We start from the raw sequence: 59,227 nt of genomic DNA, 5'->3' as shown, positions 1-59,227 counted from the left end.
GTCGTTCAACCAGAGCTCACGCTGAGGTTGGCTGAGTTCAGTAGGTGGTCTTTGTCCTTTCAACGTGGAGACCGCAAGTCCTCACGTCCTTGGAACAGGAAGTTACATTTTCGTCAACAGGTTTATATAGTGGTGACAGAAGGGTGTTTCAAAGTTTACAACCAAAGTCTGTTCACTTGGGCGGGGCTTCTGGGCGAGCAGAGTTTCTCTCTGACAAACCGTTCTCTCATTTAAGAAGCTAAAATTACATTTAATCTTTTCACAAATAGTTTCATATTTAAACATTTAAATAGCACAACAATTCCATGTGAATCTGATAACTAGAATGTGTCGACTTTCCAAGATACAGTTTGTCATCCTGTCATTAGTAATAATGTCTCAGACGCCAACTGATCTGACATCATATTCATTAAGTACCAACGCATATTTTCAACTGGTTGGATTACCGAAATATAGTTCAGTTTCCCACCTTTTGATGTTACCAGACTCTCTATGTTAACAAAGGGATTTTCAATAGTCACATTGGTAGAGTAGAGAGAGGAAAAAGGGGAGAGGTATTTCTGGGGGTCATAAACCTCCCCCATCAGGCCAACGTCATGACATAGCCTAGTAGAAGGCATGCCTTATACCCTCAGACATGGGACCTCCCCATGCTACTGAACATCAATCAGTAAATAGTACAGCATGAACAATGCATATGATCTACAAGGTTAGAGAATTAGACAAGACATTTTACCTTCAACAGAATAATTTCAAGTTTATTTGATTTTGTTTCACAGGGATTCCATAAAATAAGAATACAATAGAATTCTGGAGAATCTTGGATATTTTTTTCTCTGAATTGTAATAGTCATTATCATAAATAGTAATAAAAATACATCATAAACGATAACCACAACTATCCAAAGGCATAGAGTATCACAAGACATCATTCACCATTAACGACTAACTATACATATTTCATTGAGCATATTTATAAGAGCTACAAGAGAGAGAGATGGAAAGAGAGAGAGAGAGAACGATATTGAGAAAAACACAGGAGAAGGGAGAGAAAGTGAGGTGCCTCTACACCGACTGATAAAAAAAAATATGTATGGATCCAAAACTGCATAATGGAATAACATGGATGAAAAACAATTTAATTGTGATAACTGTGGAAGCTATTGATCTATCAAGACACCCCTGTCCTGTTTCCATTTGGCAATACAGGTATTCTATCCAGAGAGAGGATTGGCAGTATGGCAGGTAAGCCTATCTACATGACCTTGAAAAGAGTGACCATTGCAACATGTGAAGTCCCTGTACTTTGTGTAAAATATAGCAGAGCTGCACTGTGCTGTGCTGTCACCTTATGATGAGCCAAACATACTATTACTGTAACACTTGTTTGCCACTTGCACTTGCCCCCCTCTAACTCCAGGAGTCAGACACATGGTAAACCTGCTTTTGAGAGTGAATGTGTGGTTGTGGGGGGATCGGGGATGAAGGATATTTTATTTACATGGAAACAAGATACAGTTCAGGACAACACAGTTGGCTATATTAATATGTAAAAATACTTATTTTCTATGGCTTGTATATGGTCTTGAAAACGACACATTTTGCCATACTGATTTAGTTCTATGTAAATATATGGATGCGTTTTGATCAGATAACCAAAATAAATTGTGAATAAACATGATTACTAACTCTGTCTTATGACTCATCTCTAGACTAGATAAATAGTTGATCGAAACATGACAAGGTTCTGGGCCCAATCTATCCGATGCCAAGTTCTAAACTACATTAAAAATAATGATCCCCTTAACATCAGTTGACTTCACAACCTCAAATCATCTTTAAATAAGAGTGTTGATAGCATAGTACGTACAGCAGTTTTTAGGAACAGCATAGTATTAGCAGAATACCAATTCTTACCATGCTAACTACTTTTTCATTATCCTAGATGCATTTTCTCCTTTTTGCATTTCAGCTTTTAAGAGATTCTCTGGAACAAACATAGCTAAATCCTTGAGTAATATTTAAATGGAAAATATAAGACAATGAATACAAGTTGTAATGAATACATAAATCACTGCTAACACCTCTGCACTGCTAACACCTCTGCACTGCTAACACCTCTGCACTGCTAACACCTCTGCACTGCTAACACCTCTCTCATTCTTCTCTACTCTCTCTCTGAATTCGTCGTTCTTTTTGCTTTCTTTTTTGTCTTCATCCTTTGCCATCACATCTTCTCTACTCTATGCCGTTAAACTCACTCAGTAATGTTGAACAAATAAAATAGCACAATGAGAAAATAGAAAATATATAACTCTATTCTGAAACTGAAAATATGAAGAAACACACATGGAGAAATAAAATAAACACAAACATAAATATAAAAAAACGACGAGGGTTGAACTATGTGAGCTCCTAAACAGAACTGAAGTAAATACAACGGAATAACTCTGTTCTCTACATTTGTTGTATAACAACTAATATGGAGTGCACAATTATTCAACTGTCTACATTTCTATATGAATATATTGATATTTACATAGCACAGACAAATACATTCTCCCACGTTAAATATTACTACCATTATTGTCCTTCATGTAAGTGTTATTCCTTTAGAAGATTGATGTTCATGTTTTGGTTTTGTATTCAAGTTTGTCCTTGTGCGATCAAACTGTCAATCAATCCCCTGTTGTCTTCTACAGTTAAATACATCACGAGAATAAACAGCATGTTACAGTAAGGACCCATTTCCCCCTCAACAAAATAACCCTCTCCCAAGGGACACAGTGTTGATAACTTCCCCTTCCAAGAGCCCACCTTCCTCCACCCCTCGCTCCCTTCCTCCCTCCCTCCTCTTGTCAACTCACAGATGCACAAACAGACAAACAGAGGAGTGTGGAATTATGGGTGGTGGTCAGACACCACACTCCTAAATCACATGGTGGCCCCTGGGGTTGGGGGGGGGGGGGGGGGGGAGAAATATTACAACTAATGCATACCTAAAGATTATGAAGATGTCACAAAGCCACAGTCTGTATTTCCCTTTGGAAGAGTAATGCAGTATTTCTCACAGTCATTTATCAGTATTCTCAGGATTTCTCCATCATATGCACTGACACTCACCAGCTTCCAGCTGCCATAGGGTGGACCAGCTCACATCTGATTGGCGTAGGAGGTGGGCTGCTGTTCGTATCCCCCCTGCTGATAGTCTCCACCTCCCTCGGTGTAGCCACCCTGGCCATAGTCGGGCTGGTAGCCTCCCTGGTTGCCGGTATAGGCATCCCCCTGCTGTGCATAGCCCTCCTGCCCATAGCCGTCCTGGGCGAAGGACTCTGGGGCAGGCGCTTTCTCCTGGGAAGGTGGGTATGTGCCTCCGAAAGCTGCTAGCCAGCCAGTCTCCTTGAACACGAACCACAGGTTCCCTCCCCACAGGATCAGGTTCAGGAAGCCAAATGCCTAGGGGGTGAATGGAAGAAAAAGACGAAGAAAAAGAAAAAGAAGGGGGTCCATATATTGTAGTACAGGATTTTTCCGTCATATCCTCAGCAGTCCATGCCCTTTTATAAATCACAACATTACAATTGAATTCCATACCACAGATGTGTTGAGACCAGAGACGACAGGGTCATGGACTTCACGGCAGCGGTTCTCCGGTTCGTCGCAGGCCTCGATCAGTAAGAGGACCTTGTCTGGGTCAGTGGATGCCTTCACATCCGACAGACCCTTAGCCCAGGCAGAAGAAGCCACCAGCCAGAAGAAGGTGAACACACAGGTCACAACGAAGTCCTGAGGATAATCACATTATAAAGCATTAGCAAGTTACAGTACCTTCGGAAAGTATTCAAACCCCTTGACTTTTAACCACATTTTGTTAGGTTATAGCCTTATTCTAAAATGTATTAAATCGTATTTTCCCCCTCATCTATCTACACACAATATCCCATAATGACAAAGCAAAAACTGGTTTTTAGACATTTTTGCTAATTTATAAACAAATAAAAACATCACATTTACAGAAGTATTCAGTACTTTGTTGAATCCCCTTTGGCAGCGATTGCAGCCCTGAGTTTTCTTGGGTATGATGCTACAAGCTTGGCACACCTGTATTTGGGGAGTTTCTTCCATTCTTCTCTGCAGATCCTCTTAAGCTCTGTCAGGTTGGATGGGGAGCGTTGCTGCACACCTATTTTCAGTTCTCTCCAGAGATGGTCGATCGGGTTCAAGTCCGGGCTCTGGCTGGGCCACTTAAGGACCTTCAGAGACTTGTCCTAAAGCCACTCCTGTGTTGTCTTGGCTGTGTGCTTAGGGTCATTGTCCTGTTGGAAGGTGAATCTTTGCCCCAGTCTAAGGTCCTGAGCGCTCTGGAGCAGGTTTTCATCAAGGATCTTTCTGTACTTTGCTCCGTTCATCTTTCCCTCGATCCTAACTAGTCTTCCAGTCCCTACCGCTGAAAAATATCCCCACAGCATGATGCTGCCACCACCATGCTTCACCATAGGGATTATGCCAGGTTTCCTCCAGATGTGACGCTTGGCATTCAGGCCAAAGAGTTCAATCTTGGTTTCATCAGACCAAAGAATATTGTTTCTCATGATCTGAGAGTATTTAGGTGCCTTTTGGCTCCAAGCGGGATGTCATGTGCCTTTAACTGAGGAGTGGCTTCCGTCTGGCCACTCTACCATAAAGGCCTGATTGGTAGAGTGCTGCAGAGATGATTGTCCTTCTGTAAGGTTCTCCCATCCCCACAGAGGAACTCTGTCAGAGTGACCATCGAGTTCTTGGTCACCTCCCTGACCAAGGCCCTTCTTGCCCGATTGCTCAGTTTGGCCGGGCGGCCAGCTCTAGGAAGAGTCTTGGTGGTTCCAAACTTCTTCCATTTAAGAATGATGGAAGCCACTGTGTTCTTGGGGAAATTCAATGCTGCAGAAATGTTTTGGTACCCTTCCCCAGATCTGTGCCTTGACACAATCCTGTGTTGGAGCTCTACTGACAATTCCTTCAACCTCATGGCTTGATTTTTCTCTGACATGCATTGTCAACTGTGGGACCTTTATATTGACAGGTGTGTGCCTTTCCAAATCATGTCCAATCAATTGAATTTACCACATGTGGACTCCAATCAAGTTGTAGAAACATCTCAAGGATGATCAATGGAAACAGGATGCACCTGAGCTCAATTTCGAGTCTCATAGCCAAGGGTCTGAATACTTACATTATGTAAATAAGGTATTTTGGTTTTTATTTGTAATACATTTTCAAAAATGTCTAAACCTGTTTTTGCTTTGTCATTATGGGGTATTATGTGTAGATTGCTGAGTTTTTTACGTTTTTATATCAGTTTTAGAACAAGGCTGTAACGTAACAAAATGTGGAAAAAGTCAAGGGGTCTTAATACTTTCCGAAGGCACTGTACATGCTCATCATCATAATCAATTTCAAAGTTCTTTTCAGAAACATCATCATGATCAAGCTCAAAGTTAATATCGTCATTACTATGATATTAGTAGCAGCGGTAGGGGAATATGGTATGGAATAGTGTAGGCCTGCTAGAAACAAGAAGTGCGAAAGACAAACTCACAATCTGGGCTCCCTTGCAGCCTTCGCGGTATTTCTCCAGAATGAAAACATACACAGAAAGGGCTGCCATGGAGTAGAGAAAAGAGAAGACACCGACGGTGACAAAGAACCCAGCTGAGGAGGAGTAGTCTCCGATCAGGAACAGACGCTCAGGGTTTCCCCCCTTACAGGTTGGGGCATCGAAGTACACCTGATGTAGCCTGGAAAGGACAAGCGACATAGAAAGACAGAAGATGGGAGACAGTGAGAAAAGGGGAGAGAGAGAGAAATAGAAAGAGGGAGACGTCAAACGGGGTTAATATAGTTTACAGATTAATGTTCCACCACTGACGTTTGCAGCCCAGTGGTACTGTAGAAATTACAGACGGACCATATTTGTGCGGGTTCAGGGGGTTACATGTGACTGAATAGACATACTGACCTGAATGGATACTCAAACTCCACCTCAATGCTCAGGTCACTATCTGACCGATTTTTACACTCCACACTCATCTTGAACATGCCAGAGTAGCTGCCGCATGTCGAGAATGCAAAGATGGCAAAGATCTGAAAGACAGAGGGAGGATGAGAAGAGGAGGAGAATTACAGACAGCAAGTGGAAGTAAAAGGGAAGTGAAAGGGAAGGGGAGGGAAAAATAGAGTAGTGAGATCAAAGGAATGGGGAAAGAATATCACCCAGACAGAGAGACATGTAGGGAGAAGCAGAATACATCTATTAAATGGCCCTTATTTTGGGACGATTTCTTCACAAAGATTGTGCTCTGTCGAGGAATTGGCATAACTCTAGTTTGGTCTGAAATAGGTGTTGATGTGAACCAAAGGAAAGCCGATGCAGTATAATGGAAAACCCCAATAAAGCTATGCTGTTGCTGAAAGACCGGACACTGTGGTTTCACCATCTGCTGTGTCTCCTGCACTCCAATGTTTCTCCAACCACTGCAGGCTGCTGACAAAGCCACACAGACTGCAAATCAATGCAGCTATATTGCCAGGTTACAGCGCTACACATGTTGCCATGGTTACCCCGACACCTAAAGTTGTGCGCTTTTGTATAAAGAAAATACAAGAAATGTAAAATAACATGTTTGGTTGATATATCTGTTTTACTAAATAAGTTATTCTCTACGGCCCAGGCTACAGTACTACAGTTCTACAGGGGGGTGTACAGTAATGTAAACCAGCGCTTGTGTACCTGACCACTAACCTACTGTCATACACACAAGCATGCAGATACACACACTTGCACACACTGAGATAGGAGGTTATACAGTCAGCCTATTTTTACCACACCCTCCCTTCCCTGCAGTTCAGATCCCATTGGATGGAAAATCTGTCTATTACTCTGACTGAGGACCTCCACCATCTGTCACTAAAGGACGCTGCACAGGGCTATTGTACACACACCCTCACGCACGGACACACGCGCACACACACACACCCACAATCGCAAACACACACACGCACACTCCCACAACCACACACACACACACATGCACGCTCGCGCTTGTGCAACGGTACACTCACATTGACACACACACACACGCAAACACACAAACATGTAACTTACTCCCTTGTCTCATTACTCTTTAGCGCGCCAACACAGCCCACCTCCACCCCATCTCCTTATTAACAGGTTTTAATAATCATTGGGAGGAGTGTGAGGGGGGAGGGTGATAATGAAAACCTCAACAGATTGGATATAAGCATGCATGAAAGATGGAAGGAGGAGGACAACAAAACAGAACATGGAATAATCTCTGACATGGAAGAATCAAATCTGTTTATGCTTTAGCTGACTACTCTTTGCCGTGTTCGGTCGTTGTCATAGTCAGATGAGTTGAAGAACATACAGATCTGGCACCAGGCTAGTTAACTCTCCCACACCCTCCAACGTGGATAGTCCACAACGTATGCCAAATGATCCTCTTGTAATATTTTAGCTCTCACTTAGGTAGTCTGGCATGCACAGTAACATAAAGTATAATCATTTTCCTGGTTCATAAAGATGCTGTGTCTGTTTTCACTTCTTTGCAACATTCATTAACACGCTCTTAGTGCAAGAGGTTGAGGTATATGACTATGGTCTCCCTAACAAGAGGTTTAGGTATGTGACTATGGTCTCCCTAACAAGAGGTTTAGGTATATGACTATGGTCTCCCTAACAAGAGGTTTAGGTATATGACCATGGTCTCCCTAACAAGAGGTTGAGGTATATGACCATGGTCTCCCTAACAAGAGGTTGAGGTATATGACCATGGTCTCCCTAACAAGAGGTTGAGGTATATGACCATGGTCTCCCTAACAAGAGGTTGAGGTATATGACCATGGTCTCCCTAACAAGAGGTTGAGGTATATGACCATGGTCTCCCTAACAAGAGGTTGAGGTATATGACCATGGTCTCCCTAACAAGAGGTTGAGGTATATGACCATGGTCTCCCTAACAAGAGGTTGTGGTAAAAAAGGAAGGTTGGAGTAAGGGCAAGGGAATGAATGGGAATATATTGAAGAAAGACAAATGGAGACAGGCTGGCTAGTTGAGAAAATACATAGCTTCACACACATTGTCAGGTACCATGGTAATGCTATTGGCAACATACAATGAGCATAGAGGGGGGTGGGTGGGGGTTCCCACTCATAGAAATATAATGAATAGAACGGGCTTGGAACTTCTAACCATGCCAATTTGACCGGTAAACTCATGGGTAAAACTCGCAATGGCTGCCTGGTATTGTGATGCAATAATTTCCATGGTAATGTTTTCAAAGGATGTTAACTGATGTGGCTCATGCAATGGAATTAATTTTTTTGTCATGTGAGTTGAGTTCAATCAACAATCACAGCACAAATTGATGGGTACACTTACTTCCTGCTTTGATCCTATGGGTACACTCGCAATGGTCGCCAGTCCACCCATTATGCCATCATTGACTTGAATGGGGACGCCCGTTCTGTTCATTCTATTTCTATGTTCCCACTAACATGGTAAATGTTGCAGTCTCTCACATAAATCCACTGACACACTACCCCTGTTCAAGCAGGCACACACACACACACACACACACACACACACACACACACACACACACACACACACACACACACACACACACACACACACACACACACACACACACACACACACACTCTCTGTGTTAGAAGCAGCTGCATTTATACCTGCTTATCACCGATTTTATAGCCAAGTCCGACAAGACTGAAAACCACAGGTATTCCAAAATTAACTCAAGTAAATGAATAACTGAACTTAATACATTGATTGATACACAAGCATAAATGGATGTTGTAGGACCACTATTCTAGCCATCACAATGTAATTACTGTATGTATGTTCACCAGCATCTTTCTGTCTCTGAGTTTGGCAGGAATCCAAAGTGTGACAGCTTCAACCAATCACATCTCCTCTAAGCCAGGGGCAGACGAGTGGGCAGAGAGCCCTGGCAATGAGTTTGCAAAGGTTTAACATGTAAACTCCTTACCATATCCTACAATCAGCAGCTTTGATGATCAACAACACCAGGAACCACTTATAGAATACTGTGCCAGATTATCACAGATCTCTACTGTATTGACCACACAGTATGAAAACTGTTCTTACAGAACAACAGTGCACTGAGTGAATCAGTAAAGCAAATATATAAACTGTAACAGAGCATTTAACTGTAAATCCCAAGGTAAGACAAAAATAACCTAGTTCCCAAGCGTAACCCGGGGCAGGATGTTGTTAGGGTAGACACAGTGGTAACCAAAACATAGAAGGCTTGCATTCTAAAACATCGCAACAAATATAGTTAGCCAAAATGTCTGTGTCAGCGTCCCTCCTGTGTGTACACTACATACACACGTTGACAGAAAAACATACGTGTATATTGGAGAGCAGGAATGTTGAATGAGAGGTCAGTAGGGATGTGTAAATGGAGTAAAAGATGAGTATTGATATGTGTGTATAAATGCTGAATGCTGATTTAGAGTTACATATGGATCTGTTTAGGCCAGGGGATTAACTCCTTTAGGCTCACCTAGATCCAGATGTAGAAACATGCAGATGTAGGCCTTTATGACTTATGATTCCTGAGCTCTGGCCTCCTCCCTGTGTGCTGCTTCAGGCATGGAGGTTTGTTAACCATGTGACCCAGAGAAGTAACAATGTAATGTTCAAGCACTAGCAGTGCTCCGGGGAAGGACTACAGACAAGGTCATGCTGTCAGAACTGTCCTCTCAGTGTCTGCTACCCTGTGTTACTCTTACCTGCTGTGATTTAGAGTAGAACATTTGTTTGGGGATCTTTTATTTAAATCCTGATGTTGCTTTTTGTATGTAGGTCTATGTGTCTTCTCATAAATTAATCCTATTCTTTCAATCAGCCAATCATCATGGCATTCTAGCAAAGTGAGTCCAAATGGAACATGGGAGGAAGAGATTTCATTACTTTACCTTCCTCAATGAGCACATACTGTACATTGATTAGTTCTGTTGAGTGAGAGTGGTGAGTCAGTGGTGAGTAATGACTATGTATCGTGTTTGTTTGTGTGTGTGTGTGTGTGTGTGTGTGTGTGTGTGTGTGTGTGTGTGTGTGTGTGTGTGTGTGTGTGTGTATATATATGAGTGGGCATGTGTGTGCTAGTGCTGATGCTATCACAAATGTGTGATAACAAATAGATGAAAGAATTGGTAATGATGTGGTTGATAGGTGTTCCTAATTACAAGTTACATACGTAGTACACAATACATTCATATTTTGTCCAAATTATTACAGCTCATAATTTCTGCTTAACATCATCATGCTGGACTCAGTGAGAGTCAGAGGCTACATTTACACAGGTAGCTGAATCCTGATATTTTTGCCACTAATTGGTATTTTGTCCAATCACATCAGATCTATTCACATCAGATCTTTCTCAGATCTGATTAGTCAATATACATTTACATTTAAGTCATTTAGCAGACGCTCTTATCCAGAGCGACTTACAAGTACATACATTCATACTTTTTTGTACTGGCCCCCCGTGGGAATCGAACCCACAACCCTGGCGTTGCAAGCGCCATGCTCTACCAACTGAGCTACACGGGACCTGGCTACACGGGACCCTAAATATACTATTTAGTGAAACAAATATCAGAATTTGGCTGCCTGTGTAAATTCAGCCAGACTCCTCTTTGTACAATTGAGAGAGCCTATCTACATAGAAGAATACCTCTAGCCCCTGGCACAAAACAAGTTGGAAGAGGGGTCACACTGTGCCTCGAGTGTTACTGAGTAGAGAGAACATAAAGCATGCAGAAACCATGATGTGGATGTATGAAGTACATTTTGTGACATGACTGTGTGGAATGCTTTATTACAGATTCATCATGAATTGCCAATCAACGATTGTCATGCTACAGCACAGTACAACAAATAGAGCATTGAGGCGACATGAAGAATTTTAAAAGGTAAACAAACAAGCAAATAGTGGAGATTCAGATTCAGCACCATGGACAGCGATCAATTGGAACCCCGCGATTTTGACGTTTCAGAACCACAGAAAGTGGACAGCGCCTTCTTCAGGTGACGCTGCAGCAACGTCAATCACTACTACTACCAAGGTTTAAATTCAGTGTAGGCCTATTAAATCATTATGTGCCACTTCTAAAACATGAAATTATAGCGAAAATTATTAGCCCTAGAAGGGCACAACTACACATAAAGAAGTAACTACACCCAAATGCATGAGGTGGTCACAAAATACTCCAGATTAGATTACAGAGCGAAAGGCTAAAGTGACGTGAGTTAATTATCTGGTGGATCAGGTAGACCTACAACAAACTTCACAGGAGAGGACACATAAATACAGTGGCCTGGATAGTTTGAACAAAGATTTATCACAATTACCATGATCGATTTACAGTAACATTGTATCACTGAAACAACGTCGAGTTCTCATGAGACCTGCCTGCCGGTGGTAACCGAGAGGAAGCAGCGAGTGGGAGAATGGGCAGTGTCAGCCACCTCGCGCTGCCTGTTTGTCGTCACGAGCAAAGCTTCACCTAGCTTTGTGACCTCTGTGTGACAGAAGGACATGTTCTGACACAGTACAAGGGCCCAACATCACTATAAATTCATAATCTATTCTCAGAACAGGGCCAACCATAGCATAATGTATGGGCCTATCATTTATAGCTTTTAAGTGTATTGGTTAATATCCTCACACTCATCTGTACTGTAGATTTTACGCATGCAATATACAATACCAGTACATTCTATAGTCTTCCACACCCACTCATGCGCGCGGAAAGGATACTGGCGCGCACTCACCTTGGCCTCTCATACACTCAGTCACAAGCCAAATAATGAAACATTGTAAAAAAACAGTAACTTACCCATTGTAGGATTTTCATAAATCCCAAAGGCTGTTTGATTATGGTGAACTGTCCGGTGGCCACCAACTGTCAACACAGAAATCAACAATTAACATTGCTTTATGAATTTGTCGCGAATTATCTTTTGAACGTTTGTAGTGTGTACTGTGTAGGCCTACATGCATTGTCAGCATAGCCTATCTGTCGTTACTCCACAGTTTGCACCTGTCAGTTCATTTAAATGTATCTTTCAGGAGCGGTGGAGGAGGCGGTGATACGATCAATTTTTTCATGCTGCCATTTGTTCGCTGGTACAGTAATTGGACTATTTGACTTGGGGCGCGACAGGCCGTGTGACAAAGCACTGACATCGTTTAGTGGAGACGGGAGCGAGAGTGGGAGAGAGACAGAGGGGGGGGGGGGGAGGGGGGGGGGGGGGGGGGGGGGGAGGGGGGGGGGGGAGAGAGACTTTGCCAGCATAGAATTAGACAAAGCTGCTTATCCCAGTGTTTTCGCTGTCGCCAAAGCTTGACAGACAGCAAGCACTCTACTAGAAATGTATACAGAAAGAAAACCTCGAGTCACCTCGATAGTAGTTGGCCCTATAGTGGATATAGCTAGCCCTATAGTTTAGGCTATAATTTGTAAAGCCTTGTCATGTGCGGTTGAAAGCAACACATCAGTCGCATTTGTGATCGTCCCCAAATAAACTGTGTCCTGTAGCCTATCGATTCTGTCTTTAGCCTATCGATTCACCTCGCAATATCTTACTTTTAACTCCCAGTCGGTCTGTCGCCCCTCGTAAATTGATAGGCCTATAATACAACTCGCTACAGGACTAAGAGACCGACGTCGTCTGATATTGCGATATAGATTAAATAGGCTTTCCAACTAAACAATCCATTTCTGTGTCCACAATTCAAACGGAATATATCTTCATATAGCCTATAGCTTTCACCTCAACTAATACCCTGGATGTGTTAAGCCTATTTGACTAGGTTATTTGAAATAATGTTGCACAGGGTGTCTTGATAAATTATTTTGACTTTTGGACCATGGTCTATTTATGAGCCAACCGTTCCACTGCACCAGTCAATTACTGGTGTGAAATTGGTTAATCACATGTAATCTATCATGCCTGTATTGCGGTGTTTGGAGCTCAGTGCTCGCTTTTCGTTCACATGAGTCGACCACTGAAAGCACTGTATTTCAAACTAACGGTCCGCGGATTTACAATTACAGCGGCCCCTACCATAATGATGTCCTGTTATTTTTTCCCCTACCCCCGCTACCGCGTCAAAGTGCGCATTCTGCAGGCGTGCGAAATTATGGCTTTTCAGATAACTAAATCAAATGAAAACATTGGTATTGGTGATTTTCATCCCAGAGCCCTACCTGGTTCACAACATCCATCTTGGCCGTCTGCTTGCCGATAAGAGGATTAGCCGGTAGGCGGGAGGGAGGAGTTACATCCGGAACAGCCCACGGGGGGACTAGGATAAAGCGATGGGAATAGCTGTATTACGTCACGAGCTCGTCTAGGGCATCTGGAGCATAGAGACGTCAGATAAATCATTGGACATACAGTAATGACGATTTCGACAGCTTGGCCAATCAAATGGCTGCTTTATTCTAGTAGACTACAACGATTGCCACAAGGGATAACGGAGAGACTACACCAAGGTATGCAGGCATACGTCTTTTACTACGTTTGTTGGGAGGTGGGCACTAGGCAGGTTTTTGCATTTCTACATGATATTGGAAAGGCAATCGAGTTGCACTGCCAAGACTAGTCTGAGCTTCAGGGCTTCAGGTTGACGCTCATAAGCCTGTAAAACCTGTTTGATTACCATTAAGCCTACTAAATACCGCCTCATCATTACAGAAAACGGGTCTAAAATAGCCTGATATGATGTGAGAAATCAAACAAGAGCTTCAGTAGCCTAGTGGACGCTGACCATGATGGTGGTGACTGGTAATGGTTTTGACTAGTCGGGATACAGTTTATGTGAGATTTGACTTTTCGTACCAGGTTAAGAAAACTTATGCAGAGGTTTATGATAATTATTGTAAAAAGGAAAGGTTCCTGGAGGATCCTTTAGGGGTTATTCAAATTGAAACGGTGGGGGAACCCCTATAAGTTCTTCAAAGAACCCCCATTAATGGTTCCACAAATAACCTTTTGGGGTTAATTATTATTTTTAATCAGCATAAAATAACAACAATAACACAATATTTTAGTTGACAGTGTTAGTTATGATTTTAGTGGCAAAGCAGACATAAAACCCACACATGAGGTACACTCCCAGCCCCACGTACAATAGGTACAGTATATCCTCTGGCTGTCACGCCCTGATCTGTTTCATCTGTCCTTGTGATTGTCTCCACTCCCTCCAGGTGTCGCCCATCTTCCCCAATATCCCCTGCCTGACCACTCTGCCTGAGCCCGCCTGCCGTCCTGTACCTTTGCCCCACCACTCTGGATTATCGACCCCTGCCTGCCTTGACCTGTCGTTTGCCTGCCTCTGTTGCTGTAATAAACATTGTTACTTCAACACAGTCTGCACTTGGATCTTACCTGTAACGCTATAGTACGAATTGGCCATGATTGACCCAGCAGTTTTTGACCAGCTCCGCAACGCCATCTCCTCTCAAGGAGCTACCATTGGAAGGCACGAGGAGTTGCTTCGCTGTCTGATGGAAGGGTTCTAGGCCGTGGCCGAAAGTCCCAACCTAGCTTTGGACGCATTGCGGGAGCAAATCCGTGGGTGACCTACTAGGCAGTCTACCACGACGGTAACCTCCCAGCCCCTCAGTAACCCGGCTGGTAGCAGCGCCGTCACCCCGGTTTCCCGGGAAAACCGCTTACCTCCCATGGAGCGCTACGATGGAGATTCCAGAACCTGCCGGGCCAATCTCTCTCAGTGCTCCCTCATTTTTGAGCTGCAACCTTCTTCATTCCCCTCGGACCGCTATAGGATAGCGTATATCAATTAGGCTGATGTCCGGGAGGGCACTCACCTGGGCCATGGCATTGTGGGAGCAACAATCAGTCTGGAGGTATTCATGGCAGAGGTGAGAAGTGTTCGTAGCTGAGGTGTCTGGGAGAGAGGCAGCCCGGAGGTTACTCCAGCTTCGGCAGGACTCCCTCGGTGTGGCAGACTATGCGGTGGATGCTAGCAGCGGTACCAGGAACCCGGAAGCGCTGTTCGACATGTTCCTGCAGAGTATCGGAGGAAGTAAAGGACGAGCTTGCAGCCCTGGAACAATCGACGGATCTCGACTCACTCATCGCTTTGACCATCCAGATCGATGGACGGCTACGGAATCGTAGGAGGGAGAAGAGGTCTGATTGCGGTCCCAATTGCTCACTCAAGGATCCCACCTTGTATCTGATGGACTCAGGAAGTCCCCGGTGTCTATGTCCCCGAGAGGATCCGGGCTTACCGGAGTTTCTCCAAAATCCTCTGAAGACTGACGATTTACCTCTTCCCGGGCTGATGCAGCTCGGCGGGGCTAGGCTGTCTCCAGCTGAACGCGTACGCAGACTTAACACCCAGAGTTGTCTGTATTGCAGTACTGCCGGTCATTATGTGTCTACCTGTCCCTTCAAGAGACCTAACTCATTGGTAGGAATGAGTACACTGGTGGGTCCTAAGGACAATTTAGCTTCACCCCCTACTCGCCCCCCTCTCCATGCCACCCTGCTGTGGGGTGACCAGTCCAACTCTTTCCAGATACTCATCGACTCGGGGGCCGATATGAGTCTTATGGACGTTACCCTGGCATTCGAGCTGCGCATCCCCACTCAACCCCTCTCCTTTCCCATGAATGTTAGAGCGCTGGACGGGCATTCTATAGGCCGGGTCACCCACCATACCACCCCCATCAACCTACGAGTGTCGGGGAACCACAGTGAGACAATCCAATTCCTCCTATTTGAGTCTCCACAGGTTCCTGTGGCATTGGGATTCTCTTGGCTCCAGCGACATAATCCCTCGATTGACTGGTCTACTGGTGCCATTGTGGGCTGGAGCCCATTCTGCCACACTCATTGCCTGAAATCACCTCTGCCTGCCCCGGAACGTCTTCCTGGGGACTTGGAAATTGCCCCGGACCTCTCCGCCATTCCCGTGGAATACCAGGACATCCGGGAGGGGTTCAGTAAGGCCCGGGCCACTTCTTCGCTTCCACAACAACGACCGGTACCCAAGGATGTTAAGCCAGATGCGCTGGCACGCTGCTATAGCCCCGTGGCTACACCACCGGAATCTGAGCCCTTTCCCCCCTGCTCCAAGATCATTAGCCCCTCTGCTGTTCGTCCTCAATTGCCCCGTACCCTCCTTATACTTCTTACTTTTCATGTGTCTAGATGTAAACCCATGTCTCACAGCCCTTTGTCTCCTGTTTCCAAAATGATTTAGCAGTGCATGATGATTGAACAGGTGTAGGGAGGGTGAAGTCTGAATAAAACAAATATATAATTATACATATAATTAACAAAACGTGCACACAACAGTAATCATATCTTATTTTTTGTGGTAAAAATTATGTGAATGAAAAAACTGTTCACTTGACAGTGGTTTTCATACACATATCTTGTCCATTATGTAGAGGCCATCTGGGATCTTCATTGAACAGGTAAGGGAGGAGGAAGATGGCTGCTGTGACTGAGTCATAAGGTTTTAAAGACACCATTCATTCAAATGAATTGTAGGTGATACATGTGATCTGCATAACATTATGAGACAAACCAATACAAATTGCACATACCTTTGTGGGCCTCCTCGTCAGTATACCTGCAGACAGACACAAAAAAATAAGTGAGCAGTTCAGTCATCTGCGCCCAATACGGCTATAGCCTTTAACATCTTACATATTCTTACCTCGTTGTTTATTCATATCCATTGAAGTGTACATTTTTTGTTTTAAAAATACTTTTTTTTAAAGGGAGAAAGTGTCAAACACAGCCATTTGGACAAATATGAAAAGATAGATGGTAGGCCTATCATCACAAAACAATATCAATTTAGATCATAAAGGGAGAAACCTTACCTTAAATTGAGGACATCTTTACATTTTTCAGTAAGGTGTCTGCCCCTCCTGTCCTCTCAAATTCAAATAAAAATACATTTCAGTTGGGCAGGTCGGTTCCTGCAAGAACCCCAAAGAACTAAAGAGGTTCCTCAATGAATCCCATCTCCTATGGGGTTCTTGGAAGAATGTTTTGGGGGCATTTTTCAGTGCCAAAAACCCTAAGGTTCTTCAAGGAACTTTGAGGATCTTAGAAGAACCCTTGTTGAAGCCCTCCTTTTTAGAGTGTAGCAAGTTAGGATTATTAGGTTAAGGTTAGGAAGGAAAAGGGTTAGCTAAAATGCCCCAAAAACTTTAGATTTTAAAAAGATCTGACAAAGCAGGGGTTCAAACTGTAGAACCCAGTTCCTACATTTTAATATAAAAATGTATTTTGTCAAACAAAACTATGCTACATTTTATCTCTGGGACCCTCAGGATGACAAATCAGAGAAAGATTACTGAATGTAAGTCCATTATTAACCTTGTGAATCTATCAAACCAAGTGCCGTGATAAGTTTGTTGTTGTGCACTTTCCTCAAACAATAGCATGGTATTTCTTCACTGTAATAGCTACTGTAAATTGGACAGTGCAGTTAGATTAAATTATTGTTAATCTTTATGCCCATATAAGACATGTCTATGTCCTGGGAAATGTTCGTCATGCTAATCACATTAGCGCACGTTAGCTCAACCATTGCCTTGGAGGTTCATTTGACAAAAGATGTATCCTTTTTAACCATTATCATGTTTCTCAGTCAAATATGGCCAGTCATATACAACTTCATTTATCTTCTTTGCAGAAAAACAAGAACATCTGAAAATCAGCCACTAAGCCAAGTGTTGTCATGGTAATTAAAGAGGAGTTTCTAAATGTGGAACTGAGTGGGCCAAGGAAACACAGATGTTCTCCATCTGTTAAGGCACTAATGAGTCATTACGCAATTCATGTGTTTCTTTTATGATTATTTATGATTTTCCTTAAAATCATGAAATGTTACACCCTCTATAATTATGTAGAGTTATGCCAGTTCTTTATGAAAAGCTCATGTCTCCAGTATTTGCATTATTAAATTCCGGCCTTATTGTTACTGCTACTAAATGAACTAGCTACATGACAACTTTGAGAAAAGTACATGACACTTTATTACTGTACACACAAATACCTGACAGTTCAAAGTGTTAGCAGTCACAATAAAATAAATCTAACAATTGTTATTATTACATTTACAAGTTGCGTTCCGGTTAACCATATACGTACATAAATACTATTTCAAAGTTTCTCACTGAGGGAGATAAATCAATAAATCAATCAAATGTATTTTATAAAGCCCCTTTTACATCAGCAGTTGTCACCAAGTGGTATACAGAAACCCAGCCTAAAACCCCAAACAGCAAGCAATGCAGATGTAGAAGCACAGTGGCTAGGAAAAACTCCCTAGAAAGGCAGGAACCTAGGAAGAAACCTAGAGAGGAACCATTAACATGACGGTCATGAGAATCTTCTTTGGGGTTTCTGTTGATTTAATTTGATATGGTTCAAAAGTCTACTGTTAATGCTATGCTAATGCTTCACTGGGCATCTGACATTACACACATAAACCCATTTTCATTATCTACGGTTACAACTGGAGCTCACTTGCACTATAGACAGGTACTGTATTTCTTATTTTTTTATTTGATTTATGCCAGCTGTTAATATGTTTTTATGGCCCTAGCAGGGTTATTGTATGATTTGGGTGTATAAGTGACAGCAATTCTTAAACAGTACCAAAAATGGAAATACAATCCAAAAATGCCGCTTTTGAAAATAGCGATAAACTACTTCAGAGTAGAATACGAATTGCAATCATGTTCGGCAGGCTATAGTACATTACAATAATGTGTAAAGAGTATTGAGGCCAAACCTCAATAGTTCGGCTCTGTACTGTATATGCTGTCTAATTCACAATGGTTCTTTCAGACTCTTGTTCAAGACACACTGATGCTTTCAACAAAGCCAAATTAACTGAGAAGATCTGGAAAAGAAAAATAGCATGATTAAAGAGATATAGACCGTTTTCTAAGATCAATAGCTTGCGACAGCATTCTTACCCCCCATGTTGATGGAGACAAAGAGGTAAGACTCTATCTCATTGCCCTCCAACTCTCCCTCCCTCCCCCTCCCTCTCTGTTTCCTCTCTCTCAGTAGGAAATCACACAGTTCATCTCATCTGCCAACTCCTCCTCGAAGCGTCCTATTGGCTGTCCAGTAGAACGGGTCAGCAGATCTGTGGCTGCGTTCTCCATCTCATCAATGGTCATGTTACATGCGTCAGCGATCTCCCGCTTGGCGAAGTTCACAAACTTTGGGTCTCTTGCATAGAGGCCCAAGCCTTCCGATATCAGGATCTGTGGGAGAGTAAGAAGAGTAGTGAAACACTAAACACAAATCTCTCCCTCTATCAGTCTCTCTCTCCATATATATTTCCATATCCCAACAACCTACAAGTGTTTATTGAATATTCATAAACATTCTAAAAGGGGAACTTTCATGGGGTGTAAATCACTGACTTAGGCAAATATACTTTTTTGGAAAGCAACGCTAATTTTCAGGTAAATTACTGACGCTTGGAGTGCGCTTGACTCCTCCACTCACCATTAGGCAGATAAGGTATAGCCTACCGGTTAACAATATGTAGCCTTGGGATTTTTAGCTGACTTTTAGCTGGACGTTTTGTTTTATTCATCACTTACTGACTCCACCAGGCTGTTTGCACTGCCCTTCTCTATGAGTCTTTGGCTGATCTGGGAGGGCACTCTGCCGTTGGTGTAGCTCCTGTTCTGGGGCGTGTGCATGGGGAGTGTTGGGGCTCCAGGGTACCAGCCACTGGGCCTAGTTGCAACAGCAGGGAGGCTGGAGGTGGCCTGGGTCCTGTCTCCCCACAGCTGCTGGGTGCCCCCGGCCTCATCCACCAGCATCAGAGGGGCGTAGAGCAGACGCCCTCTCTTTGCGGCTGCTGCTGATGTTGCTGACACCCCTGCACCTGGCATTGACCCTGCAGGTCCTCCTCCATTGTTGGCCCAGGAGGCCGAGGACATGGAGGAGACACTGCTGCGGCGGGAGTCAAGGGTCTGGAGGACGACGGATGACAACACCAAGAGGAAAATGACAATCTTGATTTCTATTATTAAATAAAAATCAAAATGTCTCTGATTCAGTGAGCATTTGTTGACTATTCTTTTGCATGTGTGTGTTTCTCACCAGTCTAGATCTGCATGGGGGCGAGTTACTCTCATATGTGCCAGGGATGGGGATGTCACCCGCGCTATGCTGTGCCCGCAGACACTGGATGTTAAAGGAGGGCGGCTTACGACCTGGAAGGGAAAATACATGGAAATGTACTAAGACGGTTACTGGGTGTTTCTAGTTCTACTGATTCTACTGGTGTTGAGGAGAAATACTGAGACCATGTGATGATTACCTGCAGGAGTGGGAGGAAGAACACGTCTCCGGACATACGGCTCCAATCCGTTGCCATTGTAGCCATTTCCTATGTAACCATTGCCAGTGTAGCCACTCATGCTAACTCCATTCATACCATTCATAACGCCATTGTAGCCATTCCCATTCATGCCATTTCCATAGGGTACTCCTGCAACACTCCCATTGGTGAAGTTAGGAGCATGACTCTGCATGTACTCTGGTGGGATATGGGATGCTGCAGGTTGCTCTTGATACGCATACCTGTGAAGGGAAAGGGAACACTTATGCATGCACGCACACACGCACGCTCATCAAATAAGCTTCATTAACCTAGATCTGCCTCTCTCCCCTTTCCACTTACCTGTCGTTTGTTAGCATGCCCACTGGGTACTGTTGGTAGTACACCTGCTGTGCAGCGTAAGTTTCATCTCCTCTTCCCTCCATCACTGGATCTGTTTGAGGTGGGGCAGCGGCTGCCTCTAACACTATTTGAGCTGCCTCTGGTTCTGGTGGGGCTACCACTATTTGAGGTTGGGATTGGGCAACCATTTGTGGCGGAGAAGCAACCTGTGGTGGGGGTGGGGCTGGTGCTGGTTGGGGAGGGGATGGGGCCTGTGGTGGGGATGGGTTCGGTGCTGGTTGGGGAGGGGATGGATCTTTTGGTGGTGATGTGGCTGGGGCTGGGAGGGGCGGGGATGGGGCTGGCGCTTCTTCTGGTGGAAGGAGGGCCTCAGATCTCGTTGGCTGTTCAATCACCACATCAAAGGATGACAGAGCTGATTCTGATCTCTCACTGGCTGTTAATGGCTGTTCTGTGACCACGTCGCTGAATATAGTGGGCTCAACGAAGGGATCCATGAAAACGGTGGTGGTGGGCTCCTCCATGTCAGCTGGTATGGGAGTGGTGGATGAAGTATTGGTGGCAGAGGTGCCTGGATCTTCAAAAACATTTTCATTCTGGAGGAAGGGGAAAACAGAGAGATCAGCTTAATATACAGTCAACCTCTGCTTGTTGTAAACACTATAGAAACATTTATTATGTTTACCTACTGTAAGTGATATTTGCTTATTTGATCAATGTCAAAATAGAAAAGACAAATCATTTTGGCCGCCTTTCTTTCCAGTTCTCTGCTGCCAATGACTGTAACGAATTGCAAAAATCATTGAAGTGGGAGACTTATATCTCCCTCACTAACTTTAAACATCAGCTATCTGAGCAGCTAACCTATCGCTGCAGCTGTACACAGCCCATCTGTAAATAGCCCATCCAATCTACCTACCTCATCCCCATATTGTTTTTTTATTTACTTTCTTGCTCTTTTGCACACCAGTATTTCTACTTGCACATCTATCACTCCAGTGTTAATCTGCTAAATTGTAATTACTTCGCTACTATGGCCTATTTATTGCCTTACCTCCTCACGCCATTTGCACACACTTTATATAGCCTTTTTTCTATTGTGTTTATTGACTAAGTTTGTTTATTCCATGTATAACTCTGATGTTGTTTGTGTCGCACTGCTTTGCTTTATCTTGGCCAGGTTGCAGTTGTAAATGAGAACTTGTTCTCAACTGGCCAATCTGGTTAAATAAAGGTGAAATAAAAAAATGTCAGTACATACTGTTTTGATACACTAATGACAGTCAATAGGAGATACTTACTTTGAAAAACTCTTCGTCCAACTCTCCCTCCATACCCTCCTCCTCCTCTCCCTCCATTGCCAAGGCCAGATGCAACTCTGGGGCCAGTGCCTGCAGTGACCGTAGCCCTGCCTGCCACACACACACAAACACACAAAGTGTGATACACAAACACACAGTCACCAAACAGCAACAAGTGTAAACATGTAACTGGTATACCTGGAGAGAGTCTTTCTTGTCCTTTCCCTTCTTCTTCCTCTCCCGCTCCTTCCTCTTGCGGAACTTCTTAAAGTAGTCCTGGATCAAGAAGCTGGCATAGAACTTCCCACAAGTGACCTCTTCCCCTAAGTCAGGAAGAATCGTCACAGAGGAGGAGAATGTAAAAAAAAATATTTTAAACAAAGGGAGGAGGCAAATGGGATAGAGAAGTGGGATAGAGATGGGATAGAGAAGTGGGATAGAGAAGGACTAAGATTTAAAAAACACAGACAAATATCCTAGGGAGATACAGAAAGAAACCTGTATTTCTGTAACTTTAAAACTACCATTAGAGTGGTCTGTGTGGTTATACGGTAGTATACGGTAATACGTCTCTGTCTAGTTGGCTAAAATGGCACCTCCTGAGGTTTACCTCTAGGGGGTGGAATGACCTCTTCAAGGAGCTTGGGTTTAGTGCGCTTCCATATCTTCTTAATGATGGCCCTGAGCTCCTCGTTGTCCTGGTCAACGGGACCTAGTGGAGTGACAAAAGACTTTTAAAAACACAGGAGTAAAGGCTGCAAGCACCACTGCACTAAATAATGATGTGTGAATGATACACTGTGTGTGTGCTGACTGACCGTCAGTCTTGATCTTGAGTGAGGTTCTGACCAGCGCAAACAGGGTAGCGTTGAAGGTCACTGTCCCATCACTGTGCAGCGGCACGTTCATAGCAACCAGCCTCTGACAGGACAAGCAAGCAGATGAGAGGAAGAGCGGTAGAAAGGGAGAGGAAGGGGAGAAGGAGGAGAGAGGGAGGGTTTAATTGGATTGGCAGGGGGAAGAGGAGGAAAGGCAGCCAAGACTGAAGGAGTAAATTCCACTGATCCGCTAGATTAGACAGGCTTGTATGGGTACAGAGAGACTGTAGGACATGTAGCCTGTCTTGATATATTAAGTGGGAGTCTGACTTTGATGAATAAAAATGTAATTTTAAGGATATCATTATCACTGCACACTCCCTGACATATATCAAACATTCAATTATACAAATAATACAAGCTAATACGTTTATTATACTTTTTCATTTATGCAACTTTTAACATTAAAATATGATCTGCCCTACCTTGCAGGCCACACGATGGGGGCACAGTTTGCCAAAACCAAGGGGTGGCTGGATCCTGCGCAGCATAGTGACCACATCGATATGTTTGATTCGACCCCTGCAACAAAGAAAAAAAACAGCACAATGTACACAGCTCCACTACAAGCCATTGGAAATAAAGGACCAAATGGGGAAAAGGGATAGATGAGAAGAGAAAAATAAGAAATTATTAATGGGTTTCCTTTCCATTCAATTTTAAGAGAATGTGTATATTTTTTCTTTTAAATTGGGTTGTTAAGACCATTTACATTAAAATACATTATTTTAAATAAATAAAAAAGAGAGAGAGTCGTCTCTTACGTGGCCTCTGGGTCATAATCCGACCAGACTCGTTTGAACTCGTCCAGGTGATGAGTACCCAGTACGGTCCAATCCCTGGTCAGGTACTCAAAGTTGTCCATGATGACAGCAATGAACAAGTTAATGATCTGAGAAGAGGAACATGGAGTGTATTGATCACAGCCGGTCTGCTTCAGAATGGCTGCAGTCAACATTTCTATATTTTTCCCTTATTTATACAGGTTGGTCTCATTGAGATAAACTTCTCTTTCGCAACAGAGACCTCTCACATACAGATTTCCCCTCCTTCCTCTGACACCACCTCCTCCCTCCCTTCCTCTCTCCCTGCCTTGGCGTCTCACCAGGAAAGCGCAGAGCATGAAGAAGCTGATGAAGTAGATGTAGGCCAGGTTGCTGCCGCACATGCTCTCCTCCCCGGGCTCAAAGTCTGACTCAGGGTCACAGCGTCTCCCTGGCAATGCTGCCAACATGATCTCCTGCCACTGCTCTCCGGTTGCACACCTACAGGAACAGCACGCACATTAGGACTGAGGAAAGTAAAGAAGACAAAGGAGGGAGAGGAGAGGCTGCAGAGAAGAGAAAAGAAGAGAACTGAGGGGAAATAAAGAGTGGATAGCTACGGGAGAAAAGGAGAACGTGGTTCAGTTTCTACCTATTTACTATTTCTCTCTCTCTTCCTGCAGAGCTCACCTGAAGAGCAGTAGGACAGACATGAAGAAGGTCTGAAAGTTGTTGTTCCTGTTGATATGTGAGTTGTCATCTATAGCAATCTTTCCAAATGTCTGCAAAAGGTGTGAGCATAGGCAATATTGTCACCAGCTGCATTTTAAATACTTTTGAAGGGGATACAATACATGGGAGGAGACCCACCTGCATGCCGATCACAGCGTAGATGAAGAAGATCATAGCAATAAGGAGACCGACATATGGCAAGGCCTGTGAGAGGTAGAAACTTACATTTTATTTACAAAATATAAATCAAACGTCACTGTGCATGTCTGTCTGTCTGTCTGTCTCTCTGTTTGTTTGTCTTGACATCTGTCTGAGCATAACACTGACCTGGAGGGACTTGACAAAAGTCCAGAGGAGGGTTCGAATGCCCTCCCCTTTGCTGAGCAGCTTGACCAATCGCAAGACTCGGAACAAACGGAAGAATGTGATGGATACTTTTCCGCTTTCCTTCTTGGCCCCGGGTGGAGCTCCAGGTACGGCTACAGCTACAGCTGCGGCTTTGGCTGCAGCCTCGATGACCTGGAGAGAAACACAGAGGTTTCGGGAACAGAAGCTTGTTTTCACACAATTTATGGAGAGAGATTAAAGGAAATCATTTTTTGAAAGAGAGAGTGACAGAGAGAAAAAGAGGCAGAAAGAGAGAGAGGTTGAGAGATAGACACAGACAGACAGAGAGGAGAGAGTTGTGTCCCTGTCGTGGTCTTACTTCTCCATCCTCATCGCCTCCCTGAAATAGAAAAAAACAGAAAAATATACATTAGATATCATATATCAGAGCTCTCCAACCCTGTTCCTGCAGAGCTACCATTCTGTAGGTTTACATTCCAACTCTAATCTAGCGCAGCCGATTCTAATAATTAGCTGGTTGATATGATGAATCAGGTTAGTTAAAACGAAGGTTGGAGCGAAAACCTACAGGAGGGTGGCTTTCCAGGAACAGGGCAGGAGAGCCCTGACATATATGAACATCCAACAGTTATTCTGACTGTAGCATACCCTACACAAGATTATTATAAAGCAATGTGTTTGTTAAACTGACCATGAGACGTTACAATGAATAACTGTACACAAATAGAGTTGCAGGTCTATCTTCCAAGCGTTTTCTAAGCATCACATGTTTCCCTAACGTAAAGAAATGGCTGAAGATGCAAGAGATGATGTAACATGAAGTAGCTAAAGGAGATACAGAGATAGTACTCACACTAAGCTCTGAGACCATGATGTCTAGCACACTGCCCACAACTATCAGAGCATCAAAGGTGTTCCAAGCATCAATGAAATATTGCTGGATATACAGACACACACAAACACAGTCAACAGCATGGAACATTAGAACATGGTATCGGAACATTAGAACATGGAACATTAGAACACAGTATTGATATCAAAATGTGTCCAGTGAAAGCCTGTTGAACTCACATGTGTTCTGAGAGCCAGTAGCTTGATGACCATCTCTATGGTAAATAGGGCTGTGAAGATCAAGTTGAGGATGTCCATCACAGAGTTGAATGTTTTAGACTGCTCATAGTGCTGCAGGGCAATACATGTAAACAGTTTACAATCTTATTCCTGTTGTAATATATACTGAACAAAAATGTAAATGCAACATGCAACAATTTCAAAGATTTTACTGAGTTACGGTTTATATAAGGAAATCAGTCAATTGAAATAAATTCATTAGGCTCTAATCTATGGATGTCACATGACTGGGAATACAGATATGCATCTGTTGGTCACAGATACCTTAAAAAAAAGTAGGGACGTTGATCAGAAAACCAGTCAGTATCTGATGTGACCACCATTTCCCTCATGCAGCGTGACACATCTCCTTCACATATAATTGGACAGGCTGTTGATTGTGCCCTCTGGAATGTTGTCCCACTTGCGGCATGGGGCCATGCATTATCAGGCTGAAACATGCGGGGATAGCGGCGGATGAATGGCACGACAATGGGCCTCAGGATCTCGTCACATTATCTCTGTGCATTCATATTGCCATTGATAAAATGCAATTCTGTTAGTTGTCCGCAGTTTGTGCTTGCCCATACCATAACCCCACCGCCACCATGGGCCACTTAGTTCAAAGTTGACATCAGCAAACCGCTTGCCCACACAACGCGATACACGTGGTCTACGTTTGTGAGGTCAGTTGGACCTACTGCCAAATTCTCTAAAACAATGTTGGAGGCGGCTTATGGTAGAAAAATTAACATTCAATTCTCTGGTCACAGCTCTGGTGGACGTTCCTGCAGTCAGCATGCCAATTGCATGCTCCCTCAAAACTGTGGCATTGTGTGGCAAACTGTGGCAAACTGCACATTTTAGAGTGGCTTTCTATTGTCCCCAGGACAAGGTACACCTGTGTAAGGATGTTTAATCAGCTTCTTGATATGCCACAACTATCAGGTTTATCTTGGCAAAGGAGAAATGCTTACTAACAGGGATGTAAATACATTTCTGCACTAAATTTGAGAGAAATAAGCTTTTTGTGTCCTTGGAAAATGCCTGGGATCTTTTATTTCAGCTCATGAAACATGGGACCAACACTTTACATGTTGCGTTTATATTTTGGTTCAATGTACATTATGCATACATTATTACTAGTTGTAGTTGAAACTGCAGTATTGTACCTGCACAGCCAAGGTGAGGGTGTTGAGAAGAATTAAGACAAACATGATGTACTCAAACTGGCTGGAGGCGATGATTTTCCAGAACTTTAGCTGGGATGGGTTTCTGGGAATGTAGATCTTGATGGGCTTGGCTTTCAGAGCGTACTGTACACATTGTCTCTGTGGAGGGCAGGACAGGAGACACAGGGAAGGTGGGAGGTGAAGTGATCACTCGCATTCTCAGTAGACTGAATGCCTTTCACATGATAAGGTACAGTAGCTTTGTGATTGTGATGAACGTCATAATAAGTTCATCAAGGAAAAGGACTAACTTGATTTTTGTTCAGTTCACAGTTTTTGAACTCAGATTCTCCCTGTTCACGGAACGTGATGATGACGAAGCCCACGAAGATGTTCATCATGAAGAAGGCGATGATGATGATGTAGATGATGAAGAATATGGAGATTTCCACACGGTAGTTGTAAATAGGGCCATGGTTTGCTGCATTGGCGTCGATGGCCTTGTACAGCAGCCTACGAGTTTATAATGGGAGAGATGAAAACAACAACTATAATATAAAAACAAATAGTCATCATATGTACTAATGTGTGGTCTTGGTACTCACTGCGGCCAGCCTTCAAATGTAGACACAGTGAACAGGGCCAGCATGCCCTGCAGCACATTGTCAAAGTTGAATTCACTGTTTTGCCATTTCCTCTCTCTCACCATAGGGTGATTCATATCACCGTCCTTATACACCACAAATGTTCCCCTAAAACACAAAACACACGCGCACACACACAAAGCTATGCTTATTAGTAATCACATATACTGTAGTATGTCATGACAGGAATTTGAGTGAGGCATTGGCTAAAAGACAAATAAATGACAAAATATTAAGTCTTACATGCACTCATATGGAGTGTGTTTAGCTTCATCAGTGCAACTGTAGAATCTTCCCTGTAATACACAGAGCAGAAAAACACATGGCTTTATAATGAGAAGACAACATACAGAGTATTTTAAAAGTACTGCTAAAAGCAATGACCAAGTACCTTGAAGAGCTGCACTCCAATACAAGCAAACATGAACTGGAGGAGCGTTGTGACGATCAAGATGTTTCCGATTGTTTTGATTGCCACAAACACGCACTGCACTACATTCTGCCAACAAAAGCAGAGACAAGACCACATTTGCAGTTACAGTCGGAAGTTTACATACACCTTAGCCAAATACATTTAAACTCAGTTTTATACAATTCCTGACATTTAATCCTAGTAACAATTCCCTGTCTTAGGTCAGTTAGGATGACCACTTTATTTAAGAATGTGAAATGTCAGAATAGTAGTAGAGAGAATGATTTATTTCAGCTTTTATTTCGTTCATCACATTCCCAGTGGGTCAAAAGTTTACATACACTCAATTAGTATTTTGTTGCATTGCCTTTAAATTGTTTAACTTGGGTCAAACATTGCGGGTAGCCTTCCACAAGGTTCCCACAATAAACTCATTTTGGCCTATTCCTCCTGACAGAGCTGGTGTAACCGAGTCTGGTTTGTAGGCCTCCTTGATCGCACACAGTTCTGCCCACACATTTTCTATAGGATTGAGGTCAGGGCTTTGTGATGGCCACCCCAATACCTTGACTTTGTTGTCCTTAAGCCATTTTGCCACAACTTTGGAAGTATGCTTGGGATCATTGTCCATTTGGAAGACCCATTTGCGACCAAGCTTTAACTTCCTGACTGATGTCTTGAGATGTTGCTTCAATATATCCACATAATTTTCCTTCCTCCTGATACCATCTATTTTGTGAAGTGCACCATTACCACCTGCAGCAAAGAACCCCCACAACATGATGCTGCCACCCCCAAGCTTCGGCTTGCAAGCCTCTCTGCTTTTCCTCCAAACAAAACAATGGTCATTATGGCCAAACAGTTCTATCTTTGTTTCATCAGACCAGAGGACATTTCTCCAAAAAGTACGATCTTTGTCCCCATGTGCAGTTGCAAACCGTAGTCTGGCTTTTTAAATTGCGGTTTTGGAGCAGTGGCTTCTTCCTTGCTGAGCGGCCTATCAGGTTATGTTGATATAGGACTCGTTTTACTGTGGATATAGATACTTTTGTACCCATTTACTCCAGCATCTTCACAACGTCCTTTGCTGTTGTTCTGGGATTGATTTGCACTTTTCGCACCAAAGTACGTTCATCTCTAGGAGACAGAACACTTCTCCTTCCTGAGCGGTATGACGGCTGCGTGGTCCCATGGTGTTTATACTTGCGTACTATTGTTTGTACAGATGAACGTGGTACCTTCAGGCGTTTGGATATTGCTCCCAAGGATGAACCAGACTTGTGGAGGTCTACAATTATTTTTCTGAGGTCTTGGCTGATTTCTTTTGATTTTCCCATGATGTCATGCAAAGAGGCACTGAGTTTGAAGGTAGGTCTTGTTATACATCCACAGGTACACCTCCAATTGACTCAAATTATGTAAATTAGCCTATCAGAAACTTCTAAAGCCATGACATAATTTTCTGGAATTTTCCAAGCTGTTTAATGGCACAGTGTTATGAATTTTATGAATAATGACTAAATGATGTATACATTTAACGTAGAACTATAACTAATTGAATTCTACCCTATTTTTCTGTATTGATAAATAATGTTAGTCAATAAGAAAGAGGTTATGTAGCATGTACATGGGAAGAGAGGAAGGTATGTGTGTGCCTAAAGAAAACTCTGGGGAGATAAGATAGGACATGGAGAGCCCCTCCAGATTTCCCGTATCTGGAGGGGACTGGAACTGTCAGCTGTGTGGTAATAAACTTTGTTGAGACTCCAGGAGAAGAAGAGAGAATCCAAAGTTTAGTGTGTATGTATGTGCGTAGGTTAAGAGAATATTATAAAAGAGACGTATTTGTATATGCACAGCAGATCTCTCGTGAATAAACATTGCTGACAATTGTGGACTGTACTCTGTCTGTTTCATTTCAATAAGAACCTTACAAATTCTTAGTAACAGACAGAGTAGTTTAAGTGACGTTCAGTTTATGAACATTGAGAAAGATATTCTCTTAACACACAGTCAACTTAATGTATGTAGACTTCTGACCCACTGGAATTGTGAAACAGTGAATTATAAGTGAAATAATCTGTCTGTAAACAATTGTTGTAGATGTCCTAACCGACTTGCCAAAACTATAGTTTGTTAACAAGAAATTTGTGGAGTGGTTGAAAAACGAGTTTTAATGACTCCAACCTAAGTGTATGTAAACTTCTGACTTCAATTGTATTTGAGAGAGTGAGAGAGAGGTGGTCAAAGTGTTCAAACGATTACCTTGAGTCCTTTGGCTCTGTTGATTGCTCGAAGAGGCCTGAGCACTTTGAGTACCCTGAAAATCTTGACCACAGAGATAGCGCTGGAACTGAGAATATAAGAGAGGCAGATAAGAGCGTGAGAATGAATCACAAAGACCTGTTCTTGTCTGACCAGCAGAGAGTGCTGTTACAGTATTATGTCAATATAACACATCGACACACCGACACACACACCGACAGCTGATCAAATCTTACATCCATCTGCATAGCTAGCTAACTACCTTGTGATGGCCTTTGATCCAATGGTCCATTGAAAAGCATGGTACAGCTCCAGTATTTTCGACCAACCTTTACTTGCCGATACTTTTCATAACTCCTGTTTCGGAAGGCACCAGTGTCTTCTTTTTACAGTTGCAGGTGAAACTCCAAAAAACAGAATATTCAGAGAAATATTAAATCCCCTTTTTGCACCTCGAGAGGAGGTTCCTCACCATCTTAGTTGCCGGACATCTGGCATTTTACAACATCTTCGTCATTTCTAAGCAATGTGGCAGTAGCCACATGAAGAAGATGATGACAGCACATCACGCAGACCGACTCAAACAACACAAACAAATATTTACACACATGTGAAAGGCCATTTCTCACTCGATACCAGGGTTGAGGAGTAACTGATTACATGTACATGCAATCAGTTACATTTAATCCGATTACAAAAACTGTAACCAGTTACATTACCAGCAAAGATATTGTAATCAGATTAAAGATACTAGATGATTACTTCTTGCATTACTTTTAAATTCAGAGAAGATGTTTGCGAAAAAAATACATTGTGTCATCTTTCTGTTTTCTCAATGACATTCATTTCAGCATTGAAAAAAAGGCGCAAGTTTCAGTTTAATCCACCTGAGTGAGTCTGGATACAAGTCAGAGACCACTATGATGACGCACCAAATACGTTTCATGGATCAATTTTATCAATTTATCAAATTAATTTTACATTTTATTAGTTGTATGTTTTCTTCTAATGCCTCTTATGGGGAAAGTAATCCAAAAGCAACTTAAAGTAATCATATTAAGTTACTGAGTTTGGGTAATCCAAATGTTCCATTACTGATTACAATTTTGGACAGGTAACTAGTAACTGCAACAGATTACATTTAGAAAGTAACCCACCCAACCCTGCTCGATAGAAAAAGTGGATTTAATATTTTTCTGAATATTCTCTGGTTTTTGGAGTTCCACCTGCAACTGGAAACAGAAGGTTAAAAGACACCAGAGCCATTCAAATAATAAAGGCAGTATTGGTAAGTAAAGGTTGGTTGAAAGTTATTGTACCATTTTGTCAATGGACCCCCTGCTTCACCTCAGGCACAAGCTTTAAAGCTGGAGGTTCGAGCCTGCTGGGCTAACATTCTGACAGATACTCACTGGAGGAAGAAGGACGCGAGCGACACACTGACAACCAGTAGGTCCAGAAGGTTAAAGGCATTCCTACAGAACGATCCGGGATGAAGGAACGCACCAAAAACTGTCACCTAGAGAGGGAGAAAAATCACAAGAGTTAAGGGGGATTCTAAATGGCACTAACAATGCCATGTGTACGACTATATATGTTTACAGATAGACATAAAGCTCAGTGGAGGCTGGTGGGAGGAGCGATAGGAGGATGGGCTCATAGTAATGGCTGGAATGGAATGAATAAAATGTGGTTTCCATATGTTTGAAGTGTTTGATACCGTTCTATTGATTCCATTCCAGCCATTACAATGAGCCTGTTCTGCTATAGCTCCTCCCACCATCCCCCACTGATACAGCCACTGCCAGCAGGAAAGATAGCCTATGCAGAACATTGTCAATTCACAATGAAGGAACATTGTCAATTCACAATGAAGGAACATTCCAAAATGAAGTATATATATTCATATTTGGTCATATTTTACCTTCAATATAATTTCCACAGTGAATATGGAGGTGAATGCATAGTCAGCATAGCCAAGCATCTGAGGATAGACAAGATATCCTAAGTCAGGATTATGACAGCCATATTGAAACACTATTTGGTGGTGGCCGGTGTAAGGTGAGTGAGTATGAGAACAGTAGTTTTGGTTGAAACTGTTGAGCAGTGGCGGTAGATGTATGGCAGAGTTGAGTGAGAGTGTGAACAGTCGAATCAATGACAGTTATATATTGATTGGGCAGTAGTTTGTGTTTGGTTGTGAGGTCGGGACTGACTCTAGATATCTAGAGGCTCTTTAGTTTCTTTGTTTGTTTGCCTTACGTTGTTCCTAAAGGAGTGAGCTCTGATTGGATCCTCAGCAGCCAGAGAAATGCTACTGGCGATGATGAAGACAAGGATGAGGTTGGTGAAGTAGGAGTGGTGGATGAGGTTGTGACAGGCCACTCGGAGGCTGAGGGGAGAGGAGAGAACATGCAAATTATATGGATGCTCTGAAATGGCACACAATCCCCTATATAGTGTACTACTTTTGACCAGGGCCCATAGGGCTCTATGGCTGTGACTTACCAGTTTCTCTTTCCAAGAATGAAGAAGGAGCTACCATCTGGAATGGGTTCAATCTTCTCTTTTGGAGCGGATTCAGGCTTCACAGGCATAATTCCTAGAGAGAGAGGGGAGTTGATCAGATCAGCAGATTTAGATAACAATTCATGTGTCACAGTCTGATGAGAAACCATTTGAGGTATATGGAACAACACTTACCCTCCAGACCCTCAATGGCTCTCAACTCCTCATTCTCCTCCCAGTCATCCATCTCATTCTGCACAAGGAAAGAGTGAGCAAAAGAAATGCAAACATGAGATAATTGTTTATCTTTAAAACACAGGATCACAGGCCGTGACCGGGAGTCGCATATGGCGGTGCACAATTGGCCCAGCATCGTCCGGTTTAGAGGAGGGTTTGGCCAGGAGGGCTCTAGCGACTCGTGGCGGGCCAGACGCCTGCAGGATGACTTCGGTCGTCAGTTGAACAGCGTTTTCTCCGACACATTGGTGCAGCTGGCTTCCGGGTTAAGCAAGAGAGTGTTAAGAAGTGCGGCTTGGCGGGTCATGTTTCGGGGGACGCATGACTCGACCTTCGCCTCTCCCAAGCTCGTTGGGGAATTGCAGCGATAAGACAAGATCGTAATCACGAAAAAGGGGGTGAATAATAAAATCAAAAAATAATAATTGTGTATTGGTACCCTGAAACAACATCTAGGTACATACCGCTGCATCTTCCTCTTTGTCTTCGTCATCGTCCCAGTCCTCTTCCTCCTCCTTTTTCTCTCTGCAAAACCATTCATTCAGCACTTGGTCTTTGTTCACCATCTACATATCATCCTTATTACTGATGCTACTTAGCGATGTCCAGTACTAAGCCCAGACCATCAAATTATACCTTTTCTTTGTCTTCCTTTTGTGATACTTACTCTACTTTCTTTTTTCCACCATCTCCTGCCAAGTTGTCCACAGCGATAGCCAAGAAGACATTGAGCAGGATATCTGATCAAGAGATATTAAGGAACTGACCAAGAGCTTGAGAACATCAGTGAATACAGATCAGTACAGTCTGTATCTTCTGGAGTACCTCTTGATAGAGGTTTGTGTACATTGAATGGCTTTGTACAAATGTGGATTATGGAATAACAAACACTCTGTCTTGGTAAACAGAAAGGATACAGTTACCGACAACAAAGAGGGAGACAAAGTAGATGCACACGATCATCTGTGGGAAGACTGGCCCGCCATAAGCCATGATCCCATCATACATCACTGCATTCCAGTCCTCTCCTGTAAGGATCTACAGAGGAAAAAGGTAGAGAGAGAGAGGGAGAGACAGACAGAAAGAGGGGGTCTGTAAGGAAAAGCACATGCAATGTGATTGTAGTGTGAAGGGTATTAGAAGTATAAATCACCTGGAAGCAGGTGAGCAGGGCCTGGGGGAAAGTGTCAAATGTGCTCCTCTTCATCTGAGTCTCATCAAAGTTGAATTTACCCCCAAACAGCTGCATACCCAGCAGGGAGAAGATGATTAGGAAGAGGAAGAGCAGGAGCAGTAGAGAGCAGATAGCCTTCATGGAGTTGAGCAGCGAATTGACCAGGTTTGACAGGGCTGCCCAGTGCCTAAACAGGACAGATGGTTTCAGTGTTTGAGGGTAAAGAATCAAGGTATGCAGTACCCTTCCATATGGAATTCATGCATGCAAAGCATTTAATCAATTGCAGAGAGTGACATTTCAGATAGTTCCTTCAGACGTACATTTGATTTGCATAGCAGCGTATTCTGGAAAGATCTGGGACCAGTCTAGCAAGACAACACAAACAGATCTGGGACCAAGCTAGCAAGACAACACAAACAGATCTGGGACCAAGCTAGCAACACAACACAAACAGATCTGGGACCAAGCTAGCAAGACGACACAAACAGATCTGGGACCAAGCTAGCAAGATGAGACAAACAGATATCAGACCAAACTAGCAAGATGGCACAAACAGATCTGGAATCAAGCTAGCAAGACAGTACAAACAGATCTGGGACCAAGCTAGCAAGACAACACACACAGATCTGAGACCAAGCTAGCAAGACAACACACACAGATCTGGGACCAAGCTAGCAAGACAGCACAAACAGATCTGGGACCAAGCTAGCAAGACAGCACAAACAGATCTGGGACCAGGCCAGCAGTTACCTACCGTGTCACTTTGAACACCCTGAGCAGGCGGACGCAGCGCAGCACAGAGATGCCGATGGGAGGGATGATCTGCAACTCAACCAGGACCGTCTCCAGGATGCCACCACACACCACAAAGCAGTCGAAGCGGTTAAACAGAGCCAAGAAGTGGATCTGGAAACCAAAACTGTACATCTTCAACAGCATCTCCAGCGTGAACAACATCAACAGGATCTTATTGGCCCGCTCTGAAGGAAATACAGAGAAAATGAAGGTTATTTATTTATTTATGTATTTATTTATTGTTCCTGATGTCTATGTCACCATTTCAACCTGCTGAATTAGAGAGAAAATGACCCAGAGAAAAAGGGAGAGGGGAGGAGGACGTAGAAATAAATAGAAAAGAACAGATACAGGTAGGTGAAGACAGAAAGTAGAACAGACAGAGATGTAGAGAGGAGAGTGGATCCTAACCCTGCATCTCGGTGAGCCACTTGGGCTGGCCGTAGTGTTCAGAGGCGCTGGCTGCAGTGTTGAGAAAAACCAGAAGAAGCACCAGCCAATAGAAGTTCTGGGATTTGACTGCTACACGACAGTTTTTCCGAAAGGCGTGGTTCAGTTGGCATAGCTGGTCACTGAGTGAAGAGAGAATCAGTAGACACGTTATATGAGGAGCGGAAGGGTCAGAAACAGGCTTTGTCAAAAGTCTGTAGTGTACACTTTTTTAAAAACTGAAAATAAAACATTGTGTATATTCTTAGAGGTATCCTGCTCAACTTACCAGAAACTGTTGGCCATCATTTTAGCCCTACAAAAAAGGAGGAAGAACCATTAAAATATCACCATTGATAACAATGACAAATCAACAAAAAATGTACATTTGTTTATTTCCTTACATTAGAGATGCGCAGCAGCCATTGTCGTCATCTAAATATGCTCCAAATTCAGAGTCTGAATCCGATTCTGTTGAACACAGAGCCATAGATTCGATTTTTTGTTGTTGTTGTTTTTATTAGGATCTTCATTAGTCTTACTAGGGTCCGACACATAACGAAAAAGAACAGGCAAAAGACTTTACAATTTCTATACATTTAAAAACATGAACATGTAGTGTACTTGTGTGTGCGTGTGTATGCATCTATCAGTTAAACATACAGTGCATTGGGAAAGTATTTAGACCCCTTGACATTTTCCACATTTTGTTACCTTACAGCCTTACTCAAAATTATTATATACACTGCTCAAAAAAATAAAGGGAACACTTAAACAACACAATGTAACTCCAAGTCAATCACACTTCTGTGAAATCAAACTGTCCACTTAGGAAGCAACACTGATTGACAATACATTTCACATGCTCTTGTGCAAATGGAATAGACAAAAGGTGGAAATTATAGGCAATTAGCAAGACACCCCCAAAAAAGGAGTGATTCTGCAGGTGGTGATCACAGACCACTTCTCAGTTCCTATGCTTCCTGGCTGATGTTTTGGTCACTTTTGAATGCTGGCGGTGCTCTCACTCTAGTGGTAGCATGAGACGGAGTCTACAACCCACACAAGTGGCTCAGGTAGTGCAGTTCATCCAGGATGGCACATCAATCCGAGCTGTGGCAAAAAGGTTTGCTGTGTCTGTCAGCGTAGTGTCCAGAGCATGGAGGCGCTACCAGGAGACAGGCCAGTACATCAGGAGACGTGGAGGAGGCCGTAGGAGGGCAACAACCCAGCAGCAGGACCGCTACCTCCCCCTTTGTGCAAGGAGGTGCACTGCCAGAGCCCTGCAAAATGACCTCCAGCAGGCCACAAATGTGCATGTGTCAGCATATGGTCTCACAAGGGGTCTGAGGATCTCATCTCGGTACCTATTGGCAGTCAGGCTACTTCTGGCGAGCACATGGAGGGCTGTGCGGCCCCACAAAGAAATGCCACCCCACACCATGACTGACCCATCGCCAAACCGGTCATGCTGGAGGATGTTGCAGGCAGCAGAACGTTCTCCACGGCGTCTCCAGACTCTGTCACGTCTGTCACATGTGCTCATGTCCTCAGTGTGAACCTGCTTTCATCTGTGAAGAGCACAGGGCGCCAGTGGCGAATTTGCCAATCTTGGTGTTCTCTGGCAAATGCCAAATGTCCTGCACGGTGTTGGGCTGTAAGCACAACCCCCACCTGTGGACGTCGGGCCCTCATACCACCCTCATGGAGTCTGTTTCTAACCGTTTGAGCAGACACATGCACATTTGTGGCCTGCTGGAGGTCATTTTGCAGGGTACTGGCAGTGCACCTCCTTGCACAAAGGGGGAGGTAGCGGTCCTGCTGTTGGGTTGTTGCCCTCCTACGGCCTCCTCCACGTCTCCTGATGTACTGGCCTGTCTCCTGGTAGCGCCTCCATGCTCTGGACACTACGCTGACAGACACAGCAAACCTTTTTGCCACAGCTCGCATTGATGTGCCATCCTGGATGAACTGCACTACCTGAGCCACTTGTGTGGGTTGTAGACTCCGTCTCATGCTACCACTAGAGTGAGATCACCGCCAGCATTCAAAAGTGACCAAAACATCAGCCAGGAAGCATAGGAACTGAGAAGTGGTCTGTGATCACCACCTGCAGAATCACTCCTTTTTTGGGGGTGTCTTGCTAATTGCCTATAATTTCCACCTTTTGTCTATTCCATTTGCACAAGAGCATGTGAAATGTATTGTCAATCAGTGTTGCTTCCTAAGTGGACAGTTTGATTTCACAGAAGTGTGATTGACTTGGAGTTACATTGTGTTGTTTAAGTGTTCCCTTTATTTTTTTGAGCAGTGTATTTTAAATCTCATCAATCTACACACAATACCCAATAATGAGAAAGTTTAAAAAAAAAAATTTTTTGCAAGTAAAAAAAAAAGAAAAAAAAATATGTATTCAGGCCCTTTACTATGAGACTCGAAATTGAGCTCAGGTGCATCCTGTTTCCATTGATTACCCTTGAGATGTTTCTACAACTTGATTGGAGTCCATCTGTGGTAAATTCAATTGATTGGACATGATTTGGAAAGGCACACACCTGTCTATGTAAGGTCCCACAGTTGACAGTGCATGTTAGAGCAAAAACCAAGCCATGAGGTCAAAGGAATTGTCCGTAGAGCTCCGAGACGGGATTGTGTCAAGGCACAGATCTGGGGAAGGGTACCATAAAATGTCTGCAGCATTGAAGGTCCCAAGAACACAGTGGCCTCCATCATTCTTAGATGGAAAAAACACCAAGACTCCACAGAGGAACTCTGGAGTTCTGTTAGAATGACCATCGGGTTGGCCGCCCGGCCAAACTGGGCATCGGGGGAGAAGGGCCTTGGCCATGGAGGTGAATAAGAACCCGATGGTCACTAACAGAACTCCAGAGTTCCTATGTGGAGATGGGAGAACATTCTAGAAGGACAACCATCTCTGCAGAACTCCACCAATCAGGCCTTTATGGTAGAGTGGCCAGACAGAAGCCACTCCCATTAAAAGGAACATGACAGCCCGCTTGGAGCTTGCCAAAAGGCACCGAAAGAACTCTCAGGCCATGAGAAACAAGATTCTCTGGTCTGATGAAACCAAGATTGAACTCTTTGGCCTGAATGCCAAGCGTCAAGTCTGGAGGAAACCTGGCATCCTCCCTATGGTGAAGCATGGTGCTGGTAGCATCATGCCGTGGTGATGTTTTTCAGCGGCAGGGACTGGGCGACTAGTCAGGATTGAGGATAAGATGAACGGAGGATCCTTAATGAAAATCTGCTCCAGAGTGCTAAGGACCTCAGACTCAGACTCCCACCCGTAGCACGCGCTCCAGCAGGTATATTTCACTGGTCATCCCCAAAGCCAACTCCTCCTTTGGCCGCCTTTCCTTCCAGTTCTCTGCTGCCAATGACTGGAACGAATTGCAAAAATCGCTGAAGTTGGAGACTCATATCTCCCTCACTAACTTTAAGCGTCAGCTGTCAGAGCAGCTTACCGATCGCTGCAGCTGTACATAGCCCATCTGTAAATAGCCCATCCAACCAACTACCTACCTCATCCCCATATTTGTTTTTCTGCTCTTTTGCACACCAGTATTTCTACTTGCACATCCTCATCTGCACATATCACTCCAGCGTAAATTGCTAAATTGTAATTATTTCGCCACTATTAGCCTAATTATTGCCTTTCCTCCTTACTTAATTTGCACACACTGTATACAGATTTTCTATTGTGTTATTGACTGTACGTTTGTTTATCCCATGTGTAACTGTGTTGTTTTTGTCGCACTACTTTGCTTTATCTTGGCCAGGTTGCAGTTGTAAATGAGAACTTGTTCTCAACTGGCCTACCTGGTTAAATATAGGTGGGAGAAAAAAATATATAATAATAAACTCTGGTGAAGATTCACCTTCCAACAGGACAATGCAGAAGTGGCTTTGGGACAAGTCTCTAAATGTCTTTGAGTTGGCACAACCAGAGCCCTGACTTGAACCCGATCGAACATCTCTGGAGAGACCTGAAAATAGCTGTGCAGCAACGCTCCTCCTCCAACCTGACAGAGCTTGAGAGGATCTGCAGAGAGGAATGGGGAAAACACCCAAATACAGGTGTGCCAAGCTTGTAGCGTCATACCCAAGAAGACTTGAGGCGGTAATTGCTACCAAAGATGCTTCAACAAAGTACTGAGTAAAGGGTCTGAATACTAATGTAAATGTTATATTTCAGTTTTTATATTTATATAAATTTAAAAAGTAAAGTGGTCTGAATACTTTCCGAATGCACTGTACATGTCAATACATACACACAAAAAGTAGGTCACATAAGGGAAAGGCATTGTGCCGAGAGGTGTTGCTTTATTCATTTAAAAAACAACATGTTTGCTGTTCTCTTGCGTTATATGAGATGGAAGGGAGCTCCATCCAATCATGGCTCTATATAGTACTGTACGTTTCCTTGAATTTGTTCTGGACCAGGGGACTGTGAAAAGGCCGCTGGAGGCATGTCTGCTAGGGTAAGTGTGTGTGTCAATCATGCGTGTAAGTTTACTATGCAAACAATTTGGAATGAATGTTTCTTATTTAAAAAAGCAGTCAGTCTTTCCTCAACTCTTTGCCAAGAGGGACTGGCATGCATAATATTGATATTAGCCCTCTGATTGCAATGAAGAGCAAAACGTGCAGCTTTGTTCTGGGCCAGCTGCAACTTAACTGGGTCCTTCTTTGTAGCAATTGACCATATGACTGGACAATAATCAAAATAAGATCAAACTAGAGCCTGCAGGACTTGCTTTGTGGAGTGTGGTGTCAAAAAGCAGAGTATCTCTTTATCACAGACAGTTCTCTCCCCATCTTTACAACCATTGAATCAATATGTTTTGACCATGACAGTTTACAATCTAAGGTAACACCAAGTAATTTAGTCTCCTCAACTTGCTTAACAGCCACACCATTCATTACCTGATTCAGCTGAGGTCTAGAACTTAGGGAATGATTTGAACCAAATACAATGCTCTTAGTTCCAGAGATGTTTAGGGTCAGTTTATTACTGCCCACCCATTCTAAAACTGACTGCAACTCTTTGTTTATGGTTGTAGTGAATTCACTAGCAGTGGTTGCTGACGCGTATAGAGTTGAATTATCAGCATGCATGGACACACAGGCTTTGTTTAATGCCAGTGGCTGGTCATTGGTAAAAATAGAAAAGAGTAGAGGGTCTAGAGAGCTGCCCTGTAGTACACCCCACTGTACATGTTTAACATTCGAGAAGCTTCCATTACAGGAACCCCTCTGTGTTCTATTATATAGATAGCTCTGAATCCACAATATGGCAGGTTGAAAAGCCATATATAAAAGCCAACAGTAAAGCTCCCACAATCTTCTTATTATAAATTTCTTTCAACCAATCATCTGTAATTTGTGTCAGTGCAGTACATGTTGAGTGCTCTTCTCTATAAGCATGCTGAAAGTCTGTAGTTAATTTGTTTACAGAGAAATAGCATTGTATTTGGTCAAACACAATTTTTGTCCAATAGTTTGCTAAGAGCTGGCAGCAAGCTGATAGCAGAATGACTTTGGCTTCCCTCCAGGCCTGAGGACAAACACTTTCCTCTAGGCACAGATTAATGATATGGCAGATTGGAGTGGCTATAGAGTCAGCTACCATCCTCATTAGCTTTCCATCTAAGATTAGAGAGAGTCAATTAGTACAAATACACAGACAGTAACAGTGAGAAGAGGGTGACAGGTTATCATACCTCCGTCCTCGCTGTGTTTATACCAGCCAAACTTCTTCATCATTTTCTTCTTGGCAACAGCAGCACCTTATTAGGAGACACAAAGGTTGAATATATAGGTGTGAGGCTGTGTTTGTGTGTGGGTACAGTTATATGTTTGTATGTATTTGTGTGTGTGTGTGTGTGTGTGTGTGTCTCTCTTAGGCAGTCAGTTAACCATACGTTTGTTTCCTTCCTCATCCACATCCTCGGCCTCGATGAGCCAGTCCATGTAGCCACACATATCCTCCTCCATCTGCTTCTTATTCTGGGCGTCCTGCAGCTCTCCACGAGCCACAGCCTTCTCTCTTTCCTTGGAGAACTCTCTGTACACACAGACATGCACACATTTACGCACACACACATATAGAGGGTCATTACACAACCTACACTCGGACAAAGCCTTCACATACAAATCTACAACAAGACAAGCATATACACACACTTCAACTCACTCACCCGCTCAACACTCCCAATACAAGGTTGAGTACGAAAAACGAGCCAAAGATGACCAGAGAGACAAAGTAGACCCAGGGCATCTCAAAGCCAATTGCATCATTCATCTGCAGGAATGCAGAGAGAGAGAGAGAGATAGAGGGAGAGGAAGCATCATTAATCAGACACTGCACACAGGGTACAGATGTCAATTCAACTTCTATTCCACGTTGGTTGATTTAGGCAGTGTACCCAGTGGGTGTGTTCCATATTTATATGAAGATAGAGAGTTTGATCAGAGGAGGACAGACGTCGGATCTTAATTTGAGCCAGTTTGCTACAGCGGGAAAATAATCCTGCAGCAACAGGAAATGTGAATTATTAGGTGGATTAGAATGCATTTTGCAGGGATTGATACATTTTCCGAAAGGGAAGACTGAAATGTCAAAGTGGAAATTACAAACTTCAGAAGCCTCAAATACACTACAAGTTAAGATCCTAAAAGGGGAAAAAAAGGACTAGTGTGCATCTGAAATGGAACTATTTTTCCTATGTAGTGTACTACTTTGGACTAGAGTCCACAATGCCCACAGCTTTCTGGTCAAAAGTAACGCACTATAGGGAATAGGGTACCATTTATAAAAATTAAGTCTGATGTTACCCAGTAGAGCACATCGGTCCAGCCCTCCATGGTGATACACTGGAACACAGTCAACATGGCAAAAAATATGTTGTCGAAGTTGGTGATCCCACCGTTAGGCCCCTCCCACGGTCCTCTGCACTCTGTCCCATTGCCAACACATTCCCGCCCGTTTCCAGCAAATGCACACGGTGTGGGGTCATCATCCACGTTCAGTTCTGGTAGAGAGGACAACATGGGGATGTCAATCCTCGTGACAAATGTATTTGTCTTCGTAAAAAGATGAAATCCAGGCATCCAAAGCATTAATTGATAACAAACTTCTACAGTATGTAAATAACTTGTTTTTCCCCAGTCTGTGTACAATGACTGTGTGTACAATGACAGTAACATTGTTATATAGTGTTTGAATGTGTATGTACAGTATTGAGCAGTGTATATGTATATAAGTATAATTGTATTATTATTATTATTATTATTATTCTGTTGTAAAAGGGGAGTCTGTACCTGTGCCCACGTAGAAACAGGTCTTGTGCATTCTGCCGAGGAAGAGCTCCAGGCCAATGATGGCATAGATGATGATGACAAACATGACCAGCAGACCAATGTGCAGCAGGGGAACCATGGCTTTCATGATGGAGTTCAAGACAATCTGGAGACCTGGACACACACACACAAACACAGCAGAGAGTTTTACTGAAACACACACACACACACACACAAACACAGCAGAGAGGGGTTTTAATGAAACACACACACAAACACAGCAGAGAGTTTTACTGAAACACACACACACACACACAGCAGAGAGTTTTACTGAAACACACACACACACACACACACACACACACACACACACACACACACACACACACACACACACACACACAAACACAGCAGAGAGGGGTTTTAATGAAACACACACACAAACTTACTGGGCACTCCAGACACCAGCCTAAGGGGTCGCAGCACCCTAAAGGCTCTAAGAGCTTTAACATCCAGTCCTCCTGGTTTGCCTGCTGCATGATGGGAATCTCCAGGCTTGTGGTCAGCCGTCCCCTCAGCAACCACACTGAACAACCTGCAACAACAGCCACACAACAATCAGTCAGCACACAACAATACAGCAAAAACACCATAAATAGAAAGGAGGGGGTAACAGAAGTGGAATGGAGACATGAGCTAGCATACCCGACGACGACGATGACAAAATCAAGCAAATTCCAGCCACTGCGGATGTAGGCGCTGGGGTGCATAACCAAGCCATAGGCCAGGATCTTAGTGAAGGTCTCAATGGTAAAGATAACTAGGAAGATGTACTCTACTTGTTCCTGCACTCACAGAGAGGAAGAAGATGGCATGGTCAAATACACATACTTATTAATTTGTCTGTTTACTGTAATCAGTCAAGAGCAAAGACAGATGTTGGGAAAATTAGGTAAAGACAATTTACAAGATGTCTGTGGAAGTTCATTATGCAGGGTTAATATGCAACTAATATCCTAATGAATATATTATATGTAGGGATGTATTGTTTTAATGTTGATATACACTACCGGTCAAAGGTTTTAAAACACCTTCTCATTCAAGGGATTTTCTTTATTTTTCATATTTTCTACATTGTAGAATAAAAGTGAAGACATTAAAACTATTAAATAACACAAATAGAATCATGTAGTACCAAAAAAGTCTTAAACATATTCTTCAAATAGCCACCCTTTGCCTTGATGACAGCTTTTTAAACTCTTGGCAATCTCACAACCAGCTTCACCTGGAATGCTTTTACAACAGTCTTGAAGGAGTTCCCACATATGCTGAGCACTTGCTGGCTGCTTTTTCTTCACTCTGCGGTTCGACTCATCCCAAACCATCTCAATTTGGTTGAGGTCGGGTGATTGTGGAGGCCAGGTCATCTGATGCAGCACTCAATCACTCTCCTTCTTCGTAAAATAGCCCTTACACGGCCTGGAGGTGTGTAGCGGCATTGTCCTGTTGAAAAACAAATGATAGTCCCATTAAGCCCAAAGCAGATGGGATGGCGTATCGCTGCATAATGCTGTGTTAGCCATGCTGGTTAAGTGTGCTTTGAATTGTAAATAAATCACAGACAGTGTCACTAGCAAAGCACCCCCACACCATAACACCTCCTTCTCCATGCTTTATGATGGAAAATACACATGCGGAGACCATCTGTTCATCCACTCCGCGTCTCACGAAGACATGGCGGTTGGAACCAAAAATCTCCAATTTGGACTCCAGATCAAAGGACAAATTTCCACCGGTCTAATGTCCATTGATCGTGTTTCTTGGCCAAAGCGAGTCTCTTCTTATTATTGGTGTACTTTAGTGGTGGTTTCTTTGCAGAAATTCGACCATGAAGGCCTGATTCACACAGTCTCCTCTGAACAGTTGATGTTGAGATGTGTCTGTTACTTGAAGTCTGAAGCATTTATTTGGGCTGCAATTTCTGAGGCTGGTAACTCTAATGAATTTATCCTCTGCAGCAGAGGTAACTCTGGGTCTTCCATTCCTGTGGCGGTCCTCATAGGAGCCAGTTTCTTTATAGAGCTTGATGGTTTTTGCGACTGCACTTGAAGAAACTTTCAAAGTTCTTGAAATGTTCCGGATTGACTGACCTTCATGTCTTAAAGTAATGATGGACTGTCATTTCTCTTTGCTTATTTGAGTTGTTCTTGCCATAATATGGACTTCGTCTTTTACCAAATAGGGCTGTCTTTTGTATACCCCCCTTACCTTGTCACAACACAACTGATTGGCTCAAACGCATTAAGGAAAAACATTCCACAAATGAACTTTTAACAAGGCACACCTGTTAATTGAAATGCATTCCAGGTAACTACCTCATGATGATGAGTGTGCAAAGCTGTCATCAAGGCAAAGAGTGGCTACTTCGAAGAATCTAAAATATATTTTGATTTGTTTCATACTTTTGTGGTTACTACATTATTCAATATGTGTTATTTCATAGTTTTGATTCTACAATGTAGAAAATAGTCAAAATAAAGAAAAACCCTTGAATGAGTAGGTGTTCTAAAACTATAGAACGGCAGTGTATCTACTACATGCGGGGCGGAAGGCAGGCACCGTCACGTTGATGGCATATATAGGTCAAAATGTGTGCACAGGAGTAAGGAGCCATAATAAGCCTGTCACTAGAGCGCTAGTCAGTAACCCTGGGCCAAATGCATCCTTATGCTGCTCATTTCTGGCACCACAGTCACTGGGCTTCTATGTCAGGCTGGAATAGAAAGGCAGCCAAAACCTGGCCATATCATCCTGGTCAAGCAAGGTGATGTGACAGATTAGAAGGATAAGCTATAGTAGTATAATGAATGCATGAAGACATAGTGTATCACTATAGCAGAGAGGGGGTGGGGGAGGATTATGGGGAAGCGTCAGACTTCAGCCTCTGTTTCCTCCCCACAAATTCTAATCCAATAAAGGGATCTACTCCAAGATCTATAAAGGGATTTAAGGAGAGTACTATCCAACCACTGTCCTGCCCCACAGCCAAGCAGATGGACTACACTGACCCAGCATGATGATCTGCAAGGTTGTGTTCAGCGCCATGGCATAGATTTGACATATACCCTGATGAAGACAGCTTGTCTGTCGAAACGATGGTCGTAAATATTTTTGCATCTGAGCTCCTAGAGTGTGCGGTTCTCCTTTATTTTTTTAAGTGTTCCACTCCGCTAGCCAGCACCTCGCCTAAATAGGTGTGCGTTTCTTTCGCCTATATATAGATTTTACAAGTGTCTGGAACTCTATTGGTGGGATGAGACGCCATTCTTTCTCGAGAAATTCCGTCATTTGGTGTTTTGTTGATGTTGGTGGAAACGCTGTCTCAGGCGCCGCTCCAGAATCTCCCTAAATGTTCAATTGGGTTGAGATCTGGTGACTGAGACGGCCATGGCATATGGTTTACATCCTTTTCAGGCTAATCAAACCACTCAGTGACCACTCCTGCCCTGTGGTGGGGGCGTAACCATGATAGCCAAAATAATGGCAAAAATAATGGCCTTCCCAGCATTTTTATACATGACCCTAAGCATGATGGGATGTGTGGAAGCACCTGCTTTCAATATACAGTTGAAGTCAGAAGTTTACGTAAACTTAGGTTGGAGTCATTAAACTTGTTTTTCAACCATTCCACAAATTTCTTGTTAACAAACTATAGTTTTGGCAAGCTGGTTAGGACATCTACTTTGTGCATGACACAAGTACTTGTTCCAACAATTGTTTACAGACAGATTATTTCACTTATAATTCACTGTATCACAATTCCAGTAGGTCAGAAGTTTACATACACTAAGTTGACTGTGCCTTTAAACAGCTTGGAAAATTCCAGAAAATGATGTCATGGCTTTAGAAGCTTCTGATAGGCTAATTGACATAATTTGAGTCAATTGGAGGTGTCCTGTGGATGTATAACAAGGCCTACCTTCAAACTCTGTGCCTCTTGCTTGACACCATGGGAAAATCAAAAGAAATCAGCCAAGACCTCATACCGCTCAGTAAGGTATGAGTTCTGTCTCCTAGAGATGAACGTACTTTGGTGCGAAAAGTGCAAATCAATCCCAGAACAACAGCAAAGGATGTTGTGAAGATGCTGGAGGAAACGGGTACAAAGGTATCTATATCCACAGTAAAACGAGTCCTATATCAATATAACCTGATAGGCCGCTCAGCAAGGAAGAAGCCACTGCTCCAAAACCGCCATTAAAAAAGCCAGACTATGGTTTGCAACTGCACACGTGGACAAAGATTGTACTTTTTGGAGAAATGTCCTCTGGTCTGATGAAACAAAATAGAACTGTTTGGCCATAATGACCATCGATATGTTTGGAGGAAAAAGGGGGAGATTTGCAAGCCGAAGAACACCATCCCAGGCGTGAAGCATGGGGGTGGCAGCATCATGTTGTGGGGTTCTTTGCTGCAGGAGGGACTGATGCACTTCACAAAATAGATGGCATCATGAGGGAGGAAAATTATGTGGATATATTGAAGCAACATCTCAAGACATCAGTCAGGAAGTTCAAGCTTGGTTGCAAATGGGTCTTCCAAATGGACAATGACCCCAAGCATACTTCCAAAGTTGTAGCAAAATGGCTTAAGGACAACAAAGTCAAGGTATTGGAGTGGCCATCACAAAGCCCTGACCTCATTTTCCTATAGAAAATGTGTGGGCAGAACTGAAAAAGTGTGTGTGAGCAAGGAGGCCTACCAACCTGACTCAGTTACACCAGCTCTGTCAGGAGGAATGGGCCAAAATTCACCCAACTTATTTTGGGAAGCTTGTGGAAGGCTGACCGAAACATTTGACCCAAGTTAGACAATTTAAAAGGCAATGCTACCAAATACTAATTGAGTGTATGTAAACTTCTGACCCACTGGGAATGTGATGAAAGAAATGAAAGCTGAAATAAATAATTCTCTCTACTATTATTCTGACATTTCACATTCTTAAAATAAAGTGGTGATCCTAACTGACCTAACACCTAACACAAGGAATCTTTACTAGGATTAAATGTCAGGAATTGTGAAAAACTGAGTTTAAATGTATTTGGCTAAGGTGTACTTCAACTGTACTTTGTATCCCTCATTTAGGCAAATGTTTCCTTTATTTTGGCAGTTACATGTACATAAACTACAGTGGAATTGTTTTCTATAAGAGATCACAGATCAGATCATGTCCTCTGCCATAGAGAGAGGGGGGAGGGGCAGAGGGGCTTACATGGGGATGGAACAGATGGTCAGTGTTTAAGTATCATTGTCTCTTATACGGTCTCCTGATCTGAGTCAGACCCCCAACTTTTCCTCTTTAAAGGGGCAATCAGCAGTAAAAACAATAAAGCGTCTTCTCCGCCCGTTTCGATAAAAAGCTGAGGGATGGGGCTGGGGAAATGTAACCACTCTCAAATTCAGAGACAGAGCTATGGATGCATGTGTAACTAGTGTGAAATGGCTATCCAGTTAGCGGTGCACGTTAGTAGTGTTTCAGTCGTGACATCACTCGCTCTGAGACCTTGAAGTAGTTGTTTCCCTTGCTGTGCTGCGGTAATTATGCTTCGTGGGTGACCTTTGACAATGTGTTCAGAGGGTCCCTGGTTCGAGCTCAGGTTAGGGCAAGGAAAGGGACGGAAGCAATACTGTTACATTAGTGCTGTGACCCGGATCACTCAGTTGGGCTCTGCCCAGCTGCTGGGGTTTCTGTGGAGAAGGAGGAGGTCAAAGGGGGTTGAGTGTAACTGGAGTGAAATAGCTTGCTAGTTAGCGGTGCGCACTAGTAGAGTTTCAATCGGTGACGTCACTCGCTCTGAGACCTTGAAGTAGCTGTGGCTTTTGTGGAGCGATAAGGTAATTATGCTTATTGGGTGACTGGTGTCGATGTCTTCAGAGGGTCCCTGGTTGAAGCCCAGGTTGTGGCAAGGAGAGGGACGGGAAGCAATACTGTTACACAAGGACTGACCATCCATGAAATCAGTATTATAGTTTTAACCATGTTTTAAGGCTATAAAGTATGTTTACTTTTATTTTGTTTACAAACAACGGATTAAAACAAGCTGATATTTTGGGTTCTGATCGGATATGACAGTTGAACTGAGTTCATGTGGGATTTATACGTTATATTGTTCAGGAATCAATGGGTACATAGCATAAATTTATAAGACAATACATGGATGTAGAAACTGCAGATTGCCCCTTTAACGGCATTATTCTTTAGGATTACACCCCTACCTTTGCAGAAAATGTTGTAGTCTACCTGTTGGATTTTCCCTAGACTTTAATACCACATCTCACTTCATAAAAGACCTCCAGACTTTCCTGAAGTTGTTCAAATACTTTGAGCATTTGTTTGTGCCTGCCTAGAGTCCCAGATGGGTTTTGCACTTTTAGGACTATTCCACTGATTCAATTGTGCCAAGTAAGCTCAGCTAAATTAGCTAAGATTTCAAATACAGTATATCTATTTGAACCCAGGTTTGGCCATTATATAGCACTCCCAATAAGCCAGCCTCTATGATCTCCCTGACTGACACCTCAGCCTCTATATCAGCTGCCTTGCACCAACTCACCAGGTTGTGGTTGGTGGAATTGGAGTCCTCCTCTGGGAAGGGTTTAGATACACCCAGGGCCACACAGTTGGCAAAGATAGCAAGTAGAATGAAAATATCAAAAGGTCTGCAGGACCACAGTTAAGGGTAAATACTACACACCACAGTGAATGCATGATTGACTTACAGTTTTTCTCAATTGCGTACAAGCAATTTTTGGGTCTGCGTTTAAATGTATTGCAGAACAACAATGATCAAATGCTCAAAATACATCTACAAAACATCTGATAATTTTCTTGCCTTTGTACCTGACGTGCATATCTTAGACCACCTTTTGAAAAACGTTAAATACAAATGTCATCAGTAAATACAAAATTCACTGTTAGGTGTTTTTTTCACAGACATTGTCTTCATTAGAAGAGAAATGTGTGCAATTATCTTCACTGTTTCCTGCTATCAGTAAATACTACTGCACAAAAGTCCAAATCACCCCATCAAGGTCATTCCATGTACTGTACAATGTAGGGAAAGATCTAGGCAATGGAGACTGTCTAATTTGTATGATTTTGTACAATATTGCTGACATGCAGATGTAGAGGATGAATGAGCTTACTTTCTAAGTATCTTTGAGTCATCATCTCTAACATTGTGACCTTCTATTATAGAGGTTTGCTTTGGTGTGGACTGAGGCCTCCACATTCATATCAGTTGTGTTACTCCATTGTATTCACCTTTCCTTATTTATATTGTGGATTGTGTTTCTGTGTGCCGATGCAAAGTCTACAAAACTGTGAGCAAACCAGCCTATGTATTGAACACATGGAATTGAATTGTGATAATATCAATATCAATGAATGAATTCTGCACACAATGTGCTTATTTTTTATTGAATTGATGTGTAGGAAATTGTTTGGTGAAATATGCATAATAGGAGAGGAATTGCCCATAATTCTGCACCTTTGGATAGTTGTACTTTCAATTTTGATCACCGTGATTTGGTGACTGCAAAGAAGATGTATTGTTCCCTTTCAGCCAGTCGCTCAGTATAACATACTATGGGGAGTTAATGACCAATCATATCCACCTGAAGAAAACTGAAATCACACCACACGGGCCAATGGATGCCGAGCCCACCCTCGTAAGCCTCACCTTCCTGGCTATAATACCGGGACTTGCATTCTTTTTCTCAATTCTTGCTCTTCAGCTTGCCTGATGGAAGAACGTGTCACGTAATTTACAAACACAAATACTACGAGATTTGGCTCCGACTAAGGTGTCTGTTACTGGGGAGAAAGTACTTGTCCCCCTAGATGTTGTGAGTTTTGGGTCTTGGTATCGATTTTTGTGTTTGCTAAAAACCCACTACTTTCTGCTCTGCTTGTGTAGCCAGTGCTTCCTTACGTGAGTAAGATGGCCAGTGGTAAGTGTAAGTTAAAAAATAATAACCTGCCAAGTTTGAACCTAAAAAGTACTCTAGGGCATGTGGTTTCACAACTTATATTAAAGATACTCACGAGTGCTGTCATGTTTGTCTGGGTTGGAAACACCCTCAGGAGGCTTTGGCTCGGACCAGTTCATGTGACAATTGTCTCCGGCTGGGTTCAACTTCCATTGGGTGTCAGGCTGACTTTGTGAGAAAGATTGTGTCTGCTGGTGAAGGGTCTTCCGGTGAAGCGACTTCGGGAATGGGGAAAGCCGGGGGAAGGGGTCCTGTTCTTGGGGCCCTCCTCCCCAAGCATTTACTGTGGCAACAGTGCTCCCAAGTGGCTCGGTCAATGGGGGCAAGTTACTGGTTGCTGAAGTCCCCGGACCCAGTGTGGGCCGGGTATCAGAACGGCGGTTTCACAAAAGTACATTGTTTTTACCCAAGGTTCCTCTGTGTTCAAGTGTATCGAGAGTGCGGTATCATCCAGGTGTGGGCATAATAAACACAGTTCCTTCCCTACATTCAGACATACAGTTGTCAAGAGTGGTGGATATGAAAAGAAGCATGACAAAAAACTGATCATCCCAGTCCTCAGAGTGGTGCTCTACCCATTCAGGAGCTAATTTATGGGAGACTGGCAGCGTGCTCTGTCCAGTGGCGGGCATGCTGTCACGTTCTGACCTTAGTTCCTTTTTTATGTCTTTATTTTAGTTTGGTCAGAGCGTGAGTTGGGGTGGGCATTCTATGTTGTTTTTTCTATGTTTTGTTCTGTTGTTCTATTTCTATGTGTTTGGCCTAGTATGGTTTTCAATCAGAGGCAGGTGTCAGTCGTTGTCTCTGATTGGGAGCCATATTTAGGTAGCCTGTTTTCCTTTGTGTTTTGTGGGTGGTTGTTTCCTGTGTCTGTGTTTGCACCATACGGGAGTGTTTCGATTTTCGTTTGTTCATTTCACTTTGTTATTTTGTAGTGTTCAGTTTTATATATTAAAATGGACACTTACCACGCTGTGTATTGGTCCGATCCTTGCTACTCCTCAGACGAAGAGGACGAGAACCGTTACAGAACCACCCACCAAAAAAGAACCAAGCAGCGTGGTATTGGGCAGCAGCAGAAATCTCTGGACTCATGGACATGGGAGGAGATTCTGGACAGAGAAGGACCTTGGGCACAGGCTAGGGAATATCGCCGTCCCAAGGCAGAGCTGGAGGCAGCGAAAGCTGAGCGGCGGTGGTATGAGGAGGCAGCACGGCAGCGCGGCTGGGACGAGAGGCAGCCCCAAATATATCTTGGGGGGCGGGGGGGCACACGGAGAGTGTAGCTAAGTCAGGTAGGAGACCTGAGCCAACTCCCAGCGCTTACCGTGGAGAGAGAGTGCCCGGGCAGGCACCGTGTTACGCGGTGAAGCGCACCATGTCCCCAGTGTGCATACGTAGCAGCTCCTCGTATCGGCCGGGCTAGAGTGGATATCGAGCCAGGAGTATTGAAGCCGGCTCAGCGCATCTGGTTTCCAGTGCGTCTCCTCAATCCGTGTTATATGGCACCGGCCCTACGCACTGTGTCTCCCGTGGGTCTGCACAGCCCAGTGCGTCCTGTGCCTGCGCCCCGCAAGTGCCGGGCTAAAATCAACATCCAGCCAGGACGGGTTGTTCAGGCCCTTAGTTCGAGTTTGAGACCTCCAGTGCGCCTCCACGGACCGATCTATCCTGTGCATCCTTCAAGGACCAGGCCTCCAGTAGATCTCTCCAGCCTGGTGAGTACTGTGCCTGTTCTAAGAACCAAGTCTCATGTGTGTTCCTCCAGTCCGGATGCTCCAGAGCCGCCCGTCTGTCCCGAGCCGCCAGAACCGCCCGTCTGTCCCGAGCCGCCCGTCTGTCCCGAGCCGCCAGAGCCGCCCGTCTGTCCCGAGCCGCCCGTCAGTCCGGAGCCGCCTGAGCCTCCCGTCAGTCCGGAGCCGCCTGAGCCTCCCGTCAGTCCGGAGCCGCCTGAGCCTCCCGTCAGTCCGGAGCCGCCTGAGCCTCCCGTCAGTCCGGATCCGCCTGAGCCTCCCGTCAGTCCGGATCCGCCTGAGCCTCCCGTCAGTCCGGCTCCGCCTGAGCCTCCCGTCAGTCCGGCTCCGCCTGAGCCTCCCGTCAGTCCGGCTCCGCCGGAGCCTCCCTCCAGTCCGGCTCCGCCGGAGCCTCCCTCCAGTCCGGATCCGCCGGAGTCTCCCTCCAGTCCGGATCCGCCGGAGTCTCCCTGCTGTCCGGAGCTGCCGGAGTCGCCCTCCTGTCTGGAGCTGCCCCTCAGTCCAGAGGCGCCCCTCAGTCCAGTGGTGCCCTTTACTAGGGTCTCAAATCTAGGGTCGGTGACGAGGGTCGCCGCTCCTAAGGTATCACAGAAGTGGGCCGAGACTATGGTGGAGTGGGGTCCTCGTCCCGCTCCAGAGCCGCCACCGCGGTAAATGCCCACCCAGACCCTCCCCGGTAGGTTCAGGTTTTGCGGCCGGAGTCCGCACCTTTGGGGGGGGGGGGGGGGGGGGGTACTGTCACGTTCTGACCTGACCTGTTAAATGTTATGTTAAATGACCTTAGTTCCTTTTTTATGTCTTTATTTTAGTTTGGCCAGAGCGTGAGTTGGGGTGGGCATTCTATGTTGTTTTTCTATGTTTTGTTCTGTTGTTCTATTTCTATGTGTTTGGCCTAGTATGGTTCTCAATCAGAGGCAGGTGTCAGTCGTTGTCTCTCACTTGGGAGCAATATTTAGGTAGCCTGTTTTCCTTTGTGTTTTGTGCGTGGTTGTTTCCTGTGTCTGTGTTTGCACAATACGGGACTGTTTCGATTTTCGTTTGTTCATTTCACTTTGTTATTTTGTAGTGTTCAGTTTTATATATTAAAATCCGATCCTTGCTACTCCTCAGACGAAGAGGACGAGAACCGTTACACATGCGTAATTTCACTATGGGTGATGAGGACGGTGACGAGGGGGTACGGTCTGAGGTTGGCTGTGCGTCCTCTTCCTTTTCGTGGCGTAATCAATGTTCCCCGAGTTCCTAGCGCCTGTATTGAGAGGGATTTCCTCTCTCTTTCAAAAGTAGGCTATTAGGGTGGTCCCCGTGTTAGAAGTACAGAGTGGTTGGTACCTCTTAGTTCCCAAGAGCGATGGAACGTTGCATCACATCCTGGACTTGCGTGTTTTAAACAAGCACCTCAAGGCTTGCAAGTTTAAAATGCTCACACTTCGCCGGCTATATTGGTTCACGTCCATAGATCTGAAGGACGCATATTTTCATGTGGTTTCTCCCTGGCCTCCCGAGTGGCGCAGCGATAGGTGTCACTACAAATCTGGGTTTGTTCCCAGGCTGTGTCACAGCCGGCCGTGACCAGGAGACCCATGAGGCACAGTGTCGTCCGGGTTAGGGGAGGGTTTGGTCGGACCCCATATCCTTGTCCAATTGCGCTCTAGAGACTACTTCTGGCGGGCCGGGCGCATGCACGCTGACTTCGGTTGCCAGCTATACAGTGTTTCTGTGTTAAGCAAGCAGTGTGTCAAGAAGCAGTATGACTTGGTGGGGTTGTGTTTTGGAGGACGCATGGCCCTCGACCTTCGCCTCTCCCGAGTCCGTATGGGAGTTGCAGGGATGGGACAAGACTGTACCTACCAATTGGGGAGAAAAAGTACAAAATAATAAAACATTTCTCCCTATCGCCCCACACCTTTCATATGCTGGTGAAGGTGGCTTTAGCACAGGTCTGGTGCCAGGGGATCAGAGTATTGGCCTATCTGGACTTTTGGCTGGTCGTAGTGGAGTCGAGGGAACAGGTGAAGCTCCACACTGCCACAATGTTTTCACATATTCAGTCTCTGGTGTTCATAGTGAATCATTGGACTCAGTTCTGAATCATGCATTTATGTCCCAACAGATGAGGGTCGCATTCCAACTCTGTCTGGCACAGTTCTTCTATGATCGCTGTGGTGCCTCTGGGACTTCTGTTGAGGTGTCTGTTTCAACGCTGGGTGATTGCTACATGTCTGGATGTATCTCGCCACTGCCATTGGTTGCTCATGGTATCCCCATCTTACCTAAGGGTGTTGACTCCTCGGAGGGACCCGTGACTGCTGTTCAGGGTAGTGTCCCACTGGGAGATCACAATAGACGTATCCTTACTGGGATGGGGAACGCTGTGTGTGGGCTCTTCAGAAAGAGGTATTTGGTCAACAGCGGAGGGAAAGGGGTGGGCGTAGATTGGCAAGGCCGGCGTATATCTTTATGCATCGCAAGAAAACGTGCATTGTCGTCTGTTCTTCTCAATGAGGAATCTGGGCGCTCCGTTGGGAACGGATGCTTTGGCGTATCAATGGTCTCGAACCCTGCTCTAAGCGTTTCTTCCGGTGGACCTGATTCAGGCCACAATGGAGAGGGTCCGTCAGGAGGGTTTATGTTGATTCTGGTGGCTTCCCGTTGGCCAAGACCACCCTTGTTCCTGGGGTTTGTCCGCCTGTTGGGCTGGGACCCGTGGAGGGTTCCATGTAGTTGGGATCTATTATCCCAGGCGGACGAGAGAGTTTGGCACCCACGACAGCAGATTTGGGATCTGGGGCCTCCCGAGTGGTGCAGTGGTCTAAGGCACTGCATTGCCGTGCTAGCTGTGCCACTAGAGATTGTGGGTTCAAGTCTAGGCTCTGTCGCAGCCGGCCGCGACCGGGAGACCCATGAGCTGGAACACAATTGGCCCAGCGTCGTCCGGGTTAGGGGAGAGTTTAGCCGGCAGGGATGTCCTTGTCCCATCGCACACTAGAGACTCCTATGCTGGGCCAGGCGCGGTGCACGTTGACACGGTCGCCAGGTGTACAGTGTTTCCTCTGACACATTGGTGCGGCTGGCTTCCTGGTTAAGTGGGCATTGTGTCAAGAAGCAGTGCGGCTTGGTTGGGTTGTGTTTCGGAGGACGAACGGCTCTTGACCTTCGCCTATCCCGAGTCCATACGGGAGTTGCAGCGATGAGACAAGACTCTAACTACCAATTGGATACCATGAAAACGGGGTAAAAAAATAAATAAATAAAAGATATGGGATCTGGGGGTTTGGCCCCTGAAAAGGTTTATTTTTATGGCTAGGGGTTTACCCTTGAACATGATTACTACTATGCAATCGGCGCGTGTGCCCTCTACGAAAGTGTTGTAAACATCTAAGTGGTGTGCTTTGAGGGTAGGTGTCAGGTTAAAGGAGTTTCTCCTTTTCAGAGCTCTTTGGTGGAGATTTTCATGTTCTTGTGAGAGATTTTTGAGCAGGGCCTTTCTTTTTCCACATTGAAGGTTTATATGGAAGCCATCTCGCCATGTCATTTAGGTATTGACTGCTCTACCCTGGGGTCTCATCTGGTGGTGCGGTTCCTGAAAGGCGTGCGTTGGCCCAGACCGGTGTCTAAGTCTATGTGTCACGCCCTGAACATTGTAAGCTGTTTTTTCTCTGTGTTGGTTGGGGCGTGATGGTGACTTGGGTGGGTTATCTAGGTGTATTTGTATGTCTATGGTGGCCTGATATGGTTCCCAATCAGAGGCAGCTGTTTATCGTTGTCTCTGATTGGGGTCATATTTAGGCAGCCATTTTCCTTTTGTGTTTGTGGGATCTTGTCTATGTTTAGTTGCCTGTCTGCACTATTTGTATAGCTTCACGTTTCGTTCGTTGATTTTGTTGTTTTGTTTAGTGTTTCATTCATTAAAAGAGAATGTACGCATACCACGCTGCGCCTTGGTCTCACTAATACGACGATCGTGACACTATGGCTCCAACCTGGAACCTGGCTTTGGTCTTGGACACTCTGTGTGAGCCTCTGTTTGAACCATTGTCATCTGTGGACCTGAAGGTCCTTTCATACAAGACTGCTCTGCTCAGCCTTGGCTTCGGACGAGCGCATTGGGGATCTCCACACACTATCAGTACACCTTTCCTGTTTGGAGTTTGCACCTGGCGAATCCAAAGTGATGTTATGTCCTAATGCAGCTTTTGCCCCCAAGGTCCCTGGCGTATGAAAGCAAAGGATGAGGGTTGCCTAGGTGTGTGTGTGCTCATTGTTTAGGGGCATGAGGATTTGTGATATCGCTGCTGCAGCGAGTTGGGATTCCCCACATACCTTTGTAAGGTTTTATTGCTTGGATTTAACTGCTCCGTGTGTGGCTAATAGAGTTCTTATGGCTGGGTCCGGGAGTAGGTGTTAGGCAGCATGCAGATTTCGCATTTATCCGGGTTACAACAGTTCTCTGTAGGTTGGAGCCTTGGGCTGCCTTGGCAGCGCGTGAGTACACTGTTTCTAGGTTACTTCAGGTTTCCTGTGGGTTTGAGACTCGGGTTGATTCTATGCAGCGTGCAATTTACCAAGTCACGACAGGTGTTCTGTTGTTTTGGACTTGCGGTTCCTTGTACGAGTTCTGGCATTTTGGGCTTGCAAGGTAAGCATTGTTCTTGGAACCTTGGGGTCTATGGACTTTGGCTGCAGTGGCAGAGTGTCAATGCGCATAGCCACTTAGCAGCAGGTTCTGGTTCCCTATATGGGACTCTGACAGTTCAGGCCCCATGAGACTCTGACAGTTCAGGCTTCTCGTGTAAGCCGGTGGAACCTGTGTGCTTGGGTTGCCATGGGCCTCCTAGTTTGGTACCCTCTGAGCCAGCTTGGCGTGTTATTGTATGTCTCCATAGTATGTTATACAGAGTGATCGACCGTCAGGGGATTGGGCTTGCTGAAGAGCGGTACTGAATTGAATAAATTAATACGATCCCCGGTATTACAGCCAGGAAGGCAGGGCTTCCAAGGGAGGGCTCAGCATCTTTTGGACTGTTGGGCGTGATTTCAGTTGAATATGATTGGTCGTTGACTCTACATACTATATTATTGTCACACTCTGATCTGTTTCACCTGTCTTTGTGATTGTCTCCACCCCCCTCCAGGTGTCACCCATCTTCCCCATTATCCCCTGTTTATTTATACCTGTGTTTTCTGTCTGTCTGTGCCAGTTCGTCTTGTTTGTTCAAGCCTACTAGCAGTTTGTTTCAGAGCCTGCTTTTCCCCAGTCTCTCTTTTTCTTGCCCTCCTGGTTTTGACCCTTGCCTGTCCTGTCTCTGAGCCTGCCTACTCTGCCTGGCGAGTGGTACCTTTGCCCAACCTCTGGATTACCGACCTCTGCCTGACCTGACCCTGCCTGCCGTCCTGCACCTTTCCCCCAATTCTCTGGACTATTTACCCCTGCCTGCCTTGACCTGTCTATTTGCCTGCCCCTTTGGGATTATTAAACTATTGGTTATCTGACGTGGTCTGCATCTAGGTCTTACCATCATATCTGATAATTATAACTTGTTTCCTCCTTCAGGGAACAGTAGTGATATTCATAACTGTATGATATACTGCGATTTTTAAAAAACAGACAAACTTTCTGTTTTGTCTGTTTGGACTCAAGAGATAAGTATGGTTGCGTTATTTTTGCAGGCAGTTTTTTTGATTAATGTATTTGCAATTTGGATGGTATAATATAGTTTTGTTTAATGTATTTATGTTTTAAGAAGGCCACTTTTACACTACATTTACTGTTTTGCAAAAGGCCAGAGTTGTGTCTTGTGGACAGTGTTTGAAAGCGACAACATTAGTCTCACAACACAGGAGGGGGTTTAACATGCACGCACACACACGCATGCGCACACACAAATGCACACACACTAAGACACACATACTTTCACACACACACAGAGGTACATCATCATTGAAGGATATTTCCATTCAACAAGGGCCAGGGCAGCCATGCGGATGGGGTTACTGAGGGTGAGGCAGCAGAGCGCTCGAGGAGCTCGGAGAGCAGATTTATTGGCTTGCATCTGCTTCTTCTGTCCTCCACCTCTCTTCTTGCCCGAGGCAGCAGAGCCAAGGGTGTCGGACTTGTCCCCGACAACCGAGCCAGCCAAGGAGACGCCATCCTCTGCAGGAGACAGAGGGAAGATAGTCACCATTCATTCACCAAATGTATTTTCTAGGTTATTGCTATGTAGTTACTATGCACTACTGTCTATACAATGTTGTGTATCATTTATTTGTATTTACTAGTCTTTAATATCTAGCCTATCAAGTGGCCTACTCTTTAAGTGTCAATTACTCAAACTGACCAATAATAATTGACAGTAATGAAAAGAAAGTATTATAAACATATCAAACCTGGGAGATAATTTGGATCCTTCTCTGTCCTTTGATACTCATATAAAACATATCTGAAAAGCATACTTTTTCCATCTAAGAAACATTGCCCGGCTCAAACCATTGCT

General features: G+C 44.1%; 2 protein-coding genes across 2 annotated transcripts; both read right to left on the bottom strand.

Annotated features, from left to right (window-relative positions):
* Positions 1–730: 730 nt before the first annotated feature.
* On the bottom strand, positions 731–13,436 carry LOC129829858 (synaptophysin-like). Its single transcript, XM_055891842.1, has 6 exons — positions 13,328–13,436; positions 11,954–12,019; positions 5,999–6,123; positions 5,579–5,777; positions 3,595–3,786; positions 731–3,456 (listed from the first exon to the last, which is right to left on the bottom strand). The coding sequence occupies exons 1-6, from the start codon at positions 13,343–13,345 to the stop codon at positions 3,154–3,156; spliced, it is 903 nt and encodes a 300-aa protein (XP_055747817.1). The 5' UTR covers positions 13,346–13,436; the 3' UTR covers positions 731–3,153.
* A 4,697-nt stretch (positions 13,437–18,133) lies between these two features.
* On the bottom strand, positions 18,134–58,861 carry LOC129829857 (voltage-dependent L-type calcium channel subunit alpha-1D-like). The gene is made up of 46 exons (XM_055891841.1): positions 58,668–58,861; positions 49,542–49,647; positions 43,633–43,772; positions 43,377–43,522; positions 42,949–43,101; positions 42,463–42,659; positions 41,826–41,929; positions 41,550–41,692; positions 41,349–41,414; positions 37,712–37,714; positions 36,009–36,075; positions 35,894–35,920; positions 35,587–35,747; positions 35,135–35,360; positions 34,357–34,564; positions 34,121–34,241; positions 33,871–33,943; positions 33,668–33,728; positions 33,162–33,219; positions 32,967–33,060; positions 32,721–32,850; positions 32,383–32,442; positions 31,871–31,977; positions 30,459–30,546; positions 28,173–28,280; positions 28,025–28,077; positions 27,743–27,889; positions 27,449–27,650; positions 27,138–27,296; positions 25,927–26,037; positions 25,705–25,792; positions 24,835–24,986; positions 24,646–24,711; positions 24,466–24,557; positions 24,117–24,276; positions 23,776–23,903; positions 23,437–23,533; positions 22,952–23,054; positions 22,744–22,845; positions 22,332–22,456; positions 22,134–22,244; positions 20,833–21,428; positions 20,470–20,732; positions 20,250–20,362; positions 19,742–20,119; positions 18,134–19,396 (listed from the first exon to the last, which is right to left on the bottom strand). Exons 1-46 carry the CDS (start codon positions 58,784–58,786, stop codon positions 19,190–19,192), a joined length of 6,219 nt encoding a protein of 2,072 aa, XP_055747816.1. The 5' UTR covers positions 58,787–58,861; the 3' UTR covers positions 18,134–19,189.
* Between the last annotated feature and the right edge of the window lie 366 nt (positions 58,862–59,227).

Source organism: Salvelinus fontinalis, chromosome 31, assembly GCF_029448725.1.
Source record: "Salvelinus fontinalis isolate EN_2023a chromosome 31, ASM2944872v1, whole genome shotgun sequence".
Classification (NCBI taxonomy): Eukaryota; Metazoa; Chordata; class Actinopteri; order Salmoniformes; family Salmonidae; genus Salvelinus; species Salvelinus fontinalis.
This window is presented reverse-complemented; position numbering and strand designations above follow the sequence as displayed.

Coding starts and splice junctions, on each gene's coding strand:
- LOC129829858 (XM_055891842.1), bottom strand. Junction 6,124..11,953: donor TTATGAAAATCCTACAATGG/GTAAGTTACTGT, acceptor TCTGTCTTTCAG/ATCTTTGCCATCTTTGCATT. Junction 3,457..3,594: donor CTGGTCTCAACACATCTGTG/GTATGGAATTCA, acceptor TTCACCCCCTAG/GCATTTGGCTTCCTGAACCT.
- LOC129829857 (XM_055891841.1), bottom strand. CDS start 58,786: ATGCAAGCCAATAAATCTGCTCTCCGAGCTCCTCGAGCGCTCTGCTGC. Junction 43,523..43,632: donor TTTGTCATCGTCGTCGTCGG/GTATGCTAGCTC, acceptor CTGTTGTTGCAG/GTTGTTCAGTGTGGTTGCTG. Junction 27,651..27,742: donor ACATTTGAAGGCTGGCCGCA/GTGAGTACCAAG, acceptor ATAAACTCGTAG/GCTGCTGTACAAGGCCATCG.